At 43.6% G+C, this 72089-nt stretch overlaps 1 protein-coding gene across 14 annotated transcripts; it reads right to left on the reverse strand.

The window, feature by feature from the left end:
* Nucleotides 1–1414: 1414 nt before the first annotated feature.
* Nucleotides 1415–42984, reverse strand: LOC118775938 (CUGBP Elav-like family member 4). 14 transcript variants are annotated; one of them, XM_036525919.1, is made up of 13 exons: nucleotides 42360–42984; nucleotides 25408–25490; nucleotides 12675–12723; nucleotides 10558–10683; nucleotides 10161–10240; nucleotides 9638–9781; nucleotides 9016–9151; nucleotides 7395–7547; nucleotides 5583–5645; nucleotides 5275–5355; nucleotides 4398–4481; nucleotides 2793–2982; nucleotides 1415–2435 (listed from the first exon to the last, which is right to left on the reverse strand). In XM_036525919.1, exons 1-12 carry the CDS (start codon nucleotides 42616–42618, stop codon nucleotides 2855–2857), a joined length of 1386 nt encoding a protein of 461 aa, XP_036381812.1. In that variant the 5' UTR covers nucleotides 42619–42984; the 3' UTR covers nucleotides 1415–2435; nucleotides 2793–2854. The 14 variants fall into 14 exon arrangements, with proteins under 14 accessions (XP_036381812.1, XP_036381806.1, XP_036381811.1 ...); XM_036525913.1 differs by having other exon boundaries at nucleotides 4338–4481; XM_036525918.1 differs by having other exon boundaries at nucleotides 9016–9154.
* Nucleotides 42985–72089: the final 29105 nt, after the last annotated feature.

The raw sequence follows: 72089 nt of genomic DNA on the forward strand, positions 1-72089 counted from the left end.
TTTTATCGCGAACAGAAAACGTAGGCTGTAGTGTAATTTACCACTGAAAGTAATGCTACCTGTAATTAGTTATTGATTCCTTGGTTTAAGGTTTGGCTATCAGTATCGCTAATGGCTCACAGTGACTCGAAGCGGGACCTCACACATCCTACAGCTGGCTGTGTTTAATGGCCTCGGACGAAAGGAGTAGGCTGTTATGTGCCAACTTCGCTTCAAGACATTGCACCACCATGTAGCACCACACCCATACACAGACACACATACACACACAGATGTGTGTTTATGAAGCCTTAGTATTTCTTCTTTTTTTTCCAGTGACATTGCCAGGTTTAGATATAGAAATAGATACACTTAATGGTTTAGATATAGATTTAGGCCTTTTTGCAGGTTTAAGAATGTTTCTTTGCCTTCATTGTGTATGTGTCCATCAGACTGAAACAATTCAATTGTGAAAACCTCATGGTAAAAAGCCTTTGGCTGCCTGCAGTACTGATCCACAGTACATAAGGGCATAATCTACAACGGACACTGGCCACTGGCCACCTCTAGGTGGCGACAAAACCTCTGTGTGCACGCACATATAATGCCTGCTACGTACATCAAAGGATTCAAATATTTCTAAGATATGATGGCTTTATATACATTTTGAAGGGCTCCTATTAAAGATCTCCCCTGATACTTTACTTTACTGTTAAAATGAATCTAAAAATCTAACTGAACCTTGATTTGATGGGCCCTAACAACAGCCAACAGGTATTTCAAAATTAAACCCTGGGAAAGTCTATTGTTTAATACATAGCGCACAAAATGTGTGTGTGTGTGTGTGTGTGTGTGTGTGTGTGTCCGTGTACACTCAAATCTTTTGATGAAAGAGAAGCACGACATATATAGCACTCACAAGACAAGAAGCAAGGAGCCCCCCCTCAACCCACCCCCTGTGTCATGACAGAGATATCAGACAGCCTATTGTCCTTTAAAATGTGTCTCTGCAAAGGTCCTTCCTGTTGTCACAAATAACATGTGAGAGTATGTACAACTAGCAACAGGGCTCAGTACTCCACACACACATATGTGTGTGCCAGTACCAGCACATGCTTTTCAGTAAGGAGTGGAATGCCTGCAGTTTGAGAGCTGCCAGTATTGCCATTCTTCTCAGATTTGTCCCAGCAGCTCTGCAGAACAGTGTTCAAAACTCCAGCTAAAATCTACAAAATATTACAGATCTACATATTAGCTTCAGTAGCCATTCTATATACACACACGTAAAATATATGCATATATGTACATTTAAGTGCATGGATATTATATATGTATTCATATACAGATGTGTATATATTAATACTTTTTGCAGGTATGTGTCTGCTATACATATGTATGTAAATATATAGAAATATTTTCTTGTGTTTTTATACACACTTACATGATTGGATATTTATATTGTTTTGAGACGTTTTCTTTTTTTAAGTTATCAAATGTGAGGTTGCTGTAGTGAATATTGCAACCTTCCCCTGCATTACCTCATCAAAAAGAAAGAAAGAACAAAAGGAGAAAGATGAATCTCAATGTGATATTGAGCAGTAATTGTAAACCAGCATTGTGAATGTCTGCCATGGCGTGTCTCGCTTCCCTGCACGGTGGCGGCAAAGTATCAAACAAGGAACAGTTTGTCATTAAAAAGCCTATCAGCAATATTATAACTTTACATTTGTCTTTTTTTCCAAACTGTTACACAAACAGCAGAAGATATTAAATGGTCCAACTCAGTCACAGCTGCGAGTCTTTAAGTGATAAAAACGCTTGTCCTTTGGTCCCTATAATAGCAAAGGAATGACAGGTAAGAGACTCCTTGGAGACTGTTGCTACGGGTCAACATAGCAACGACGTCCCCTGGAAACGGAGAGGCACTCCAAGTAAAGATGGCTGATCAGGATCGTTGTGACCTGAAATGTTGTATGCTCCATAAAAAAAGAGATTCTTTCTCACTCTGAAAAAAAAATCCCATAGCTATTTTCTCTTTGTTGGCGGCTTCAAAAATGCTAATTTTTTTTGTTTACGTTATTTCATTTTGATGTTCCAAGTGTTCAGTCAGAATTTGCCATGTCGTCCACTCAGCTCCAAACATGTCTGTGGGCCTCCAGCAACGATTCACCCGGGAGAGGGTTTAGGAGGAATGTTATTGGTTGGTGAGTTTGGGTGTGGCACATTATTGGCCCCCATACACCCATGCTAACACATTTCCATGTCTCCCCTCTCCTCTGATATGTACAGTTTTGATCCAGCAGTAACTCGCGTTGTTGTCTGATTTCAATCCTTTTCAGCATCAGTGTCAGGCCTGCCCAGGCCCCTCTGTGACCCCATAGTTCTTTATTTGATATTCTTGAAGGTTTTTTTTTTTTTTTTTACATTTTCCATGTCAGAAACATGCATTTCGAAACCTAGAAGACAAGAAAAGATGGCAATCAGCACCACGCCCCATTCCATAAAACATCTTGAACCCTCAGCCCTAGCTCTGAAATTGTCACACTATCATACTGATTGATACTTGAATTAAATTGAATTAGATAAATTCATATTGGTATCTTTGCCATATCTCTCCTATCTTCTAACCTGCCACCCACCCAGCCACCCTGTAAATCAACCCACAAACCAGTTGTGAAATTAATCAACCAATCAGTTGAGAAGTTAATTCATCAACTGACCATCCCAACCAGCTACTAACTCAAGCAAAAAAAAAGAAAAAAAAACAGAAAAAACCTCTGATTATGTGTCAGTAAGGGTGGGGCCTGTCTCACCTGTTATTCCCTTTGTGCTCCAGCAGTGGTTGTCCCCCAGCCAGTGGGGTATGTGGGCAGGGCTAGTAAGGGCGGTTGGCATCCTTGGGCCTCTTCAGCTGGACCTTGAGTCTCTTCATACCGATCTGAAAGCCATTCATAGACTGTATGGCCGCTTGGGCGCTGGCGGGGTTATCGAAACTCACAAAGCCTACAGATCCAGGTAGGGGGCGGGGCAAGGCAGTGGGGGCCGGGGCAGGAGTTTAGGGTGTAGTCATAACAAAGCAAGATGAAGGGAGAGGAAGATGGGAAGGTGAAGTAAGGACAGAATGGACAGGGAGGAGAGAGCGAGAGAGAGAGAGAGAGAGAGAGAGAGAGAGAGAGAGAGACAGGGTTGATAAAACCTTAAAGTAACTCAGTAAACATTTTCTACAATATATGTCAAGAGGACAGAAGGAAATAATAGTATACTCTATCAAATCAACCAATTATCATTCATCAGAACAGTCACATCATGTTACTGATGTCACACCTTTAAACTGTGTGCTGCTGATTATGACATCATAAAAATGGCCTTACCCTAAGACCGCCCCCATCCTACAGAGTTCAGGTGTATCAAATGAACACAGTAAATTCTGCAGCACCCTCCAAGAGAGCGTTTTGTCCTGGTCTGTGGTATGTCAGCTTTGCTCTCTGAAGGCAGCCATTAAACTGAACCTGACACCAAACACATGTAGAAACTGACTGCTGCTGACAGCAGTTGTACTTCCACTGCCTGCTTTAAACGAAGGTGGTAATTTATGCAAATCCATTCACAGACACAGGAGACAATTTGCCCCAAATTCCACAGTCACTCTAACGCTGAGGTAATTACATAGTAATTATTGCGTAACCACTGCATCGGCATACACAGTTACACAGTGTTCAAGTGGCTGGGATGATTACACTTGTGTGACAAGTATAGGATGTAGGTTAAAACAAAATTCAACAGTAGGCAAACATCAGGGAGCGACTGCAGCTACAACAACTGCATACAATTAAACAACAGTATTCCATAGTAATTGGGCTGACGTAATAGAATGTGAAACAATGGAAACTGCAACATGGATGATGTAATTACATGTAATGCAATAGTGCTAATAATGCTAATTACCTAGTTATTACATGTGCTTAACAGAACATGCAACAACTTCATGACCAGCCAATCTACATGTTATTAAGTTGTCCTTAGGCTGACTCAATGGAGATAGTTAAGCCTTAAGATTGAGGGGCTCATTAATGTTTTCCCCCTGCCCCAACACACATCACAGAACCCCTCCTTTCATGGCCCTGAATTTGGGTCATACAGGATAAAACATGTCTGGGCTTCATGTGACATTCTCTCACATATTGCATGTCCTTTCTATGCTGAAAACAAATTGAATTTTTTTCACTTGGTTTATGTTGCTTGAATGCCTCGTTAACTGGTCATTTTCCTTACAACTCTGCTGAAATGAAGCCAAGATATTAGAAATAATGAAATAATAATAATAATAATCTTGACAGGTTTTTATGGTTTTTACCCACCAAAGCATTTACTTTGGTTTGTCGCCCGATCCACAAACACTTTGGAGGAGATGACATTACCGAAAGGCAGGAAGGTCTGCATGAGCTCGCCATCCCCAAACTCCTGAGGGAGGTGGTAGATAAACAGGTTACACCCCTCCGGGCCTGGAGCGAGACGAAGAGAGAGAGAGAGAGAGAGAGAGAGAGAGAGGAGGAGGAGGAGAGAAAGACACAGAGAGAGAGACGGGGAGAGAGAGAGAGAGTGGATGGAAGAGGAAAGAGAGAGAGGAAGGAAGAGGGGAGAGAGACAAAGAGAGAAAGAAGGGGACGGATGGAGAGAGAGAGAGAGAGAGAGAGAGAGAGAGAGAGAGAGAGAGAGGAAGGGGGAGATGAAAAGGAAGCAACGAAGGAAAAAGAAGAAATGAGGGAAAGAAGGGGGGAAGAAAAAGAGAAGCACAGCAAAGTAGAGAAGGAAAGAAAAAATAGGAGACATGAGAGAGAGGGAGACAGAAAAGCATGGAGGAAGAGATTAGTACAGAAGTGTGAAAGATAGTGAGATAGTTGTAGAAAAGTGGAACAGAGATAGACCGATAGTGTAAAAATGCATTCAAGGGCATTGGATGTGAAGAAAGCAGATCATTGTGTAGAGAAATGAGGTGATAAGGTAAGAGAGAGGGGCAGGAGGGCAGAGAATGCATTGATGTGGAGAGAAAGTAAGAAAAACAGAGGTGCAGGGAAGAGAAAAACAGAGACAGACAAAAACAAAGAGAATAGTGAGACCAGAAAGGAAAAAAAAGAACCAGAGTGGTGGCTCTGATGAAATATTGAGAAATAAAAAGACATTAAAGGGCCCATTAATGTACACAAACAAGAAAAGTGTGTGAGGATGAGGGTGTGTGTGTGTGTGTGTGTGTGTGTGTGTGTGTGTGTGAGTGTGTATGTGTGTGACTAGTTTTACCTTCTCTCTGTTGCTGGGCGATGAGTGCAGGAGGCTGGGGGAAGGTCTGGCTGATCTGTCCGTATGCAGCAGGATAGGCTGCTGATACACATACACACACACACGCACACACACACAGGCTACTAATCAGATTCATCACAGTGATACAAATTTAAATTTATATATATTTTTTTATTAAAATACAATCCTCTCTGCTCCCCACCACACACACCCCAATACACACATACACATGCACACAGACTCAAACAAACACACACACACACACACACAGAAACACATATTGACCATTGTTGTTTTATATGACAGACCTGCGTACTGCTGGACTCCTGCATAGGCTTGCTGTAAGGGGTCAGCCGTGGTGGGGCTCTGTGCTGCTGGGAAAGAAAGAGAGGGAGATGGGAGGGGGATAGAACGAGAAAGAGGGGACACAGTAGAAGGAAAGAACAAATAGGAGAAGAATTTGAGGGAGAGGGAGAGTGAGAGAAGGAGGGAGGGGAGAGGGAGAGAGGGGGAGAGAGATTTTTCAGTATATATTGTTGTTATTATTATCTATCATTATCATTACTATCATTTTTACATAACATGTTTTCAGTGTCATCCATTATAGAAATGCTTTAGCAACACAGAAATGATCTGGCATGAGAGAGAGAGAGAGAGAGAGAGAGAGAGAGAGAGAGAGAGAGAGAGAGAGAGAGAGAGAGAGAGGGAAAAGAAGGTGCACCGTTTCACATAACCTCTTACCTCATCAATTACATTAACAAAAAACTGGAGAAATCTCAGAAATAATGTAGGTCCCCATCCCACCACCATGCAGCACCTGAACAACTCTGACTTCACCAATAAAGGAGTCACACCAAACTCAGTGCTATTTATTTGCTTAATGGAGGCCTATTTCTATGGCAGCTTGCATAGTTTAAATATTACATCCTGTCAGTTTATACAGCTGGATATTTTACTGACATAATTCAGGTGAATTACCTTGCTCAAGGGTACAATAGCAGTATTCCACCTGAAACTGCCTTAAGCTTTTTTATGTGATGCATTATCATTAAGGCTTATTGAACCCTATGTTCTATAAAATTAATGATATAAGAATGAGACCACACACCACACCAACAGTACCATACCTCATAAGAATGGGACCACACACCACACCAACAGTGCCATACATCATAAGAATGGGACCACACACCATAGCAACAGCGCCATACATCATAAGAATGGGACCAAACACCTTCACAACCATGCCATATGTTTTAAGAGCAAAGCAGAGCCACATCACAATAAAACATTTGCATAACTGCACCCTTCCTGTCCACCCTCACTCCCACCCCATTACTGTAAGCTGCCTTCAAGCCTATACTGATGCTGGTGGAGTGGGGGACCCAACAGCACCGCAACTACAAGACCAAATCACAACAATCACAATCACTGTCTTTCTCGCCATCCAGCCCTTTCTTTCCCCTCCTTCCCTTACTTTCTTTCCCCTCTCTCCTCCTCTCGCTCCCTCTTTCCTCTCTCTCCTCCTCTCCCTCCCTCTCTTTCCCTCTCCTCTCCTCTCCCTCCCTCTCTTTCCCTCTCTCCTCCTCTCGCTCCCTCTCTTTCCTCTCTCCTCCTCTCGCTCCCTCTCTTTCCTCTCTCTCCTCCTCTCCCTCCCTCTTTCCCTCTCTTCTCCTCTCCCTCCCTCTCTTTCCCTCTCTCCTGCTCTCGCTCCCTCTCTTTACCTCTCTCCTCCTTCCCTCCCTCTCTTTCCCTCTCTCCTCCTCTCTTCCCTCTCTTTCCCCTTGCTCCTCCTCTCCCTCCCTTGCTTTCCTTGTCTCCTCCTCTCCCTCCTTCTTTCCCTCTCTCCTCTTCTCCCTCCCTCACTCTATAATACGAATAGAGTGAAGGCAGAAGATGTGAGATCTTTGTCATTTGTCATTTGTCACTCTGTGGTGTAATCTCACCAGGGTGTCACAAAACAGAACAACTTCGCTCCATGCTTCATTAGGTGACATACAGGTGACATCGCAGGCATCGTGCGAAGGAGGCCAGGTTTCCGTGGAGACAGGGTGCCTCTCTCGCACGTGAGCGATGACGGCGCCCTGTTTGTGGGGAGACAGTGTGTCACTGGGGCCCACCTGGGTAGGGGTGTATCCCATTGGTGAAGACGGCTTCGGCGGGGGGCGGGCCGTTGGCCTGGGGCGGGGGCAGCCCAGTGAAGCCATTCACGCTAATGGGGGAGGGGATGCTGGTCACTGCTGGGGCGGGGATACCTGGAGGCGTGCTACCACCTTAGAGATTGAGCGAGTGAGGAGAGAGAGAGAGAGAGAGAGAGAGAGAGAGAGAGAGAGAGAGAGAGAAAGAGAGAGAGAAAGATAGAGAGAGGAAGGGAGAGAGGGAGAGAGAGACAGGTTACTCCTTTTTATGGATATTGATGTTATTGACATACCTCTTCAAACCCTATGTTCCCTCAAGATCGATGCGCTCTGCATCTACAATTGACTGTCTCGACCCGACGGGGTCGCTCTTCTCAGACACAATCCCTGTCTGTACTGGTCCCTCAGTGGTGGTATGAACTCCCCATGGGGCTCAGGACAGCGGTATCACCGGCCATTTTCCGACGCAGACTGAAGACTGACCTCTTCAGACTACATCTCGATTCCACTTCTATCCCCACCCTCAAACACCTGCTACTTCTTGCATTTGATGTTAATTTTATATATAGTATTATCATGTATTATGAATTTGTGTTCTAGGGACTGTTGTATCATAGTATACTTGGCTTTTGTCAAAGTGCATGAGTTAACTTGTGGTAGGGCTTGAATAGTGTTATGCTCACACTCACTGGTCTGGGAGTGTTGTTAGCCCGGTCTGCTGCTCATTTAAATTGAATGGATACACTTCTGTTCTATTGTGATGGAAGTTGCTTTGGGTAAAAGCATCTGCCAAATGCATATAATGTAATGTAACAATGTTTCTCTGAGAGGTCAATAAACCACCTTTAAATCTGAATTGAACGAGAGGCTGCCATTGGCTGTCATCACCTTAAATATAAATGAATTACTGCTGTTGCCATTATCATTATTGTTGTTTTCATCAATATTATTATTACTGTTTTCTCCTCTCCTGCTACGAGCTGTTTTGTTATCGCTATTTATGCATTGGAAATGCATGCATGTTTGCTATGTGAAAAAAAGCGCTTGATCTGAGTTTGACTTTGAGAGAAAGTGAGAGAAACGGAGAAGAGTGGTGAGGTGAGATAAGGACAGGTAGACGGCTAGAGTGAGGGAGAAATGAACGGATGGCAGGATTCAGATGGCAGTGATGGGAGAAGGGTGCGTACAGGGAGATATAACCATCACAAATGGAGTCCTGTTGAGGAAGTTTCTACATCTGCTAAGGTGAGGGTGCGGAAACGCCTGTCTTTATCTGAGATAGGTGACAGGGCGCAACAGGCTGTGAGAGGGCACCGGCTGCAAGGTGTGACAGACTGCTGTGATTTCTTAGGGCCGCATTAAAGGTGTGAGTGTATGTCAGAGGGCTCGGGTCTTACCTGAGGTGGGTGATTAGGGTGTGAGTGTATGTCAGAGGGCTCGGGTCTTACCTGAGGTGGGTGATTAGGGTGTGAGTGTATGTCAGAGGGCTCGGGTCTTACCTGAGGTGGGTGATTAGGGTGTGAGTGTATGTAAGAGGGCTCTGGGTCTTACCTGAGGTGGCTGATTAGGGTGTGAGTGTATGTAAGAGGGCTCTGGGTGGTACCTGAGGTGGGCGTTAAGGGGGCCCCAGGGAGCCCGTTGATTGTGGCCATGTGCTGCATCTGGGCGGCGAAGGCAGCCATGGGGCTGAGGTACCCGCCCTGACCCACGGACGCCATCAGCGCTGCCTGCTGCTGGACCTGCTGAGAGAGAGGAGATGGAGAGGGAGAGAGAGAGAGAGAGGAGGGAAAGAGAGAAAGGGGAAAGGGTAAAGGAGGGATGGAGGGGAGAGGCAAAGGGAAACAGAGGGTGAGAGTAAAAGATGGAGAGGTTGGTAAATACAGCGGAGAGAGAAAGAAAGAGAAGAGAAAAAGCAAGGAAAGATGAAAGAATAAAATAAAGGATACGTAAAACCCAAGAAAGACACCCAAGTGTGCCAAAAAAACAGAAAAATGACTACTAAATGGTAGTACAGCCAGTGATATAATGGTGAGTCAGCAGATAGAGACAAAATAAGAGGGAGTGGCAAGCATACAGACAGACATACTGGTAGGCAGAGACAGACAGACGGAGAAACAAATAGACAGAGAGACTTGCAGAAAGATACAGACAGAGAGACAGAAAGACAGACAGACAGACAAGCAGACAGACAGGCAGACAGTGAGATCTGAGGCTCCTCCACTCACTGCCTGTGCGTAGGCGCCATAGGCCCCAAACTGCAGGGCCATGGGGTTGAACAGGCCCATCTGACCAGCCATCTGCTGCATGCGGCGAATGGTGCGCTCCTTGTCTGTGTCGGCGAACTTCACCACCAGGCTGGAGGAGGCACCCTGAGACACACACACACACACACACACACACGATCAGAGCCACAGGGATTAACTGGTCATCAACAACCACTCAAGTCAATCCCTAGACTAAGTAAGCGACATGAGGGGCCGTGATCACAGCACTGGGTCATAGACCTGTGGGTGACAGCTTTTAACACTATTTGCGAACAATGCTGTTGCTTTCTTGATCAAGGCATTTAACTATCATTAGTCCAGCAAAAGTCTAAAAATATAGCTACAGCTGTCAAAAAGAGACTCAGTGGCATCTTAAAGCCAGCACTGCATTACTTTCTAGTTCGTTCCATAGCCCTTCTAAGAGTAAGTACAGAAAAGCGAGAGATGCCCGGTGCTATGCTCGTGAGTGTGCATCAGTACTCACAGGCATGGTCTGGCTGCCGTGGAGGGCTCCGATGGCTGCCTGGGCTTCAGTGTGGGAAGAGTATTTCACAAAGGCACAGCCTGGGAGACAGACAGAGACAGTGCCATGCACACAATGTAAATATGTTGTGCATACTTGTTGGGAACAATACCTGTATGGCCTTCAACTTCATGCCCAAATACTGTGTTACTGGCTTACCTATTATTGTTCTCGATGCTGCTGTCATTTCTTGTCTGTTTAATGATTTCATTTCATACTAGCCCTGCAGGTCACTTTGGATAGCAAATCTGCCAAATAATTAACAACTAAGGAATTTATACTGATAATCACACGCAGGCGTGTACATGCACACGGGCCCACGTGGAAGACAGACGGTACCAGAACCAAAGGCACTCACCTTTGCTGTTTCCGTCAGGACCCCTAAGGATAGTGCACTCCTCGATGCTGCCGAAGGACTCAAAGAGGCGCCGCACATCGTCCTCCGACTGCTGCTTGTTGAGCATGCCCACAAACAGTTTTCTGTCTTCTGGAACAAACAGCGGGGGGTCATTACCTGGCGCTGGTGCCGAGCACAGTGGGAACTGAGGGAGGGCAATGCTTCCAGCCGGTGTCTAACTGAGGCTGGACCCCATTTGGCTGAAGCACAAAACCCTCATTAAGGCTGCAATTCTACTTGTTCTCATAAAATGACAACAGAGTGCTCTGTCCTTGGTGTGAAAAGTTTTGTGCTTCCCCTCTCATCTCCTTAGCCAACGCCGGGTGTGATATAATTGGGTGTCTCAGCCCATTATAAAAGGTTTGAGCATGTTTGTGTGTGCTCATACATGTGTATGCATGTATGTGTGAGTGTAAATGTGTGTGTATGCACACACAAGTGTGTGTGTTTTGTAGGCTTGGATTGCTGCTGTGGCTGCCTTCTGACACAACGTCCTTGCCAAGTCAACAAGATAAGAGCATTCTCCGGCCCCGTCAGGAGGGCCCTGCTTATAAGCCTCTGACAGAGAGGTGAGAGAGAGGGAAGCGGACAGAGAAAATGAGTTAGCTGAGGAAGAGGGAGGATGGAGAGAAATATGTAAAGAATTGGGAAGCAAGGACATGTCTCATACACACACACACACACACACACAGTCATATACAGCACCCCTTCCTCTTAATACCACTGCACAGATGAAAGTAATATAATTCACAAATAATGTATTATGTTTTAGGGTTATTACCAAATATCACAGCAGTTGTTCTGTCCCATATCAGTGAAATACAGCCCTCTTGCCTTCTCTAAAAGATTGTGAATTTCCTGCGTGAACCAGCTGTGAAAGCCGTGTGTGAGTGTGAAGACCGTAGTGGGCATGATGCAAACTCAGAGTAAGAATGCCCCCGAACAGTGCAGGCCCAGTGTGAGATGCCTTTAATGTGTGCTGCGGGATTACACACATTCGGCCTTACCCTATTACCCCCGTTACCCTGCTGGTAATGGGTGATTGGAGCTCACGGTGGGTCTCAGTGTTCATTTTCTGGGGGCAATGAATTGCCAGCGAGCGGGAGAACAAAGGAGGGATGAGACAGGACACATTTCTCTCTTTCCTCCGGCAGCCAGACTCTCTCAGCCTCCCTCGTGGAGTCTCCTCATCCGCCATCTTATAAGGGTGGGTTCAAATCCCACATTGCCCATCCTGCTCTACTGCTATACTGCCATCATAGCCTACTCCCTTCGCACTCTACTCCACTGCCATCCTAGTTTACTATATATTCCATCCAACTCTTAGGTACTTAACCTGAACCCTTTCAGTGATACCCTGCCATGTAAATGGGTAATGTTTAGAATGCTAGATTTGTGAGTCTCCTCGGTTGAGGGCTGCTTGCCAAGCCACCGCATCATGTGAGCTGCTCTTGGCATTCTTCTCCGTGCCCCTTTACCTCTGCTGCTAACTTTCGCTCTCTCTGTCTCTCGCTCTCTATCTATCTCTGTTTCCTGGGCTGTTAATCTGTCCCGGTTAATTCGGGTGGATCTAGAGGTCTGGCACAGTGACCCCCCCTATCTGAGAGATTTGCTCTCGCCCTGCTGGCTCTCTGCCCGGGCGTCCGCTGACCAGCAGGGGGAGATGATAGAGACCCCACCCGCAGGGGGAGTCTCAAGGTGACGGATCACAGAGCCTGAGTGGCAGCTAAGCTTTTACCCACAGGGTTGCCAGGCTGGTGTCAATAGGAAATGCTGCTGGATATGACAGGAAACAGGCCCCCCCATCTCCAGGGTGGGGCACTGCTGTTTGGTAAGATACTTTACCACAATTTAGTGAAATGGCAACTGTAACTCTAGTGAATATCCTTTGGAGAGTATTGCGTGATGTACTGTCTTGTTTGCCCTGTCTGTTATGTAAATAAATAATAATAAGAAGGCAGGAGATTTCACTGGAGCAGCTGTGATTGTGTGCATGTCTGTGGTTTTCCCAGTTGCTATTAAATGTGTGACACTGTGTAGCAGGGGACAAATCAGAGCAGCAAAGAATCGAGCACTACCTCCTCGGCTCTCACTGTCTGCTGGCTTCACTTGGATTGGTCTGTTCATCTGTCCAAAGGAAGAGAAGGAGAGAGAGAGAAAGAGAGGGAGAGAGGGAGAGACAAACAAGGTTTGGATTAGCCTTTCACTGCAGCCAATATCAAAAATAGACATGCAAATGTCATATGTACATGGCATGTATGGCATTAATATTTACACCAGAGATCAAGAATGCTGGCACGCACATGCACACACACACACACAAACATATGCACTCTCCCCAGAGGTCCATGGTCTACTGCAGACCAATGCCACCAACAACCACACAGCTGCAGCAAACGCGGGCCCAAAGAGACTTTTGCAGGCTTCCTCCCCCTTTCCTCTAACGCCTCACAAATTTCCTTCCAGTCCTGACTATTACAGACCATGGAGAAAGAGGAGAAGGGGACATAATAGGGGTCCTACATTTTGCCATGCATAGGATGATATCAGACCCTCCTTAACCAGAGTAAAGCCCTCAGTCTGACCAACGCTCAGTATATAACCAAAAAACTAAACTTAAAGCCAACAAAACAACCATAAAAATTCACACAAAGGAAAGCAAGCGCAAACAGCAATATGCCATTGTTTGCTTCTCGGTTCCAGGTAGCTCTTCCCCTCTGTACAATCCACAGGCACGCACAGATATATAAAGATTTTTTGCCACAGCAAAATTATAGATAATTCAAAAGAATATTTCATCTCCTGCCCTTAATAAATAGAGTAAATAATGCTTCTCCCCCAGATAGCGAAGCAGGCCTTCCTTTTCTCCTCCTTAATTTGCTCTCATTAATCTGCGCACCGCCTTGAGACAGAACCAGGAAGATCAGACGGGCTCCGAGACAGGGCCTTGCTGCTGTGCCTTCTGCTATGAGGTGAGTTTCATTTTCACTATCAATCACAAAGATTAATCATAAAAGCTCTGTCTGAATAAAAAAAAAAAATCCTCTCTTAAGCACTGAGAGCTTCATAGAAAGAGCTGCCCCAATATAGCTACCAAAGTACGGTACAACTTAAAATGTGAAAAGTCACTTTGGAAAAGAGCACATTAAGAAAAAAAAACTTCCATTGCAGCTTTCCTTTCCCTGGATGCTTTGACCATGAAGTGCAACTGCAGTTTGTCTGTCTGCCGAGAGGGAAATTAGACACTGGAACAGCAGGATGTACCACAATGCAATGCAGCATGGCAACTGGCCAATCAAAAACTTCACAGGAGGATTAGCACCCCTACCTCTTTTACATGCAGAAAGTGGACACACGAGAACACACGCACACATCATAAGACTGTAATTGGCACTCACCCATTTGTGGATCTGATTTACAAGGGGCCATTTACATTTTACTATGGCTTGTGCCCACCCAACTATGTGGGAGAATGACTTAAAATTTACCCTGAACTGAAGTCAAATGCCTTAAACATCTACACGGCTCCCACATGTGTCCCATGAGATGCAGGTAGGAATTTACATTGTGGTGACACTACTGACAAGCAGACAAAAAGACACAAATGGCCACCGCAGAATCTGTCAGCTGAGCGACCAGAACCACAGGCCTCAGATGCTCAAACATGGTTGCCATGGTGACGCGAGGGAAGGCGTGATCCCAGAAAGGCGGCTGGGGAAATCAGCGGGTTTTACAGGGGGGGCAAGGCTGTTCTTGGACAGCCAAGGCGACGAGCAAATGCAATTACTGGGGCTGGGAGAGAGAGTGGCCTAATCTAATGGAGTAGGGTAATTGGACCAGGAAAAGCTCATCTGAAAGCAGGCTGACAGCACGCGACATTGGCTCGCGATCCCCAGAGGGAGCAGGGGTTCCTGGATCCAATCCCACCTCTGGAAGCTTAGTCACAAAGATGGACAAGCAATCCGTACCCCTCTTCATTTCCTCATGGAGACCGGGGAAGGGGCAAACACCTGCTCAGCCAATCAGGTTCTGGGACAGGTGCGTTTACTGTGTCCTGGCCCAGACTGCTGCAACTAACAGCCAAATATTTTTAATCTTCACCCAGACAAATAAGATTCCTGAGCCGCCCGTTCTTATATCCAAACCGAGCTTTGAGTTTGCGGAACTGTTTCTGTTTCTGTTTTTTTTTTTTTACTTTAACTTCGATTTCCTCACCTTGCAGCAGGCAGGCAGATTTTTCAGGCTTTCTCACACGGTGTGGAACGCTCAAAGCCCTAATTAGACAAATTGCCGCAAAGATCATTTAAATACGTGATCGATGGAGAAGCGGCGAGCTCAGAGAGGGAGAAGCGAAGGAATGCCTCTGCTCTTGGCGAAGTTGGCTCGATCGGCTGGAGCTGCTCCAGGTCCTCTCACAGCTTAATCACCGCTCCGCAAACATGTTGACAAACAGACGCGGCGGAACAAACCTTACAACGTGTACCGAGCGGGTGTGTGAGTCAGCACAACTTCGAAAACCTGCCGTCTCCGAGCGCCGGTCCTTATCACCGAGCTGTTTCACGCTCTGATGAAAAGGCACCTGGTTCTGTAACAGAATAAAACCTGGGATAATTGTTTAGTCGGATGTACTGGTTCTCTTAATGAACTGATTATGTGGTGGTGATAAGGACTCTCCACGCACATTACAGCATGCTTAGCACAGATTTCTAAACGGATGCCGAATCATCATCTCAAACTCGATCCCTCGCAGCCCTCACCTGTCCAGTACCTTTCCACAACTCTCCCTGGTTCTGTACCATTTCCCTGTTGTTCCTCCTTTGTCCATTTTAATGCGTGAATTAAAGTATTTTAGCGCATTAGAGTAGTCTGTGGGGTCTATTTCTTCTCTTTACACTGTTCCCCTCCTTGATTTCAAAGAACCTCACTGTTATTCTGGATTGCAAGCTCTTCTTCACAGAGAAAAAGACTTGTGTGACAGCTGTAGTTACTACTGGTTCTTCTGTGTGAATGCTAAAACAATTTTTGATGTCACTCCCTTGGGCCACAAAAAGAGCGTGATCAGTTCCCTAGGATGGGGATCTTGGTCTTTATGTCATCAAGGTAATCAGCCCTCTTGTAATGCTACATGGATGACGAGGGCTGCAGTTCAGACCTTAAAATTTAGCGCAAAGCTCAGAGCTTAGCATTGCTTTCGGCCGGATGTCTGCTCATTGTCTTACTGGACGTTCTGCACCTACATTCTTCAGATTCTTGTTGCCTCTATGACACACATTTAACGTATCTTCCTATGATGGCCCTGCACATCCCTGTACAAAAACGTCTGCCAAATTACTCCTAATAGTAAGACTTTATGTGCCTGAGAGTCACAATGGGAGGCCATTATGTTTTACATTGTTCTACAGTCGTAGGGTAGCAGGCCATGATTCGGGCCTGCGTCTGTCAAAGCCCTGTCTTCTCCGACGTTGGGCGCAGTCTGTCTGCCCTGCCTGGGAAAATCTGAGCGCGTGGCTCAGCGTGGTGCGATGCGAGTTCTAGCCAACTCCGCACTGATTGCAGAGGGAGCTCTAATTATCCCGACGCGGGCCAAGTTTCATTCTAATTAAAATCACAGCATTCCAGAACAGGACGGCGCTGGTGCTGTCAGATGGTGTCCTGTTTTCAGACTCCTGTCCAAACGGAGCCAGATTGCTAATGGATGCTCGGCGAAAATGACAAAACATTCAGGAGTCCAAGTAAACAAGCGAGGAAAGGCACACCCTCGCTTTTGACCTCCTGAACACGGCTTAATGATCCGCGCTTGGCATCGCGCTTCCAAAATCACACCGAATATCGGATTGTGCCAAACACGTCCACTCTATCCTCTTCTGATGAAATGCAACAAATCTGATCCAGCCCAGCTTGGCGTTTCTTTTAGGCATACAGCTGTCTAAATTTTAATGTATGATGATATGTTTTAAAATCTAATGCTGCACTAAAGTCTTTAAAGCAAGTGAGCTTTTTTGGTGGCCTGTTGTATCACTCCACTGACACTACTTCAGGGTCTAGCCAGGAAATTAAAGAAATATAAAAATAGTAAAGGTAAAAAATGAAGTAACTGGGTTTCTGTGGGGCTGGGTAGGGACGTGGGGGGATAAAAGATTCATAGAAGGAACTGAGATTTCCTCCGTTTGGCTCTTTGTGTGCCTTCATAGCCGAAAGCGCTAAGCTTGCTGTAGAGTTGGAATCTCTCGAAGGGGAGGCTTTGTGCTTTTGGCGTATGTCCATTGCAGAAATTCAATTATCACACAAAGGGAAGAAGTCAGTAAAGTCAGTAAATTCCACTGGACTTTTATGATGGGTTTATATAGCTGTAAATCATTTGTGTGGTATTTGCTTTGCTTACAGCTGGCTTAGCTGTTGATGTTGTTGGGCAAAATCACTGCTGCCTGCCTGCTATTGCGTTCTGCTACTGCCCACAGCTCCATTCTAATGCACTCCAGTCCACCCTGCTACCAAACTACAACACACTACTACATACTACAGCTTACTACTTTATACCACTCCAAACCACAACCAACTACACAGTAGTGCAAACTACCAAACTACTCCACAATACTGTCTGCTACTTACTAAAACTGCATTATTGCTCACTGTTCCATACTACTACCAAGAGAATGCTCTGTGGCTGAGCAAAATCCATCTCAATATGTGTGCTGAGCATAGCTTTGATCAGCATGTGCAAGTGTCTGTCCATGTGAATGTGTGTGCGTGTGTGTGGATCTGTCTGCGTGTGAGTTTGTGTGTTTTTGTAGGGACAGCATACCTGAATCTGGTTTACACAGTTAACATTCCCAGAACCACCTTGAGAACATATCAGGGTTGTTCAATTATTTATCGCAGGAAGTGAGAAATTGCCCAAAGCCGTGCATTCTTAGAATTTCCTCATCCCGTACCTTTTCACCTCACAATGAATCACCTTCGAGTGGAGCGCTGCTGGCAGTAATATGATATTATATACAGCTGGCATATAAATAATTTTTTATTAGATGGATTTTTCCTCTGACAGAGCCAACTCCACTGTCTTGACAAAAGAAAATTCTCACTTTCTTTAGTGGTTTAAAAATGTTCAAAAGTTACCCGTTTGATCTCAGCTGAATAGATAACAGAGCATTCACTGAACTCCTTCAAAGGATGACTAGACATAAACAAATCTGGACCTGACAACATGCCTTTCAGAAACAGTTTAAATTGTATAAACTGACATAGAACTGTGTCAAGAAATGTAAATGACTACAAGAAGATGTAAACTGGTACCAGTTAAGACAATAAGGCCTTACAGAACGTGCATTGCCATTAATATAATACAGTCATAGACAACAACAATTTGTAAAGTGTCAAAATATTGCAGCAAACCACCGACTGTTAATTAGTTATATGCCATAAACAGATACCATGAGACCAAAAAGACAAGGTCTTCAAACATGTTATCAGTTAGGATGCAAACCTGGACCACGCTGAATTTAAATACTGCAGTCCTCAATTCAGCAGTGCATCTGGCTTCTAGAACCATATGACTACAGTTAGTCCACAAGTCTGCGTCATTGTTCCCGAAACAGAAACAAATAAATTAAAACAAACTGCTGCCCTCCCTTTCTCTACTGCCCAACCCAAAACTGCCATCTCCATGTTATCATTCTCTGGTAACATGTCTACTGCTAGCATGACTTCATTACTCTCATCATCATCCTCATCTTCATCATCGTCATCCTAATAATCATCATCATCTGTTTTGCAACTTGCCCCCTCATGGATGAACAGTGAGGACGGTGGCACAGAAGAGAAAGGGTGAGTTTGGTACTTCTGCTTGACCAGCAGGGGGCGACGGCCTTGACTCTGCATCCCTTGGATCGAATTCTGCTGGAATCGTTTGTACACATACACACATCATCAGCATATTGCATCCCATCAGGCTGTTGTCTTTAATCTGCACGCCAGGTCCCCTTCTGCTGTCTCTACGCCTGGATTTGGTATCGCTCACTCTCCTGCCCAAACACCGGCATTCAGATTACAGTAACAGGATGGATCAGGGTGTGTGAGCGATCCTTACATGACAGCAAGGGAAGAGACAGAAACAAGAACAATCTGCAATATTAATTCTTCACGTAAGGAAACCGGAACAAAAATAAACATGATAAAAATGTAGCCTCACTGTCCCTTTCTCTGGGGAGAAGGGGGGGGGGGAGAGGAGGTGTACACTACACTGCTGCTTGTTCAGCCTCTTTATCCATCTTTTTGGCTTTATCCGTTTCTTTATTTCATGCACTTCCACGGCTCTGTGTTAAGATTCATAACCTCCTTTCCTGGGTGAGATTTTTAAATGCCCTTTATAAGAATTTAACAGGATCAGATAGAATCTGGTTTCTTGGCAATCTTTTCTTTTTAAAACTGAAAAGTGGTTCTGAGCCACTTTTTAAATGTGAAATCTTAGAATGAGTAGGAGTTGCTAATACATTTTTAAACAACCATTATCTTTCACATGTTTTTTTCCAAAATATGTCACAACTAACAACTAATCTCTCTCTCTCTCTCTCCTTTTCTCTCTGTCTCTCTTTGGTCTCGGTTCCTTGCTTGGACCGACTCCGTTGTGATTTCAAGCAGAACTATTTGTACTGCCAGACGACCCGTCTCCGCGGGCGACGGAGGCTTCCCACAGTCCTGTGCAGCGTGATCCTCCAGGAAGTGGGCCGTGAAGAGCCCGACATATGCAACACCGTGGGGGAAACATTAATGTGTAACACCCACAAACATCTGCTGTAGATGCCCTGACAAAAATGTCCTAGAGAAGAGGGCATTTTGTCTCAGACTCCCACAGCAAGTTAGTCTATCTAAATCCTATGGAACATCTTATCTTAGACTCCCACAAGTGAGACTATCTAAATCCTAAAGGATTTTAGTGAATGCTTTATGACATTTGTGTCAGTAATACAACACAGTGCCATGTCAATCAATCAATAATGTTTTCTCTGGCACAGTGTTCTTTCCAATAAAGCTTCCACGAGGCACCAGGCGCAACATAGAGCAAATGCTAGTGAAATTACTTCATTAACACAGGGGCGAAGACACAGATGATCTGATAAAAAGGAAGAGGAAAATGGTAGAACAGAAATGAATGAGAGTCAGCCCTCAAAACATAAAAGAAAATAACAACATTATGGCAACAGAACATATTCAAACAATTGTGTGGTGACAATTTTCATTCTAATTCTTTCATTCTATATGACACACTTTAGGTACACAGGACCCACAGAGAGATGCTTCAAGGTTTTAATATTCGGGCTTGTGCATGTTACACCTCTGTATCACAAGTTGGTCTGCATACTTAGAACAATTATAATTAATTTACTAATATATACAATAGCAAAAAGAGCATACCAGATCCTGGTCAATTACAAAAATGGTTTGATGGTCAGAGCGTGTACTTGCTTTGTGTAAAAAACAAACAGTAATTAGAAACACACAAGGCCCATGTGAAGCAACATTATTTAGCCATCGGTGTGTAGATTGCTGATAAAACCCTGCTGTTCTGATGACATGAGAAGGCATGAAAGTCAGACTGAGAACCCGTGCCTTCTCTTACGCCTCTGGTGGACTGTCGTGGACATGTGACATAACGACTCCTACGTATTTAACAATGTATATTTTTGCACTTATTTTGTTTCAGTTTGGTTTTTGCAAGGGGTCAGGGAAAAATTTGTTTCTCATGCTTTTTCTCCTTTATGAAACTCTGATTTGAAATTGCCGAATGTATATTAGATTTGTATCAATGTGACAATATCCGTACTTGAGGTGAGATGAATGTAGTCCTCTTATAAAAGCAACCAATGGCTATTTATCACACATCACATGTCACAGCAGAATAAAGAGGGTGTTCATTGCTCCACGGACATAATCATTGCAGGATGTGTGAGAGTGGTGGCACCTTGGTTGACCTTTTACTCTGTGGAATGAAGACAGCTTGTTCTGCTACTGGGGGGCTCTCAGCTCAGCCTACACTACACTACACTGACTGAGCCACTTTGGAGCCTAGAATTATTAGTTTTTTTGACTAATTTGTTTTTTTTAATCCCAGAGAGGGACTGCACAGTTCAGAACCATCCCTGCCATTTCATCACCATGCTACTAGAGTAAAAGGTTGAATCCAAAGATGGATTACAATGTATGCAGGCTCTTTCAAGGTATATTCTGTTGGTTAAATTTCACTAGAAAGCACTAGAAAGCATTTCCTCACAGAGAATTACTAATACATAGAATAGCTTGTCAAGACTGGCAGAGCGGACGGACACCCTTGGAATGTTCTGAACATCGTGACAGTTTCACTTTAGAGGTGCTGTCCTCTTAATCCACTTTTTATTGTTCTTATGGCCGTCTCAAATATTTGCCTTTTTTAAAAGTGGGGAAATGGAAATAGTAAATCTCTCATGTTCTCTCTCTGATCTGTGCAGAATCAACACAGGGGACACCACTGAACATCAAATAATCCTCTGTACAAAAGACTCTCAGCTTGTATCCAAAGAAATGACAGCATGTCAGATATCTCTATTTAGACATATATAATTTTCAAGAAATTGGGTCAGACTTTGCTAAAAAAAAAGAGGCTCACCTCCTTTTAAAGCGCTGGCAAATGTTCTCTATGATCAACGCGAGCTGGGAAAGGAGGACATCTCATGAAAAGAACAAATGCTTTCTTTCCTGACCCTTAAAAGAGAATATGTATGAACAGAGAGGGAGAAAGAGACAGAGAGGGAGAGAGAAAGAGAGAAAGAGAGAGAAGGAGAGTGAAAGAAAGGCAAAACAGATTCTCAGAAAGGAGGAGATGAAGACACAGAGAGACATAGTGACAGATGGATGGGGAGGGAAGTTAAGGAAGTACAGAAGGAGAGATGATAAGAGGCTGAGGAAATGGAGAGAATAAGAGAGCTTGTTTAAGTAATCGGAAGACCTCACAGAGTTTTACTGTTGGACTTAAATGACCTCACCATTAAACGCACTCAATCTTCATGTGCCATTGAACTCATTAAGAAATACATACCCTCTAGTAAAACAGATATATGGCATACATATCTTACCCCTAGAAAGGTGAACAAATTAGCTCCAAAATTTACAATGGACCAGTTTGCTTTCTACCCCCAGAAGACCTGAAATTGTCCAGAGGCATAATTTACCAGGAGGAAACCAACCAAACATGACTAAGTGCATCCATCCCCTACCCTCCAATGTATTTTAATCTAATTCTATCCAGTGTTGCGTTTAGGGAAGCACTACTGTTGAACCTTTAGCCAGTGCACGGACCAGAGAGTGGTCATGAATTCAGCGCAGTGGACGGCGCTCTATCGATCACCACAGCACGCGGCAGCCGAGGCTTTCAAAGGCTGTGCTACAGGAGTGACCTGTAACGTAATTACTGCCCAGTGCGGGGTCGGCTTGGCCGCCCGTTATTAAAAGCCGCTCCGGCAGCTGGGCTGGATGCTGCGCTTTTCATTATTGATGCGTCCGCTGGCTACCCAGCTGCTGCTCCGAAGGTTTGCAGAGGAGAAAAAAAAATGGAATGACATTAAGAATAAAACAGCTCTTTTTGATATAAAAAGGTCTTTATCCATTCAGTGGACAGAGCGCTGCGAGATACAAGGACAGCGCACGGCGCAAAGAACCGAAACAAAAACCCCAATTAAACGCTGAAAGAATGGTTGACAATCAGCAGAACGATTTCACCGTTAGGCGTAATACTAGAATTTTAATGTAATATGGACCAATCATGTTCCAGTTTACAGAAAGTTGGGGATGCAGAGAAGACTCAGTGATCACAGAAAGAACTTCAGGAGGTTTCAATGTTAAGTCAGCGCAGGTGCACCCTAAACAGGTGAACCTTGCCTGGGGCCAACAAAAGCTGGGGAGTGACTCGATGAGTGACGTGAGCCAATTGATCAAGGCAGCAGTTGATTAATCCACATAATTAATCAACCGATTACTACAGTTCGACTGTAAATAATCCTATAAATTCTTCAGTTCACTCCAGAATAATATACTGGTGTTTTAAATCCATGGAGTAGCTTGCCAGGGTTTGTAGTGGAAGCAGCGACACTTGGAGTGCTTGAGACCAGACATGAGACTTTGGCCTATAGGCAAAATGACAAGCATATCTGAACTGAGGGGCCTGTTTAACTTCTTATGTTCTCTTGCTGCTGATCCTGTAGATCTGCCCCTGGGCTTTCTGGTGAGCGTGTATGGCTGACCCGTGACCCCCGACCCCACAAGTGTTCCACAAATAGTGGCCATAGCAGTGAGTTCATGAAGACTCTGCCATGAGTCTGGGTCACTGAGTCAGTCAATGATATGGATTCCCTGTGGCTGTGCTTCAGACAGTTTTGTGACAACCGGCCACCGCAAAAAAACAGCTAAAGACGTTTCGGAGTGACTAGAACCTGAGTCACTGGCTGCAGGGAGCACAGCATGCCTCTGCCTCCATGAGTAATATTTCTCCTCTGAAACTTTTCAGTTTTTATTTCTTTATTCTCCTGTTTCTTTTACTTTGCCACAATTATGCAGCTCTTGTCTGATGCCAGGTGTGTCAGCATATTTTTTTGTCAGGAGCTAGTGTGTGTGTGTGTGTGTGTGTGTGTGTGTATGTGTGCTTGCATGCATGTAATTATTAGAAGAGAGTGAGAATCTTGACAGTCTGATGGCTTATTTGAGTGTTTTCCCCCTCCATTCCTGGAGAATTTAGATTCTACAGATTATTCATGGTCTCCTGGTATCAACAGTGTAATGACTACCTACACCACACTGTCAGCACGATTCCTGAACCTTAACCATCGATCACCTGACCTCACACTGTGTTATGACCTCACATACCGCTGACTCTGATAGGATGTTGTCACCCTTCCTCCGGTCACTGCTCCAACAGGCTCCTCCCAGCACTGAGCATCTTTCATGCCTTTTTTCACACAACTGAAGGCTCTCATTACAGCTATCTGAACTGAGGCAGAAATCACAGCTGCTCTATTCTGATAGCATAACTGATAGCACTAGCCTTAATCATTGTAATCCAGTCCAAAAATCTATGATGTACTGCTGCAGTGCTGTAATTATGTAATGCTATAATTGCATAAGGTTGTAATGCTGGATTGAGGCAATGTTATAACACTCCATTCCTGTAACAATACAATGTCACATGGCAGTGCAATGCCCCTCTGAGGAATTCTGCAGAACATGCTGTTGGGTTTAGTTTAGCGGACAGTGTTATGTAGGGCTGATACACACAGCGTATATTTTAACATGTCATTCATCTCAACAGCTGGGACTTTTTCTGAAGCAATTGTGGTTAAACACCTTACTCAAACGCTAAGCAGCCATCCACAAAGCTGCAGCAACCAGTGGTGCTCTTCACTCTGTCCACTATTCTGAATCCCCTATACAGGGGATTTGGCTGGGCTCTCCTTTGTGGATAAGCTGCTTGTCTATCCCTCTCTTCATCCCTTTCTCTCCCCTCCCACTTATCTGGCATCCAACCAGAATCAATAAACCTGTCAAATGTATCACACCGTCGTGTCAGATCCCGATAAAGGTAAACTTAATATCACGTTCCGGGCCAGCACCCATGCGCTAAAGCACAGTGTCCCGTACAGAAGCCAGTGCGTCTGGGGTCATTGAACGGATGACCAGAAACCTTCTAAGAGTTCTAGACCAAAGCACAGAGGAGCATCGCCCTCCTGTCAGGCTTGAAAAGAACACAGCGGTTAAGATCAAATAAGAGATGAGAGACAGGACCGGGACATCGAGAGAGTGGACTCAGGGGGAAACATGTGGACCCTGAGCCATTGAACAGGGTACAAAGCCACGATGATGAGACTACGCACCAGGAAGAGAACAAGTACATGGCAAAACAGCACCCAGTAATGGCTGCATCTTTGATCTTCCCAAAGCAAAGACAGAACAGAGCCAGATGGGTCAGCATCAGTCCTCCACGGACCAGGGAAGCTGTCAGAATTCTGGAGCTTTTGAAGAAACATTTGTGGTGCCTGTCATCTCCATGATGACGATCAATGTCTCCCACGAGGCATCATTAAAAAAAGGAACCCAACCCAAAACAGAAGAAAACAAAACTTAAGAATCTTGACCGAGTGAGAGAGTTAAAGGCCAGGAGTAAAGTTGAGCAGTGAACACGCTCAGACTACTGTTTGCTCTTTGATTAGAGCAGCTAAAGGACAGGAGCTCTGGAATGGGAAAAACTTTGAAAATGCACATACAAACATACATGCACAAACACAAAGTCACAGTGAAATAGATATGCAAATAAGAACAGAGACACAAACACTAAAAACCTGTCCTAGCCTCAAATACAGAAGAGCACACACATCATCACATCTCTCTCACACACACAGAATAGAAGCCCTACTGTACTATTCTGTTGTTTTCACCTCTCGGGTGTGTGTGGTCTGTAGTCAGCAAAGAGGGTGTGTGTGTGTGTGTGTGTGTGTGTGTATGTGTGTGTGTGTGTGTATGATACTCACACACACACACACACACACACACACTGGGGGGCAGTCTGTATGTGTGTGTGTGTGTGTGTATCATACCCCTGGCAGAGTCTTCCGTCTCTGGTGGGCAGTCTGTCTGTGTATGTTGTTTGTGTGTGTGTGTGTGTGTGTGTGTGTGTGTATGTGTGTGTATCATAGCCCTGGCAGAGTCTTCCGTTTCTGGCGGGCAGTCTGTATGTGTGTGTGTGTGTGTGTGTGTGCGTGTGTGTGTATGTGTGCGAGTGTGCGTGTATCATACCCCTGGCAGGGTCTTCTGTTCATGGAGGGCAGTCTGAGCTTTCAGGGCAGAATCTCTGGCACAGTAGGTGAGGAAGGCACAGCCTGTGGAGAGACAGAGAGAGAGTTACACAGTATTATAATATAGCATACACACACGTGTGTTTGTGTGTGTAAGTATAAATATATACAGACAGGGAGGGTTTCTCAGCTGAAAATAAGAATCAGCGGCACAGGATAGAAGCTCAGTAGTAAAAGTGGGAAAAAAGGCACAGCTGCCTCTGGCCGCACATACAGTACAGACCCCTACATGTGCATGCAACATTCTATACCTGTGTCTGCACATACAGGAACACAACGGAGAGCTGTGTGTCCCACTGCGTCTGCTCTGCCCCCTCTTCATCACAACCACGCCCCTCAAGACAGACATCCTATCATCAGCCTCCCATGGACACTCCTCCCGCTTCAGTCGCAGACTGTGACAGGCAGATCGGCTCTGGACGCCACAGGGGAAGCTGTCTGCAATTTGATGCAGGCTGACTGGCTGGGAGCAGCATGAGGCAGAGCCTGAGGGGGGCTGAGTGACAGGTCCACTCCCAGCACATCAATCTGCAGGGGTGGCCACATCCAGACGAACCCCACGGCGTGGTGCGGCCCTATTCATTCTCTGCTCCCCCCTCCTTCCACATCATCTATCTGATCCAGGGCCACTTACATGGAGCACATTTATACAGCTAGATATTTACTACAGCAGTTCAGGTTAAGCACCTTGCTCAAGGGCGTAATAGCAGTAACCAAACTTTCGAGCTAATGGCCAGCGGCCTGACTGAGGTGCCACACTACTGTCCCCTTTACCAAAGCTGGAGTTCTTTAACACTGTCTTCTCCAGTGTTATCTATCAACATAACCAGGGGTGAGGCTGTGATTTATTGGATATTACATTATTCAGTTCCTCACCGCAGTTCAGTACAGCAGAAAATCCATTCATCAGTGAATAAATCAATCACTAAAAAAATGATGTAGTTCACTGCCCTCTGAAATGAAATAGGATACTTTGTTGTGTTAAAATGAAAAGTTTTGTGAAAACCAAAATTCATTCAAAAATAATAGAAGTTTCAAGTTATCAAGTGACAACAGCAACAACATAACATTTAAATAAGAAGATAAAAAATATTAAAATATGGACACAAATGATATTGAAAGAACCATTAAAAACTGCAGAAGGGCAAGATGTTTTAAAAGGAGCATGGAAAAAAAACACAAAATAATGACAGCAACTACAAAATATTTTAAGTCCAATTTATAAAATTGCAAATACTGGTTTTAACACATTATATCCTTGGTAAACATGTGAGGTCACAGTGTTAATTCAACACTTGTGCTGTGGAGTTTAAGCATAAGGAAGAATATTCTCATCATTATTATCATATGTGTAATTATTTAATAAATTCTTTTCTACACAATCTGAAACTATTGGATTTCAGACAGTAACAACTGATTAGACAATAAAGTACTTTCTGGATTACAATATGTGTTCTGATTGTAATATGCACAAGGAGGAAATCTTCCTTTACTTTACTGAGACCTAGGACCAAGACATTTTTAAAAACGCAATAAAATATGCCTTGAATGTTAAACATTAAAGAAGTGTTTCTAGAGCTGATGAAAATGGGAAAAAAGATATCATAAACTACAGTTGTAGGTATAATTCATAATAATGATTAATATTCTCCCACCCCAAAAGAAGCATAAAATACAGGCAATGCCTCATGTCATAGCTACCCTCCCCACATCGCCCAAACTTATTATGGGCTGCACGGCTGACAGCACCTGATTGGAGGCTCACCATGGGGAGGAAACAACAACAGGCACCTTTTTAACTTTCCTTACAGTGGGCGGGGCTTCACTGGTCATGTGACTACCTGCCACACCAAGATCTTCTCCCAAAGTAGCAACATGTTCTGAAAGTGCTGAAAATTCTATTAATGCTACACATTGAAAGATGCAGATCTTGTAACCAAAAGGTTGCTGGGTCGGTTCCCTGGTGAGGCATTGCTGTTATCCCCTTGAGAAAGGTAATTTACTTGGATTTCTTTGTTGAATATCCAGCTGTTTAAATGTATATAATAAAATCAATGCAATTGCATATATTCTACATTAATTTAGTAGATGCTCTTATCCAGACCAACTTCCAGCACAAGAGAACAGAAGTGTATCCATTCAAGCTGAATGAGCAATGTAAGTCACTCTGGATTAGGGTGTCTGCTATGTAAATGATTATCTATAAGATCAAGTAATCAAGATTCAAAACACAGTACAGCAAACATGGTTCCAGACTATGGCAGGTTTGCTGGCTGTGGAAACTAAGTCCTGATTTGGAAGAATTCAAAAGAGAAGAACCATTTTGTGTCATTCTGATATAACAATAATGTGCATTTACACAGTAACTTTCGTGGAGCACAAAGCACTTTACAGTGAAGGGGAGTGATTCACCAAAGCCAACAACAATGTGTTGCACCAGCCTGAGCAGTGCACAGCTGGCATTTCGTACCAGAGAGCTCACCACACGTCAGCCGAGGTGGAGAGGGACAATTAAACTCAGAGATGATTGGCTGGCCAAACTGGGAATTTCGCCAGGACACTGGGGAACCCACACATCTTTCTGATGAGTGCCATGAGTCTCTAACAACCACAGCGAGAGCAGAACCCAGTTTAACATTTCATCCCAGCGAAAAAGTGACTTCTGTAAAAAGAGGGGAGGAGGAAGGCGGAACTGCAAAGGGTGTATGGTTTTGGGAGCCAATGAGAGCGAGTGTTCGCATGAGGATTGAAAGAGAGAGGGGAGATAAGCATTTGCACCTTGTCGCATGCCTACAAAAGTCAATGATTTGCAGATCCCAGTATCTGTAAATCAGCGCTGCATGAATATGCATTAATGACACCAGACTGATAACACAACCAGCCTTCACTATTCCACCCAGTCCAGAGCTGCGCTCCACGCCAGTGAGCACAAACAGCTTCTACTGCCCTCCCCTTCCTATCCCCCTCCCCGTCCTTCAACCTCAACCGTCCTTCAACCATTAAGAATGTTCACACATACGAACATGACTCATTGCGGTCGCGTTTGTCTCGGGGAAGGACGCCCTCTCCTGATTGATCTGCAGGGCCTAATAGGCTTTACTGTGGGGCTGACGGAGCAGCACAGCTGGAGAGGGTGGGCAAAGCTCTCAGGGCCACCCACGCAAGTCCCTCAATTCGCAATTCACATTGATTCAGGAGGGACCCCGTATAACTGCCTCTTCCTCCATCCTCCGCGGTGTCATTGGATGAGTCTTAGGAGATGGGACTATTAGCGGCCCTAGGTGCTCAATAATTAATTGCGAGCTATTTATACAGCTATGGGGAGTTCCTTTAACGTGCCTCTGTGTGGAAGCCAGTCTCTTGTGCAGCATGTGAAGGAGTGCGTGTGTGTTTGTGTGAAAGAGAGACAGGGGAGGGAGAGATAGAGAGAGAGAGAGAGAGAGAAGGAGGGAGAGGGAATTTACGGAAAACTCCCTCTCTTGGTGTAGACTGCTTCCCCGTGCTCCCGTCTCAGTTTCAAGGTTGCGCTTCTCTTCTTACCTCCAGCTCCAAGCAAAGGGAAAAACAGTGTCTTGGGAATACACACTCCAATGCAAAATTAATGGCTGCTAATAATGAGCCTTCTCAATTTCCAGCACAATTAACACAAACAAGCCCTCGCTCACAATCCAAGCCAGGTTTGCATTTTACTTTTGCAGCCTGTTTAATTCCATAATTTCGTTTGCGCAACACGGGTGACGCTAACAGGGTCCATCTGTGTATCTCCGAAATGATTGGCCTGGTAGAGAGCACAGGAGTCCGAAACACCTGTGAGATCAGCTCTCTCTGTCTTACTTGACCACCTGAGATCTCTCTCTCTCTCTCTCTCTCTCTCTCTCTCTCTCTCTCTCCATCTCTCTCTCTCTCACACGCACTCACACACACACACACACACACACACACACACACACACACACACACACACACACACACATACAGGCCAGGCCACCAGGTCTTAATTGGGGGTGATTAGCTTTTACACATTTAGTCCTAACAAACTGGTGTTACTGTAGAGACCCTGGCTCTTATGTACATAGCCTTGACCAACAGGCATTACTCTAGGGAGTTCAGCTCTTACTTTAGTGAAATTATCTTTGGGCTTTGATTGAGCTGAGTTAAATGGGTAGGGCAGCAGTACTGAATAATGGTTCATGCGAATTATTAATTTCAGACAGGGAAAAGTCAACAATAAAAAATAACCATAAATGTACTATGTCATATATAATACCACGTTGTCCAAAGTTTAATTACTTTTATGCATATAAATATAATTACTGTATTATTTTTAGTTTATTTTGCAAAGCCAGTCCCAGTCCTAGCCTCTGGGGCAGAGGCAGTTTTCTGCTCAGGGTCACGATGCCTACATCGAAGATCTTCTCAGGGAACCAAACCTATAAATGACGGCAGAGGACAGAAGGTCAAAGCCTGGAGTGGAAGACGGCCAGAAAGCAATCAATCTGCAGGGAGTGTGACACCTGTACTCTGGACTTTTGGAACATCTCTCTCTCCCCCTCTCTGTCTGTCTGTCCCCCACTGTCTGCCCTAGCGTGCTCCCTGTGAAGCACACGGAGTATGAAAATCAATAAATAGCCGAAGCCAAGACAGAGTGTGCGACTCAGTTTAGAAATGTACCCTGAGAATGACAGAAAGGGCAGCTGAAATTGGGACCCTCTGTTTTCTATCTAGAGCCGGGCAGACTAATTCAGCCAAGCTGAGCAAGGTGGCAATAATATTAAAAGCAATTTACGCCACTACCCAGGGACTGAAGTCATGTTGTTTGGAAGGAATGGAATGTGCTGGAATGGAAGGAGTTCCACTTCAAACTCTTCAAAAGCATCTGAATTGCACACATCCAGGGTTCATCACTGGAAATATAGCAAACATGAAAGTACTTGAAGCTCAGCTGGTGTAAGAACCAAATAAGAATTACTTTCAAAAAATACAAAAAAGCAGTCTGTTGTGTAAATTGCTGCCATTGAATTAGTTGTTTTTATTTGAGTCATTTTAGGTTATTTTGGTATTCAATACAACCAGACAGATCACCAGAAATATGATTAATGAACGTTATTCAGCTTTATTCACCAGAGTGCCTCAATCAGCTCACACTTGGATAATGTATATCATTTAGGGCTGTGTGTTCCATCCCAAACAATATAGAGCAATATAGAACGTATGCTAAGAGCATATGCTAAATGTATTTCTATAGAAATGTTTGTATACAACTTTTAGATGTGCATATACATACTTATATACATAGACACACACACGCACACACACACACACAGAGATGGGCGACAAACCAAAGGAAAAACCAACATAAAGTGTCTTAGTAAGGTGTTGGGCCACCACAAGCCGCCAGAACAGCTTCACTGCGTCTTGGTATAGATCTCTGGAGCTCTACTGGAGGGATGGAACACCGTTCTTCCAAATTAAATCCCCTCATTTGGTGTTTTGATGATAGTGGTGGAGAGCGCTGTCTAACACGTCGGTCCAAAATCTCCCATAGGTGTTCAACTCGTTTGAGATCTGGTGATTGCGAAGGCCATAGCATATGATTTACATCATTTTCATACTCATCAAACCATTCAGTGACCCCTCGTGCCCTATGGATGGGAGCATTGACATCCTGGAAGAGACCACTCCCATCAGGACAGAAATGTTTCATCATAGGATAAAGGTGATCACTCAGAACAACTTTGTATTGATTTGCAGTGACCCTTCCCTCTAAGGGGACAAGTATACCCAAACCATGCTAGAAAAATGCCCCCGACAGCATAACAGAGCCACCGGACCCCCCTCACTGTGGGGGTCAAGCATTCAGGCCTGTACTGTTCTCTTGGTGTACGCCACACATGCACTCGCCCACTTGTCGAGAATATGGTGAAGGATGACTCATCTGACCATATCACTTTTTTCCACATCTCTATAGACCAGTGCCTATGGTTTTTGCACCACTGAACTCTCAAATGTGCATTCATCTTTGTAATATGGGGTTTATGCACTGCAACGCTACTACAATATCCCTCTCTATGTAATTGTCAATGGACTGTTCTTGTTGACAGTGTGATCATGTCCTTTAGTCACTTTAGTCACTGTTCCTATTGAGACACTAGCCAGTTGAGCAGTCTTTGTGACTGAAGCTCCTGCCATCCGTGCCCCAACAATGAACCCTCTTTCAAAGTCACTTAGATCTTTTCCTCTTGCCATCTTGATCCAAAATCGAGATCAACTGGGCCTGCTCAGCATTTTTGTACATGCCACAGAGCATGATTGGATGTTAACTGCTTAATTGTACCATGCAGTACATCTATGTTGAAGCTGCATTTGTTACATTTCTCCACTCATTTATTCAGGGTTTTCCTTTAATTTGTCACCCGTCTGTATATATATGTCAGACCAACATAGCAGACCTGGGCTAGCTCTGTCTTGCTCTGTCATTGATTGATGCTGTCATTGGCTAATGTCTTGGTTGTTTCTCTTGCATAAGAGAAACAACCAGATAGCCCAGATTAAATTCTTTTGTGTGACCAAATAGCACAATGATATGATCGATAGCAAATATGAATGTGGTCTGGGTGGCTGTATTCATTACCGTTAATAAAAAAGGCCAAAAACTGAAGAGGTGAGGTGTTACCATGAGGTGAAAACAGGACAATGTGAACCTGACACCACTAGGATGACATTCAGACAGCTAGAGTGATGCTCACCTTAACATTAAGTTGTGATCGACCAGTCACATTAGCTATTGAAATCGGCCTCTAATTACTTGCCTGCATACACTGCAAATCACCCAATTATGACGGACTCCAGGTCTAATCATGCCAATCTCTAAATTGATTTAAAAATTCTATCTGGGTAATTTTCTTTTTAGCATGCCAGAGTTTTATCTTCATTTTTATCTTCCTGAAAACACCCCGTCATATGGCTCTAACTGACTGGCTGGCAGGAGATCAGAGTGATCTGTGTGTCCTTCTCATGGGCGGTCGTCCTCTGGGGGACTCCGCAGATGGCACTTGGCTGCTGTCCCTTTCCATCCCGTCCTTCCTAGCCCCCCCCCCCCCCCCAACTCTATCACCACACCCCTGAGAGTAGGGGGGGTCCACGTCTGCCGTGCTTGAAAAACACAAACAGCTGAGCAGGGGAAGTGACAGGGAGCCGGGCCAAATCCAGGTTTTGATACCTGCAATTCTCAGGGCGCAAGGACAGTTAACAGAGTGGGTTTTTGAACAAGCCTTTATTCTTTTTCATTCTAGAATTTCCTCTGTAGTTCAAGAGCACAGTATTCAGATTTAATGTTAAATAAGAATTTGGACATCAACAGCCAGTAAAACATTACGGTGAAAACATAATGGCAGCAATTCATCCCAGGTTTTGAATACCTGAGCAATAAGCAATGCCTTCTAATTTATATTATAGTGCAATATGTAACATAAACATGCATAAATGTTTCTACTAAAGGTACAAAATGTATTATCCTGCATAACTGTAATTGGTATGAAAGGGAAGTTATAAGATTTAAGTGACTATCTTACATAATAATCAACCACAGTAGGTAAGAAACCTGTGGACAGGGCTACTCCTTGACAGTAAACATGAATACACATTAACAGGAAATGTTCTGATCAAAAAAAAACTATAAAACACTAAACAACCTCAGGGACATGACCATTTAAAAAGGTATGCTTCATATTTTGCAGCATCCAGCAATTACTAAGATGAGCATGTCAATTTCTATAATTTACATGGGCTAAGAATCCATTTTCATGATCATATTATACATGATACATGAAGGATCACATCTTGAACACTATGCATACATTTATTATTTATTAACTACACACACGTGCATGCACACACACACACACACACACACACACATATATATATATATATATATATATATATATATATATTTTTTTTTTTTTTTTTTACACCCACATGAATAATGCAATACTTCCTGCTTTATACACCATTTAGTGCACATATTTATTTATTACATATTTATGATCACACTTCCATTAATCCTGACTCACATTATGAAGAGCACTCAAGCCATGCAAATATTTTCATGTCTCTGACAGCAGAGGTGTGGAGAGCGTGGTTAGGCCACAGAGATCAGGGCTTCCTCTGTCTCAGTGAAAATTCAGCTGTACCAACGTGGCACGCATACACCACCCTGACTAACGACGCCTGCATTGGAATTATCCTGGGCGTCACTCTACATCGCTGTGTCAGTGTTTGTGGTCTTGTACCTGTGGTGTAAAATTCATGTATGTATACCAGGCCTGGCGGAGCTGAACAGTGCAAGGTCTGTTGGCTCGCCGCCTCGGTCAGCTGATTACGCCTCCTGCTGCGCTGGGTGTGTGGCAAAGGCCGTGGTTTGCAACACGCAGCGCTCCTACTCCCCCCCGTTATGCTGGTGCCGTGACTCAGCTAATGAACCTGATGTCTCTCAGCTGCCGGAGGCTGACTTCAGAGCAGGGGACTGTAGCAGACCTCCTGAACATCCGCTATGGAAGGTGACATCACCCTCCAGCGCAAAGGACAAGAGCGCAATTAGTTCTCACAAGTGGAGACGTCTTCCGCTAAATGCGCCTCACGGTGTTCTGTGTGGACAGGGATGGCAACGGTACACATGTCACACATGTAAATATTATGTAATTATGTATGTAAGTGTATCGTCTTGAGGGTTCCTTGCAGTAATTACTGTATAACTGAGGTAACCTATGTAACCCTCCTAGAACATATTGTTAACACTTGTAATTACACAGGTACGAGGGCATTGGAATGTGCTGTTATGACTGTACTGTTGTGATGTCCACAAAGAGAAAGAGCTTACACAGGTCTGTGTACATTTACAAGCCTGTTCATCAGTCATTGCTTCACAGAGGAAAAACCACTTACTGAACTGCACTGTACCTGCGTGACTTTAATGTAATATCCACCCCTGTCTGTTCCACATGGCAGTGAGGGAGTGTCCTCTCTTTTACTCAGAGACTTGCTCCATTTTTTCCCAATAGTTTTAGCACCCCACTTCCCGTGCCCTCCACCCCACAGTACACGCACGCTCAGTCCCACCTTCTCCACCCCCCACCCTCCATCCCCAAGCTCTGACTTATTCATCCTTTCCCATTACAAAAATCAATCTTCAACTTGAATAATTGACACGCCCTTTGAAAAGCTGGATCCCTCCTTTAAAAGTCAGCCCTGTGCATTTTTAATTCATCGCCTCACTCGGAAACGAGGACAGATGGGAAAAAGAGCGTTTCACTTTAAAGAAATTGACAGGACATGTTAAAGGAGGGAACTTACAGAGGGAACAGAAATAAAGCTTTGACTCATCGCTCTGATCACCACGCTCATACCTGACTGGGGCTTCAGCCCCCTTTTACTGTCTGTTTTACTCATCTTGGGTTTTGAACTCTCCCAAAGTCCATGTACTTGGCTGGATTTGTTAACTGGTAAAAAATACAATGTAATTGCTGTGTACCCCATCACTAGTTGCAACAGCAGTGACTGAGTGCAGAGTATCTTTGGAGAATGTCCCTGTCCCTTCCATTATTGTTATTATCATGATTCTCGTTGCAGTCATCATCATTATCATCATCATCATCACCATCATCATCCTGCATTGTATTTCACTCATTTAGCAGAGCAAAGAAGATCTTATCTATGTTCTCTGTTCTCTGACAGCTGTGGGAATGAGTGGTTCAGCCACAGGAGCAAGCCTGCTGGATGGCATATGCACTTATACATGACCTGTACAATCACATGTGGCATATACACTCACTGGTATGCACTATGGGGGGGTTAAAGAAAGCCAGGAACACAGAGGCAGTCATTTGGCTAAAACTGGATCAAAGTGTATGCTACAGGGGTTACAGAAGCCAGCCACAGATTATAGCCAGATGTGGGACCCTTGAGCAAGGTGCTGAACCTACATTGCTTAACTAATATTACGGCTACATAACTGGATAATATGTCAAGAAAAGGAACATAAGCTATATAAATTTCAAGGCACATGTAGTCACAATCCCCCTGCTTATTGCACCAGCTGTTCAGACTGGTCTTTAATGGCCCCAGGTCCCTGTGCCTTGAGTGGAAGGCTGGCTGGCCCTTCCTGGGCTGAACTGGTACTGTGAATCAGCACCGAAGCAGCCACCCCTCCAAGCACAGTCACAAACACCTCCACCCGACTCGCTCCTGACCGAGACCCCACATTTCCCGTTCGGCTCTCGCTGCTCATTACACAGCGATAGCCTCTCCCCTGACACCCCGCCCGACACCCGAATATTTCTGTTTGCATGTAAATAAACAAAACTTCAGAGACGCTGATGAATAATGCATGGGTACATTATCTGGCCATTAGGAGCCCGGCTGAGGCCCAGACAGTCAGCGAGGAGTGCGCCTCGCAGCAGGACCTGGCTTGCAGTGACCGCAGGTTCATGCAAATGTGTGAAATAACAAGTTTCGCAAAACTTACATAGTGTCACCTCCCCCAATGAATACACTCATTCAAATAATATTCCACATTGATCTACAGCAATCTATTGACAATAAATTAAAAATACTTTTGAAGAACTATATTCCCAAAAGAGCCACAACTTCTAATACTATATATATATATAATACTTATAATACTTATATACTTATGATATGTACACAATCACCTATTTAAAAGGCACTAAGTGCAACATTGTCACACCATTAGTATTATTATACTACTCAAAACTCTCCATGTTCACTCAGTTGAGGGTGGTAAAAAATAAGTCATGAAGGAAAATGGATGTGATATCACTTGATCTTGCTCTCTTGTCCCTCATTGAATCTGGAACACGTATCTGCCATTCTGGAATTCCTGGTGATAACTGACAGAGAATCTCCCTTAGCTGCAGTGCCACAGGAGGCTACGTATGGATGCTGTGCTGATCAAGCCCCTTCCAGAATGCTCACAACAAGCCAGCAAATCGGAAGACTAGAAATTCAACAGTGGCAGAGACAGAATTTTCACTGTTGAATGCAGCAAGCTGACAATCTGGTCCATAGGTGAAGATTCTCTGGTAGTGCTGCTTCCTGTGTTTCCTTATGAGGGATGGTGAATCAGACATTAAAGCTAAAGCAGTCGGACACATTTTAAGTTCCACCACGATTGGCTGACACTGTGGCTCGGACAGAAAATTGCGTGGACGACAGAGAGAGTGCGGCGCAGGAAATATCCGCCGCTGGAGCCGGGCCGTGCTGCCGGTGAGGCCCTCCAGCAGCCTGTGACTCATCGCTGCTCATCGAACCTGAACAGGGGTCACAGGGAGCGGCAGCGCGCAGGAAACATTCATCACAGGGCAGGATTGCTTTTAACCTGCACAGAGTGTCTGCAAACAAAAACAATTCATATATCTCCAGATCCTCTGTCACAACAGAGCTCAGCTTTCAGCTGCCTTGATTAAAACCTTTCCCAAGCCTTGGCAGGACTACGAGAAGGAAATGCTGCTCGGGGTTTTGCACGAAGCAAGTACCGCAGGTGTGGAAAGGCGGGCTGCAGTGCTGCTTATACTAACTACACAAGGTGAAGCTGATGAAAAATTTACAGTACAGCTAAGCTTACCCCAAACTTTACTTTTCAATTTCTCATTTTTAACGTGAAAGCTCAAAAGGTGCCACAGTAAGTGAGGCATGAATCTTTCAGGAAGCTGGGATTTTAAGGAATCTTTAAATGTTTCCATGTTTCTTCCGCTTTAGTTTTAATAGAAACATCCAGTTGAAGTCTCTCCTGAAATTTACCTTATTTTTAAATAAAGTGGTCAGTGTCAGTTTATTCTGCAGGTGCACCACCAATGAATAGATTTTTCCCACTGTGTTATACTGTAAGCTGAGGCATATTTTCTATTCTCTTGAGCTGGACTGCGCAATGCAGATCTTCTCTGAACAACAGGAGTTTGTGGTTCATTTTCCCATATCTGTGAACAATTCCACAAATGTAACTCTCATATTTTAGTGAAACATTCTAACATCTTGGAATCATGTGAGAATGTTTTGTGTTGACTGGCTTTGGGCCTTACATAGTTCGAGTCTGGATAGGATGGTAAATGAATCTGACAAATCTGTGCAGTCGACACCCAAATCCATTTTTACTGCCATTTATACAACTAGGTGTGTACTGAAGCTACTCAGTAAAAGTACCTTGCAGCTGTAGGGCCCCAGCAAAGAATTGCATCTTAACCACTACCCCTCAGCTATTGCCCCAATCACATGGGTTGTCTAAAATAAAAATGAGGAGTGACCTGGTCCTCAGGTACCACAAGTTGCTTTGCTTTTTGCTTTATGACCACTCCAAGGTCCACACCACATAGCTGGACCAGTTGTTCCGTTTAACAACTGATGAACAAGACCATGCACTAAAGGTACTCAGTATTTCACCCAGATGTGCACAATCACCTGCATTAATCTAGCCTTTGCCCACCTCTGGCCTAGGTAATACTCCTGTACACCTTTCTATCAGTCTAGATCTACTTAGCTACAGTTGGCAATTCCTATGACACCTCCTCCAGACAGACGGCCACTTCTCACAATGGATTGTCACCTTTCATTTGCCTTGACAGAGGAAGACACAAAGCAGCAAACAAATGTTACCTTCACACACAAAAGCACTCAGCAACCACCCTCCTTATCACACCTGTCTGTGACATGGAGTTAAGTACCGGCAAATGGGACGGCTCAGATTGAAACCGCGGAAGCGGGTAATAAAATGGGAGAAAAGTGTTTTCGCGTGATTTCTTGCTGAGGAAGGAAGGAAGGAAGGAGCGATGCACCAAATTCTGGTCGTGAGAAAAAGTGTGAGGGTGATGCAACTGCTGTGAAATCTCGGGGGCCGCACCCAGCGGAAAAACACGGAGGATTCACTCTTCATCCTTATAAGGAGGATTCAGCTTCATGGAATACACCAATCCAAAGCCAGTCTCAGAACTCTCCCCGTGAAAAACCTTACACTCCCTCCTCTCTGTGAAAATTCAGAGAGATGAAGAGAGTTTTGCTTTTTTACTAGTCAGCTACACCAAACACCTATGATTCTTCCATTCTGCCTATTTCAAAGACAAAACACCACCTCAAAAATCGTGTAGCTGAATAACAAAACAAGAAACCAAAAAATCCCACAATATTAACTCTCTTAATTCTCAAAAGACATAACAAAGAAAGTTATGAATCTCAAACTCAACGCTGGCAAAAATGGATGCAATGGTGAAGAGAATAAAACTTCAAATACCACTTCTGCTAAGGTGCCCCTCCCTCCAACAGGCAGCGAGGGGTGGGGGGTGAGTGAGGGGAGTGGTCAACAGCCAATGGGCCGATGGAATAAAGTCAATGTCGATTTTGTTTTTAAACGAGAATTCAAACATCAGGTGGGAGCAGTTAATATTATTTGCTGAGATGGGTTACATAAGATGAATTTATTAAATCTGTATCTAAAATAATAAAATGTGTGAAATGAAGGTGAAGCAGGTCCTCTTGGATACGATAAAAACGTAATCTGTTCTGTATGGTGACAGTGATGGAGGCATTCAACTCAAGTCTCAAGGTAAGTGCCTCTGCCGGCCACTAGGGGAGCCAGTTGGGTTGCTGAGAGTTAGAGAGGTGAGATCGGAATAAGCTCATTAGCAGTGGTGCTGTCTGCATCAAGTCCTGGTAGTCATGTTCATCAGTCCCACTGCTAGTTGAGTAATAAGCACTATCTTTTTTTTTAAAGAAGCAAACCAAATGGCTGTCATTTACTCACTGCACTCTTGTGCAAGCAAGCCACGTTCGCCATGTGCCAGCTGTCTTTGATTGGGCGTGATGTGATCCGCATTCTGCGCGGCCACTGGATCTTCAGCCATTCAAGATCACACCTCCGTGGCATTTCCAGGAGGATCAGTGCTCTCTGGTTTTCTTCGGCCTGCTCAAGGGGAGCTTTGACTTCAAATCCATGTAATGTTTGGACAAATTTACTCTTGTACTTTTTACTGGTGCTCTTCCCCTGCCAGGCTGAAAAAATGTGAGATGACTTTCCATATGAATTATTAAGATTAGAGGTAGAATAAAAAAAAAAAAAAAAAAAACTGACAAATTTGTGGGTCCTTGAAAAATAGTTGATACACCTCCCCCTTCGCTTTCTCTCCATCTTACTCTCTGTCTCTTTGTCTGTGCTACTAAGAGAAAAAGAGAACATTTCCATGCTTCATTCCCTCCCTTTATCAAAACAAACTCATTGCTTATTTGCATATGGAAACTAGAACAACATTTGTCAGACTCTTGCCTTGTGCTGGAATGATGTTTTGGTGTACACAACGGAGAGGAGGAAGAGTTCCTTCATGTCAGAAGAGGGACATAGTGCCATCTCATTTCAAAAGAGAAATACTGCTAAATCTTGTTGGTTACTCTTGAATGTCACGCGGCATGTAGGCTGAGACTGTTTTATTCCTGTGTAGTTTATAGGTTTTTGTGATGCTGTCCCAGCTCAGTCAGAAATCGAATGAATCGGCGAGCGAGTTATTGAAATAGAAAGGACTGTCCGCAGGTGAATAAGCGCACAGCCGAGAGAAAGAGAGCGAGTGAAAAATAAAGAGGGGAAAAAGGATGAGGGGGAGGAGAATGAGGTGGAGGGGAGGCTGAAATTGAATGAATGGCTGCCTCATTTCGGGTGATGGAGAGAAATGAATGAGTGTTTGTACGAGTCAGAATGCCGTGCGAGCGTAGCTGCAGATGGCTAATGAAAACAGCAGCAGCGGTGGAATGGGGAGGGTGGGCATATATTTGAGGAGGCAGACAGTTCCTAGAATCAGTCAGTGCGGTACTTTGTAGCTTGTGGGCAACATGATGAACCACTGAACAGGGGAATCAGTGCCATGGTTCAGTTATTAATGAATGATTACCCCTGCTCTCTCTTTCATTCTCTCTCTCTGTCTCTCTCTCCCTCTTTTGCTCTCTCTATATGTAATAATTTTCCAACAAATGGACAACACTGGCATATTGCTTATGGAGTAGCCATGCTCTCTTTGTCCTAAAAGGAAAGAGTGGCCCAGCTGATTGCATGTGGACTTTGCAAGCAACGAGCAAGGTGGGGTAGCTCGCCAAACAACACCTGAAGGCCAGGTCATTCAATGAGATGCTTCTGTGAAAGTATGATGTAAAATAAATCAAAACAAATAATTAAGTATAAAACCTCTCCCCAATACATTTTGCTTATAATTAGTGCCATTGTTTCACATTAATACATACCGTATAACACATACATGCAAACACACACACACACACACACCACAGACATATACAGGTGAAAACACACACACACACACACACACACACACACACACACACATTCGGCATCACGCTACCTCCTTCCACAGATTTCGCACTCACAGCAGCTACTGGCAGTGGGTATAAACTGTTTTAATGTGCACCCCTTCAAATTTACACCATTGCTGATAATCTATAATATAAAGTATCAGAGCTAATGCTCTTTCAGTTTCTGTTTGGCAGTGTTCTGTAGGGGTTAAGGAATTTGCAAACAACAGACTTGTTTCATCCCCAGATAAAGCACCACTGTTGAGCTCACTGAACAACAGACTAACCTTAGGTTTCTCAGTAAACTATCCAAGTGTACAAAATAAACAATATGTAAAAATCTGAACTATGAGTGTCTCCCTAGATGAGGTTTCTGAGGACGAAGTCAATAATAATGATAATTATTATCATCCATTCTCAGAACTGTATTTCACCAAAGTTATATTAGAAATGTACATTTAGGAACAACAAAATAAACAAATGCATAAAAAAACAAAAAACTTGACTACTTTTCTACTACAGTTCATACCTTTCCAAAATTCCAAGCGAAACTGCATCCAGATAGAGCTGTATTTTCTTTCTCTAACTATGAACCAGCAGTGTGATTAGCAATGCAAAGCAACAGCAGGTGCTCAGCATCTCCTGCTGACACAAGGATCCCGCCAGCGCAGATGCACAGATACTTTTTAGAGTTTGGTGCTCCCCACAGTCGTACTACTGGAACCCCCGAATTAAACACGCCGGCTCTCTGAGCGCTGCATCTGCACGCGCTGCCTCCCTTGTAATCACCCTTGTGATGACTGTCTCCAAGTAATGATTCACTGAAACACTACAATAAGCGCCTCAAACAGGCAGGCGCGGGCGCACAGTCACAGACACCGCAAGAGGACTGGACTTCGTGGCATTTTCCAAGCTCTGGTAAAAGAGGTACTTTCAGCTACAGTTCCTTGATCACCCTGCGTAGCAGTGTTGTGTCCATCTAGAACATGAACTTCTGTCAAGTGAATCTGACCTCTAATTCATGTCACTCGGCACACCGGTGTTTGGTATTACAGGAACGCAACACATACTGAGTCACAAACGTAGAATTATAACAAAAGACATCTTTTATTTCTGTCCGATCCAATGGAACACGTTGTTATAGAGCCTTGGAAAATGTACATGTACAATGTACAAAACGACTGAATGACCTAAAAAAAAACCCACTCCAAATGCATTCAACCGATGCCTTTTCAGAGCAGTGTAGTCGGTAACAGCATGATAGCGAATCAACAAAACAAAACCAAAAAAGTACAAAATTACGCCAAATTACGACGACAACAACAATACTACTACTACTACTACTACTACTACTACTACTACTAATAATAATAATAATAATAATAATAATAATGATAATAATAATAATAATGATTGAAAGACTAATCTGGTCTGCCCCTTCAGTTCTGTCTCTGTTCCGTTTGATGAGGAGTGGGAAAAATACAATGGACAGGAGAAGCCGGGATACAGGTGCGGCTTCCGCGACTCACTGAAACCCACCTTTGTGCATCCCCGTGAAGCGGTCCTTGAGCACGGTGAGCTCGTAGATCTTGCCAAATTCCTCGAAGAGCGGTCGGAGGTCCTTCTCGTCCAGATTGCGCGGGATTTGCCCGATGAACAGTTTGATGGCATCGTGGTCCTTCATGGGAATGGTGGCGCAGTTCGCGGGACTGTGGCTTAATCCGTTCACGAGCCCATTGGAGCTGGCAGCCCCACCATGTCCCATGCCGTCCACCTGTCCGTTAGTTAAAGTTGTCATCTTCCAACGGGGAGGGAGTAGCAGTAGTAATAGCAATTGTAGTAGTGGTAACAGCAGTAGCAGTAGTAGTGTTGGCGGCCGTAGCAGTAGTAGTTAGTAGTTTTTGCAGTCGTAGTCGAAGCTTCAGAAGTAGTTTAATTCTTATAAGTTTAGGACGCGCAAGTCCAGCTGTAGTTTTCTGTATCTAGTCAAATATTTACATTTATAAATAAATACATTTGAATATAAAGTATATCAAATGTTGTTGAAGTTTGTTCCCGTGGAGGTGTACTTCTGTTACTTTTATATCGAAATTCATTCAGTTATGGGAGAGAGAGAGATAGAGAAAGCTCTCTCCGTTTACACCTCCGTTCCTCTCAACCCCGCTTAGACCCTTATATATTTTGCATTGAGTGTCGGTATGGGTGTCCCCTCGGTTTAAACTGACAGGGTCTGCCCCAAATGGTCTGTTTACAGCGGGGTGATTTTGAGGGAGAAGAAATACCACAAAGTAGAAAACACAGAGTTTATCTCCCCCTTTCTCGCTTTAGTCTCAGAATGGTACCTTCCACCAAGGAGAGGGGTGTATATATTAACATACAACAAAGCATATAGCAACATCGCTTGTACGCCTAGAGTATTTTGAATACTTATACCAACACAGTTACGATTGCAAGTGTTAAACATTGCGTAATAGAAAGCTATCAATTATAATTTAACGAATTACTCATTTTTGAATTAACATGCGTTCCTTAGTCCAAAACAAAGATACGTGTAATGGTTTGCATTGCCAACTACATTAGTATGACAGACCACTATTTATCACGCAAATGTATGCATAAATAATGTCTCGGTTGTGGCTTCTGATGAGATTTTATTTGAGGTATTTTGTGGAAGGGGTGGAGGGGAGTCATTTGGCTGTTTTGTGGAGCGATACTTTCCTTGTTTTGTAAATAAACTATTGGTTGTGCGAGTCACAACTAAGGAGAGGAAAGCTTCCAATTTAATGGGCAGCTCTAGTGCTGAAGTGACGGCAAGTAAGGCACTCTTGCCTCAGTTTGAGGTACGTGCAGGCAGACATTCAGTTCGGTTGTATGCGGTGCGTGTAGTATTTGTTTTATTTATTTATTTATTTATTTATTTATTTTTTGAAAATATGTCCAGCGCGGCTCTTGCAACCGTTTTATAGCAGGGGAGGAGGGAAGCGAGGAAGCGAGGTTTTGGAATGAAATCGGAATCTTTTTCCTGTCGGGTTTTTTCAAGTACCTTGGCGGAAAAAACACACAGAAGTGTGTACTAGTAACACACCCTTTCAGCATACTACGTGATTCTCAACGAAACACGTTTTTCTAATAGGGAACTGTGCATGAATGGTTTCCCACCCTTACGTAAGACGCGCTCTTTCCTCCACTGTTAGTCATGCCTTTATTACACATCGAACCATCTTGTCGCACGTGTGCCGCTACCGCACTCTGTGGCCAAGTCCAGTTCTGCTTCTTGTAATGGCATACATTACAAATATTTGGAAAGCTTATGGCACCGTCAATTTTGTGGCAATTACGAATTACAATCAAATACGCGCTGGACGTGGGCATCACCAAATAACTGACAATAACTATCATTTTAACTGTCAAATTAAATGCCCCAGTTAGTGATACTGCTCCCACTAGAAACTGGTTGATCTGAAAACTGACCTTCATCCCCCCACCCCCAGCGATGAACACGTTACATCACTTCGATTTCGTCACTGGAGTCATGAAGTCAGGGTTTAGGACATAGGCAAAATGATAATCATAATCAATAAACTCAGTGTTTATTTAAATTATCACGTTTTAACACTGTAATTGAAGACATTCATAAATTAAGGAGGGAACGCCGAAAAGTAGAGTAGAACAAGATTTCAACACTTCCTGTTGGTATTAACGTGACATATAACGATTCAAGGAATACATACACGAACATTTCTAAATTAAAGTAAATTATGATTCGTACTGTACCTGTGCATGCAGACACATGTAGCGTTGTACGCTTGGATCAACGAAAGGCAAAACATTGGGCTTGATGCGAAGAGTTCATTCACAGGAGCGGGTCGCTGTCCCTGGTGCTGAAATATCTGACGACTCAGCCTCGCTACCGTCTGCATGGTATCGAACGATTATTGTCACTTACTATAATCACACCATTGCGTGCTTCTTGGCGTACGCGTTGAGATATAGACTGACCATGTAAATTTCCCATAAAGTGGATCCACCTAAACAAATTCATTTGTTAAATCCCCCCCCCCTCCCCACACACACAAAATACCTCAAATAAAACCTCAACAGAGGACCCAACCGAGATATCATTTATGCATGCATTCGCGCGATAAATAGTGGCCTGCCACTGGTGTAGGTGGCAATGCAAACCAGTTTAAGAAATTCATTTGTTAAAAAGGCGTTTATAGATGTGTAAAATTAATCTTGTGAAGTTCTTACTGTTCTCGAACAACACGTCTATTTGATTCAAGCGAAGAATGGTTGTGATATTACACTACAATCTGAAACAAAATGAATTCGATGTAAAATAGATATTATTCAATTACTCTTATTATTAAATGTGAATATTAAAATTTAAAATGAAAATATTTCAACAAATCATATGATGGAAAATCAGGTTCTTTGCAAAAAAAAAAAAAAAAAAAAAAATCACTGTTTGCCGTTTCATTTTAATAGACAGGGATATCTTATTTCGGACTTAGACTGCACCCATTACTATGATTCCTCACCACATTAATAAGTGGATAATGCTCCCCTGTTGTGTCCTGACAGTGCTGCTCCTCCTCTTAATGAGAATACCACCACCCTGCCAAAGACCAGCTCCAGTAATTTCACTTCCATTTTGGTACCATAAAGGTTGAAACAATCAAATAAATGAAAAGTAAATTCAATCTATGTTGGAAAAGAGAGTGCCAGAGAAGAGAGAAAGTCTCATTTTGAATATGACCTTTTTCTAAATGTTAATGGTTTCTCTCAGTTTTACTCTATCAGAGAGAGAGTAGAACGGAGAAGGAAGTCCTGTTTCTCTCCTGAGCTTCAAGGACACCTCTGGTGTTCTGAAAAAGGAATTAAACCTGAAGAAAAGTCTTTCTTTGGACTGAAAATTTATCAATCAGAATAACAAAATCAAATCTATATATATATATATATATATATATATATATATATATATATATATATATATATATATATATATATATGTATATATATATATACGCACACATACAGGCATGCAAGTAAACAGGCATTTATGTATGAAGCATTTGCACACACATACATGGACCGTACACGCACATGTATACAAACACACACGAGCACCTACAGGCATGTGCACCTACACACACACACACACACACACACACAGGGGTGTGATGCTTTGTTTTATCCATATTTTTCTGCCTTCCCATGTCCAACTGAGCAATCCCACGGGTCCATCAATGCACAAGGGGGATTCCTGCCTCCTCTTTTCCTCTCCCTTTCCATGGCCGAATTTGGATGATGCTGGTCCTAAGGAGTGTTCTGATGGACCAACAGAAAAGTGATGTGTTTTGGAGGTGGGGGTTATCTGTTTTTGTTCATAACTTAATTTAGAATTACCCCCCCTCCCAAAAGAATTAAGAGGCACCTCCTGAAATCATTCGTTCTCACCAGCTGAGCATCAATTTTTGTATTACATAGGATACATAAAACTGCTGTTAAACAGAGGGACCACTGAGGCTTTTTACAGTTTAGTGTACAGAAGATATTTTGCAGCCTCCATAAAACCATGTGAAAACTTAAAAAAAATAATGCAATCCCCAGGTGTACTGCTGATCCAGATATCCACACTAAACCCTCAACATACCAGATAAACATTTCCAAGGCAATGTTCCAAGACACTATCTACTTATATTGGGGTTGGGGTGGGGGGTGGGGGTGGGGAGAATTGAATGTGATGGAGGTCAAGTGGTTCTCATTACCAGCCTTTAAGGTGAAGCCCTGACTGAGTGTCCACCGCAGACACGATCCACTGCCCTGTCCTGTAAATCTTCCCAAGGATGGGGTTGTTTTTTCCACCGGTGCACAGCTGTAAACCAGCAATAAAGCTTAACATTATTAATCACAAGCAGGTGTTGCTGCATAAACTCCCCATTTTTTTTAAGTTCCTGCATGCTCGTTCATGCTAATAAAAACAAACACGATCTGAGCCAGGGTGTTGAGCTTAGAGTTTACTGTCTGTAAGTAGCCCTTAACCATACTTCGGCTTGGTCTCTGTGCTGTTCAATTTGCTGATTGGCTTTTCAGCTCTGTACAGAAATATCGAACAGAGCAGAGTGTCTGTTGGAGAGAGAAAGAGAGAGAGAGAAAGAGAGATGAAAGGAGGATGTGCGGGAACAAGACAAGGTGTGATGTAAGTAAAGAGTGGAGAGAGAGAGGAGAGAGAAGAAAAGGAAGAGGGACACATAGAGGTAGCTTAATAACTGCTCAAATTCAATTTCAAAATGCCTAATTGGCATGAATTATCAAAGCAAGCTGACGTACAGTCTCAATCTATTGAGCACAAAGGTCAACTGCTCTACACTCCCTGTGTTCAGGAACAATCCCAGTGGAAATTCACTCTCTTGATTGTGCTGGTCAGTAAGACTCACCGCCCCAACATGGAAACTAGGTGAATTTCTGTGGCATTAGAATCTAGGTGGAAAAAGAAAATAATGATTCAGAGTGTGGCTGTAATCTAACAGTCAATGAATCCCTTGATATTTGGGCCGGTACGCAGTATACAGATGAAGTCCTTCGCAATTGCCGAAAACATCAATGGGGTTTTAACAAGCTAATAAATGATATGTTTTCTTATTCGTGGGAGCCTTTTAGTGGCTGCCGAATGCAATTTTTCATTTTGGCAGGTTCGTCGAACATAATTCTTTTGCCGCTGTTTGGTTAATAAAGCACACCTGCACAAGCCCTGGTTGGGGGGGACTGCGCCGAGAGTTTGTCAAAGTCAAGTCAAAGTTGCAGTAGCATTTTGCATTTGGTGCCCCCAGTAAGACTAGATGATTTGCTGGATACATAGAGAGAGAGAGAGAGAGAGAGAGAGAGAGAGAGAGAGAGAGAGAGACAGACAAATGAGCGTACCTCTGCTGCTCCTGCCAAGACCAGAAAAGTCTGCCAAATCTGGACGATTAATGGAATGTTCATGTATATCTCATTTAAAGTTGTACTGTTTTGTCACTCTTCATTCATATTTGTAAAATGGAATATCATTTATGAATCCTTCTCTGATATTTCTGCAGTGTTGGTTTAAGACAAAGAACAGCGTTCCAAAAAGGTAACTTCTCTGAACATACTATTAATATCATTACCTAAATTATCATTATAGCCATGTCAGCATAAACTTGAGATTATTGAATGTGTGATTATTCAATTAAAGTTGAAGGCATGTGTCTTTCTGTATTTGTGTTGTTTGCCAGTGTGCGAGTAGGATGTGTATAAGTGTGTGTGGGTGTGTGTGTGCGTACGTGTGAGTGTGTGTGTGTGTGTGTGTGTGTGTGTGTGTGTGTGTGTGTGTGTGTGCATGAGTGTGTGTGAGTTAGAGTGCATGTGTGTGTAAAATGTGAGGAGGACGCGCGTGGGAGTGAGGCATGTCACGCCCTTCACACCCGCAGCCCGGTTGATCTTTAAGGCCATTTGCATGAGAATGGCGTCTGATGAACTGTCTCATGCCTAAATGCCAGCCGCCTGTAAAAGGCTGCTGTCAGCGGACGCTGGCCACCCTGTGATTCAGATGGAACAGATTGAGAGTAATAGCAGTGAACAGGGGAGAGAACAGACACTTCTGCAAACATCTTTTTCGCCTTTCACAAGAAAATAGAAGTTGAACTTTTTTTTGTTCAAATTCTATAAATTCAGTTAATGTTCTCTTATGTTCTTTCCTAAAGAAAGCCTTGGCTTTTATCATTCTAAGCTGTTAACTGGCATAATAGTACATCTATTCTGGAATGTCAACTGCACATTAAAATTCTTTAAGGGTACCTTCTTCTGGTTGTTCTTTTTTGTGACCGGATTTTTTGTTTCAGTATTACATGAGGTAGGATTAGGTACACAAAATAAAATTACAGAATAAATACATTGAGGAGCATTTAGCAGCAGAACTTCAGACTTCGGTGAAACGGTTACATTACATTACTCTCATTTAGCAGAGGATGGAGTATCCCTTCTCCAGATGTTCTCAATGACCAAAGGCTCATATTGAAAGCCTGAGTGATAGCAGATGACTCAAAGTGTCCAACCCCCTGGTCCTGACTCCAGGCAACAACACCTTGTTGTTCTTGATGGCAAAGGATCATAACGGATCTTTAATATGAACTCCTACAGCTTCAGGCATTGCAAGGTTGATTCTATAATTCCTGATCAGTCCGAAAATGAGTTGGGGGTCCGTGTTGGTGGGACACAATTGGCTTGATCCTGCCAGGGTGGTGCGTGCTGGGCTTCCCATTTCAACCTACATCAGAGCCTCCTAGTGACTCACCAGGCATGTGCACATTGCTACTGTCACCGAGAAATGCTCTAAACCTCCAATCAGATCTGGCTCCCCTGTGGTGCACTGTGGGAATTTTGTAGAGTGCAAAATATCCACTAGCTGTGGGCGAGTGCATCAGAGATTTGCATGTGCCTTGCTTGGGAGCAGTGGAGCATGTGCAATCCGTGCTCCTTCCTCACCCTGCAGATGAGGTTTGCGCACGCTCTGCATGGCCGTTTCTCTGAGTCCTGCTGGATGCTGTTTGGCAGGCACAGTGCACCGTATCTCAACAGGTCTCACCCTGCTGCCTGTGAGTGAGTTTATTTTTTTTTTTTCTTTTTCCATTTTTCCATTTTCTCCCCAATTTGAAATGGCCAATTCCCTGAATTCTGGAATGTCCAATTTGTCATCATCGATGTTCAGCCCCATTGCACAACCCCCACTGTCAATCTGGGGGCACATGGACAAGCATGCGCCCTCCTCCGAGACACTTGATGTCAGCCGCTGCTTCTTTTCGCACTGTGGTCCACAAGCCAAGCTAGCACAGAGATGAGTCGGAAGAAGACATTTCGTATGCAGCTTTGGCACATGGACCACAGGCGCCCGATCGACCAGCAGGGGTCGCTGTTGCTAATGGGTCTGAAGCCTCTGCCGACATACCTACCCCTATCCCTGGCGGTAAGAAATCCAATGTGTTCCGCCTATGAGCTCCTGGTCACTGTTGGCTAGTGACACGGTCGGGTTTGAATCCAGGCCGTAGCATTCAGTCTACACTCAGAACGGGTGCTTTTACCGACTGAGTCACTCGGGAGCCCCCGTGAGTGAGTCTGTTGAAATATGGAACTGCAGCCCCCTGTAAGGTCACTCCTGGTGTCCCAGGACAAGGGGCACTCCTTCAGCCAGGGCACAACCGCCAATGCTAAATGACCTGAGCAATGAGTGGTCAGTGAGCATACTGCAAGTGAACATTGCCTGCATATATAAGTGGTGTCACACAGCATATATGCAGGTAATGTTCAAGTATAAGAGAGGACGCTGGTGAACTGGACACAAGGTAATGATAGTTACACCAGATAGTCATGGGGCACAGATCTGCTAATGGCCAGTCTCCCTTTGTGCCTGTTCAGCTGTGACCCTGCTCATACGGGGTTACTGTTTGCCGGTGAGAATAAAATTCAGAGGCCTACAGGCAACCCGATCACAACCTTCCCCTCACAGTGCTAATGGCGGGTTCCCTCTGGGGCAGGAGCAGTGACTGTGAAAAAGCCATCCATAGGGAATGAGTCCTTATGCCACTGTGTAATTTTTCTCATAATTAAGTCCTTGGAACCTTCCACATGTTGCTTAGTTACATTTCATTAAGGCACCAGAGCAGGACGAGCAAATGGTGTTCCCTGGTTTTGATCCTAACTCCCTCTCCTTCCTGCCCAGCCCTCTGGGACACCTCTGAGCCCGGGATCCTAGCTCATTAGTCGGCTATGGTGCCTGGGTGGGCTGCCTGGACGCAGCGCCCTTCCTGCTGTCTTCCTGGATCCACCTGAACTCATCTGTAATGAGGCAATTTTCCTCTGACTTGCTTTCATTGGCCTCTGATTAACCCCCGAGTTTTAAAAAAGAAAACAATCAAATGAAAAGGAATCGATCGAAAGAATTGATTAAAGTCTAATGATCGAGCCCTTACGGTTCCTGCGCTCCGGTGGTTCCCGATTGAAATTCCAATGGAATGTAGGCAACTGAGAAGATATGGAGGATTATATTCCGCTTGAGTGAGAGAGCATGAAACATTCATTAGAAAACGAAAAGAATGAGAGACAGCTAAGCAGGTGAGAGGGGACCAAACCCAGGCAGTGATGTCTGCTGCTCTCCATCAGGAAAAGAGTCTCCTATACCTTAACTCTGTTTGGTCCTTGATTGCAGACGCTAAACAGGGGGACCTTTGTAGCCAGGCTGTCAGTGTTCACAATGTGGGCTGCGGGCACAGTCCTCATAAACCAGGTCTGAATTTGGAGAGGATAAAAACAGCAGGGCCAGACCTGACAAGGCAGCTTTAACTCCCACCCTGAACTGATGCGTAAACAAGCGGCCTGTAATAAGCTGCAAATGCGCCCCCGTTGCCAGGATTAGATGGAGTTCTAGACTCTGAGATGATTCACACCAGGATATGGATCAGCATGAGGCTTCTAATGAAATATTAAAGTCAGATAAAAAAGATGTACATGAGGCTATTTCACAGCCTTGGAGGAACACCGATGATTGGCAGATGGTTTTCCCCAGCGATGTCACAAGGTAGAGAGTTGCCATAAAATTCCAGCTGTTGATGAGAACAAAATTGACTGTGATGGTCTGAATGTTACTGCTCCATGTGTCGTTGCATCCAATTTATGTTTATGAGGAGTGGGGAGGCCTACTTCCAGATGTACAGGGGGATCAAAGGAAGGGGTGACAGGTGCGCACATGTGTGCTTGTGTGTGCATGTGTGCATGCGTGCAAGTGTACGCCTGTGCACGTGCGTGTGCATGTGTCTGTGTGTGTCTATATGTGTGCGTATGTATCTGTTTCAAAGACAAGGTTGTGGTCACTGAGTCTGTAGCCTGCATTACTAATGTGTGCCTATGCTTGCGGTCTTCACACAAAAGCACTGTCTGAAAATCTGTTTGCTTTCTGTTGAGCCTTACACAGGGGCCCAAGTAGCCCCCCATCTCCTCCCTGCCTCACAAAAGAGCTTTCCCTGTACTCTGCAAATATCATCAACAGAGTATGTGTGTGTGTGAGAGAGAGAGAGGGAAGAGAGAGAGAATCACTCAATCACGTCTGCCATGAGTTTGCAGAAGAACAGCAATGCATTGCTACACAGGTCAAACCCCCCCTTTGGTCCTGCATTAATGGGAGGCACAGATGCTCCTTACAGAGTGAATTAGCCTGTCTGTAAATGTTTTCTTTTTTTCTAATCTGCAATCAGCTTGAAGAGGTGGAGATGCTTGAAGGTTAATTGGAACAGGGTTCCTGGGAAATGGCAATGGCAACATGAGGCTCTACACACTGATTGACTTTAAATACAGACCCCATTGCAACGATAAAGTCCCCTGAACCGTGTCACTGCTGGTAATATCTCTCCTCTCTGGGAGAAAAGACAGAGTGAAAAATGAGAGGCAGAGGAAAAAAGAACAAGAAAGAGAGGGGAAAGAGGAAGAAACAAGGTGAGAGAGACAGAGAGCATGTGAAAGACAACGAAATGGTAACCATGACATTGAACTCCACCGAGTAAAAAATGACATGGACTTTTCAGCATTCAGGACAACTGTGCATTGGGTCAATGACATTTATGAAGGTCAGTAGATCAAATTTTCTATTTTTTTCGGATGTTTGGGAACACACTGTGGGCTCCATGTTTGTACCTTAGACACCCACACACGTACATACACACACATACACACACACACACACACACACAATGCTCCTGCAAACAGCTGTCACGCTTGATCTAAACCTTGTTGGAAAGTAAACAGTCATATGCTAATGTCACATGCTAAGCTGGCATGCTGACCAAAAAACATTACTAAAAAGCAAATAAAAGAAAGAGAAATGGAGTCAGTGGTGCTGAATTAATTCTGTATTGCAGTAATCAGAGACTTTAATCAAGCACTCAGATACCTGTCCTGCTGAAAGCCAGATGGAGCTCATGAGACTCACACCAGGTTACTCAGGTGAGATTGAAGATCTCCTGTAATAAATGAAAAGTGTCATAAGTGACTGTGAGGATTCTACTGTCAAAGTCTGCAACACAAACATTTGCCTAATTTTTGCCCTTTTTAGGAATGGTCTCAAGACAAATTACAAAATTGGTTGATTAGTCCACCACAGTGCTTTTGTCTGTAGTGGAAATTAATTAAATGTGAAAAGACAATAATTGTGGGCAAATGGCTTGCTGTTATTAGTCAGAACAAAGATATAATTGTTTTTTGATGTGTGTCCAGGTGCGTTGGTCCCATTTTACATGAAAATGAATAACAATTATATGTAGTTATAGTACAATTGCATAGTAAGAACCCAATGTCAAAAAGTTGCACAAGGAAGAAGGAGGAATACAAATGTTTGGTTCGTGAAATCACACATTGTCTTTTTAAACCCAATCATATCCTAAACCAAAAGCAGAACTCAAACAGAATATCTTAACTCCACCATTAGTTTCTAAAAAATCTATAAAAACCCAACTTTACAATGCTTGCTTGTTGCTTCTTTATTTTCCTTTGCATTGAAATTGCAAAGTAATTGCGCATTCATAACTAACATGATTAAAGCCCCTCGATAGTTAAGCTTTGTGAGCCCAAATATTTGTGGAACTATCATGTGCTGTCAATCATGGACTCATTTGAACCAATCAAAAGACTTTACCCTCCATGACACAACACTGTGATTGTTTCAAATCACTGAACAATGACCAATAGTGAACGATAGCTCCACCCATTTTGGGGGTTCACAAAGCCTCACTCCTCTATCACTGCTTACAGGCGCCCTCTCTGCCCCAGATCTGTCACCGTGGAAACAGATATGTGGAGTAGTTTGGAGGTGAGAGGAGACATGCTAGATTCCGCTGGCCGCCGACACTCCGTAATGGTTTCTGTCAGAGACGGAAGGTTCGGTGAGGCCCCGGGTTCGAGGGAGAAATGAGAAACTGCTTCTCTTTATTAGACGAGTGTTTGCACTTCTCATTTCTGTCAAGGCAGCTGTCAAACGCGTTTTTTTTTCCTTCTTTTTTCATGCTTCAGGAAGGAGAGTGAGGAAGGTTTTTTTTTTCCGACTGAAGCACCGCTATTACCTCTGGGTCTGGATGGGAGATGAAGGGACAAGAGAAAATGAAGATTATTAAAAAAAAAGTTTTCAAAAAAAGTATGTTCAACGGCACCAAGTACATTTGCCCTGGAAGAATATACGCTGTCACTTCAAGGCTGAGGTACTTTTTCAGGGAGTTAGCGGTTTCCTGGCAACCTGATCCTGGATCAGTGCCGTACAAGTGGTCACGGGGGTTTAGTGCGATAATACTAAAGAGATAAAAAAAGATTTTTTTAGAATGATTCTCTGCCTGTGTCTCAGGTTTTACTCAGGTTTTTCTGTTTCAGAACTGAATAGCCATCCCCCAACGGTTACCACCACCAACTGATTTGAACCAAATAATTGGACAAACATTACTAAAAAATGTTTGTCCAAGTACACGTGTAATTTTGACAGCAATTAAAGGACTCATGGTGAACTGAAGCAATTGGTCGCTTCCTCACAAGCTCCCCATAGCCAAGCCCTGTTCACATTGTGCTGTCAAGATGGCTGCATTATTGTTTGCATTGGTTCATTCTCAGCCGTGTATGCATTCATATCTCTTTATAGGGAGAGCTAAAACACATGCACAGAATATAAGCAACAGAAAAATATTAAACATCACAATAATAATGAAATATTCTTTGTTAAACTAATATATACATTTAAGCATAGACATGTAATTAAGCGCATCAGGTACTGAAATTTATCAAAATTTTAGTTTTTGCAATATTTAAATTTTATAGTTTTGTAGGCAGCATAAACAGCTGTAATGACGTATTCTCATAATTGTTGTTTGAAGACATTGAATTTGCTTGTGGAAAATTTACCACAACTTATGATACATGATTGTATGTTCACAAAATATTTTTCAAATGATTTGCATAACTCAAGCACTTAGAGCTGGATGAGAAAAGCATTGATATAATGACCTCTGACAGACAATGTTACAGACAGAGCAATGAATAAGTAAACATGCGTTTCATTCCAAAGACCAAAACGTCTTCAATCACGAAAATCGCCTCCGTCAGTTAACATTTTAGGAAATGGCTTTCCCATGAATAATACACCCATATTAACATAAGCCAATTCATCCACCACGCAGAATTCACGTTAGCAGTTATTAAAGTCCAATTTAGCCTTATTAATAATGGAAACACCCCTGACTTTCTAATATCCGGATTATGTGAAATTGCTAGATGCATACATAATTTATCAACGACATTTAATTTGAAACCTTGATGAGCTTTAATTGTGTCATTTCAGCCACCATCCCCCACACCCTGCCCACCTCTGTTCTTATGTCCATCCCCCCACAACCCCCCTCACAAAAAAAAAAAACCTGATAGTTCACTCTGACCATCTGCCACCTCAGCAGACTTTGAAATGATTGTCACCTGTAGGAATGTCCATCTCTGCTGTCTCTTTGACAGACTCTGTAGGTCAGAATAGCTGCCACTCAATGCTGAACGTCATACCGAACAAGAGATGTAATGTCATGTGTGTGCAGGTTTGATAATTCAGAGCCCATCAGTGAAAATAATTTTGCCATGGCCTTGTCCTGACCGCTGCATATATAAACAAGCTCACGCTCGTAGGCTTAACACAGTCAGTAACCTAACACTTATTGATGTGTCGCGAGTACGCGGAGAACGTGAAAAGCGTTTTCTGTTTGAAGAGCGATGCATTAACATCAAATGCGGACAACTGAGAAACGGGCTACTGACCTCGTCTTTATCTGGATGTCAGATAAAATGCAGAGAATTGTCCTTGCTTGTTTGTCTAATCATGCTGTCTGGGTAAACATAAGCTTTGATATTGTTTTTTAAAAGAGAGGAATAAAACATGTCATCTCCGTGGTATCTTGTTGAGATAAGATGTGCTGAAGTCTCATAATTCAGACGACACAGTGATAAAAATGGGGATATGGTGACCAAACAGCTCCCTTCACCATTAATACCAAACAACTTGTAAACAACATCGCTGAAATATTGGCAAAATTAAGTAAACATGAATTCTGCTCTGTTTATAACACAGAGAAATTAAAATTAAATCATGAATTACAGCGGTGTGTAATGATTTAGCCCAAACTACTGCACAGTTAGGAGTTATGAGTTCAGTTATGTTTTTTGTAATAACAATGAGAAAATGTGATCATCAGCATGTTGATGACTTAGGACAAACATCATGATCTGGACACTTGGCAACAGTGTCAGGTCGGACAGGCAAAGAGGAAGTGGGCTTTAAAGTTAGTTGAGCATCTAACTGTCTGTAAGTCTTTACTTTCGGTGTCATTCGGTGAACAGCCCTGCCAATTCAGCATTATGGGAACACCTGCCTTTCAGCGGCGGGTGACAGATGGCATTGTTCTCACCGGTGGGTCAAATAAATAAAATGAAAACAATGATAATAACTTTACAACTACTGCTACTGCTATTAATATCACTATCCACATCACCGTCTTCTTGGCAGCGATAGGGAGGTGTACCATAGTCTAGTGCTGCATGAAGTACTGATGTTACAAAGCCTTGCAGTGAAGGACCGAAGCAGGCAGAGGTAATCTCCTCTGAGACCCCAGAGGCTCTGCCCTTTAGAGATGGGGGTGTGAAGCAGTGGCACCCAATCCTGACTCTGGAGATCAGGGGACTTAAGTTCCCAACCAATCAGTGGCTCCAATTACCTGATCAAGACTTTAGCTAGAACAAACATCTGGAACCTGAATCTGGACAGGACCATGCCCTCTGCTTCACCCAGGCCTGTAATACAAAGCAGCTGGATGGTTCGTCTCTCATAGCTCTGTTTCCTCCCCACTGCTGGACTGGTCACGTCACAATTCACACAATTCCCCGTGATTCACACACCCCATGATTCACCCAAAAGTATTTCACCTAATCCCCCTCCCCCCAAAGCAAGTCTGAAGTTATTTCTCCCAGTAGAGTACTTTATGAGAAGAACTGATATCACCCACATTTTTTGGCACAACCTAATCTCTGCCTGAACAAAACACAGACATGCTTGTGGATGAGAAGACGCATCTTTTCCCCTAAAATGAGAAATATACCCACCAGCACTGAATAAAGTGATCAAGGAATGAAAATGCTGATGTAATGACATCAGAATATTTTCTGTGTGTCAGTGTTTTTCCAGGCCTCAAATTACATGTCAAAGGCATGTATCAAGCTAACTTGGCAATGAAATGCTTACAGAATTTTTAAGCTCCAGCTCGCAAAACTTAATAATGCTGAAATAAATCACTGTGTTGCAATGTTCATTTTTTAGATGTAACCGTAATATTTTACAGTAATCATGACAACAGCAGTTGATTGTGATCATCAAGCCCGCTGAAAGACTGCGAAATAAAATCGCATCTGCCGTACTGAATGTCATCTAGCCGCTGTTGGAACGGCGTCCACCGTGATTTGAAATTCATTTCCAGTTCCGACAATGCCGCAGAGTAATTTCGCTGTGTTCAAACGGCACGGGGGGGGGGGGGGGGGGGGGGGGGTTCACTCGCAGCGCGGCCTGTCATCTTTTCACTTCATTAGAGAAATATCTCGCCTGTTATTCTTGTGTGTACACTATGGCTCAGGTAATTGTTTTTTTCCCTCTCCAATCTCAGCCAATTTGCAAGCTCCGTTTTCCCAGGTGTAATGGAGAGAATAAAAAAAAAAACAAACTCCACTTTTTTTTATAACTTTTACTCACTGTCTATTAACAGCATGAAATGGTGTGTAGCCTGCCCCATTTTACATCAAGTACATGGTGACACCTGACAGGTATGCGTTTATATATAAAACATCTCTGCAAGACAGGCTGAAAGAAGGAAAACAAGAATAAAGTAGAGAGGTGAAAAAAGAGAACACTTCAAATAATGGAGGCAAAACTAATAAGCAAGTTTAATATTGAAATGGTAGGAAATGAGCACTGGGGTAGTCTTCAATGAAACAGCCTGCTGATGTGTCTCATACAGTTGGCCTCTCTGTAATGATGTGCGGCTCACAAATGATTTGATGATTTTGAATGAATCCTTGGTGAGTTGAACGAATCAAATGTCATCACGAGTGAATCAAACCTCAGTTAAGATAATCATGCATGATGAACACCCCAGTCAGAACTAAAAAAATGTCAACAACTAATACACATACTAGTGTCAGATTACAGTTTTAGCCCAAGGCTGTTGTGTGTCCGGTGGACCTGAGTGAAGTGCGGCCAACAAAATTGGTCAGAGTCTATAGTCTACAGCACTGATTCTCAATCCTGCTCCTGGGGCCCCCCTGCTCCGCACGTTTTCCATCTCTCCCTGCTTTACCTACCTGACCAATCTCATCAGTGGCACTTTTGATTAGCCGAACACACCTGATTTAATAAAGAGCATGTTAATTATTTCAATCAGGTGTGTTTGGAGCAAGGATAGGCTGAAGATATGCAGGACAGGGGGGCTGCAGGAGTAGCATTGATAAACACTGGTCTACAGAAATACTGCATAATTTCAGTTTAACCTGATTAATGGAACAATTGACTACAACTCAAGTGTGCCAAACTACTCCAAGAAACATGCAACTCAGATATGGTGAGTTACCTTTATGATACTCAAACTAATGATACATGGAGCCTACAGAATGGTATCATCATGCACTTTCACATTAGAGTTAGCCATCTTCTTAGTTTGAGGGTGTGCAAGGTTTAATAAAGGAACATTTTGTCACTTTTGGATTTAAAGGTGTTTTGGGCAACTGGGTGTTGCCCAAAAGGCTTATTTGCAAGCAAAGAAAAAGCTTCAGGTATATTAAATTTTGAAATTAATGTTTTGACATTGATTGACATTTGACTGGGGTTGCTAATTCAAATGTGTTTCAGTTTTGCTTTGTTGCTACAGTATGGTGCTATAGCCCATATGGAAAAGATCTGTGAAAAGCAAGGAAGAATTGCATGTGCAAAACATGTAGCATGACCATGTGGTATTGATCCAGCACAAGACAATTCATAGTAAAATTAAGTAGCTCTCTAAGAAATGTAGCATCCCATATAAAAAAGACTAGACCTACTCAGAACTTTAGATATAAAATAGAGTGGTCTTGCTAGGGCTGCGTAAGTACTGCTGTTTTTGTCTGTGACAAAAGCCTACCCCAATGCTCCAGGGGTGTGGGTGGTATCATCAGGAAGTGGACAGCTGCGTCCATCTGGACACTAAAGTCAGCTGACTGAAGAACCTACATCAGCAGCCCGGAATTTTCCTTCCTGGAATGTGGGCGGCAGTAAACCCGCGGCAGGCCGCCGATTGATTGGAATCACTCCAGAACCATGGGGAGAAATCAAGAACCAGGGAGATGGATATGACACTTTGATGGAACCTTGCTGTTAATTGTCACTCTACAGGGGGTCTTCCTCTTCACAGAGTAAAGTTGTCCCCTTTTTTTCATTCTGTCATTTTATCTTGGGGCATGTATATTGGGGGTAGGGGGTTATAGTTGGGGGGGGGGGGGGGATTGTGAGAAGTGTCACAGTGAAAGAATTTCTGACTGTACTGTGCATCAGGCTTCTCCCACTGAGTTCGTCAATGAAGAGAATAATATTTCAAATTTCATCACGCCCACACTCCTGTCTGCCTCACATATCCTGGAGAAACAACTCAGCTTCTTTGCTTTCTCTTGTGTACTTAGGTTTTGCATGCTGACTGGCACTCAAGGACAGTTTAATTTTCTATATTACACGTAGCTGCTGCTGAAACCTTTTCAGTTGTCTTTGTTGCCTGCACGTTTTTGCTGTTGTTTCATGTTCCGTTTGAACATTCATCTCCACGCGTAGAACGCAAACGATGCCTTCTCGTGTTAAAACTTTCATCTCAAAGCAATTTGTTGATTCAATTTTTGCAGGCATCTGGAGGAAAACACTGATCTGTTGAAGTTGTCGCATGGGCCTGCTGAAACACATGGTTAAGCATTTCCAACATTTTTTTTCTGGCAGTGCTCTGGTGTTTTTTTTTATTTTATTTTTCTCTATCCCTTGATGGAGGGCACAATCCCCCATTTGCTTGTTTGGAGAAAATGGTTTTAACACATAGCTCCTCATATGCTGTGCCCATCTGCTGAGGAATCTTCCTTCATCTTCATCCAGTCTCCCACGGCTTGCCCCCACCGCCTCCCAACACCCCCTCCCACCCGGTCCATCTCGAGCTGCTCTTGGCTAATCTCCTCATCCCAGGCGTCGGCTCTCTGATGTTGCCGTGCTGAGGCCCTGGCTCCTGGAAGGCTTCTTGAAGAGGGACCGGCTCCAAAGCAGAGCTCCAGCTCCAGACGCATAGCGCAGAGCAGCACGGTGTACGTGATGTTCATTAACTGCTGTGGTGGGGAAAACCATGAATGGAGGAAAAGTCATGAGTTAGTCTTTTAGTTCATCTGAAAACGCATGTAAGGTTATTGCTATTATATTGCATCTGTTAAGGTGTAATTTAATAGAGGTGCAATTTTGGCCAAATTGAAAGGGAGGGGCGTCTTGGAAGACATGATTTGACTTCCAACGATTACTATTTTGGATAAAAAAGCATAGGTAATTATGGACATGTCATCAAAGGTCATCAAGTTACAGTTTTACGTAAGTAATACAGGGAGTAGCATATGTACTTTTAATATTGTTGTGCACCTCAGACTGTGGAATAGGACCTGGTCTAACGCATCCAGGGAAGTACATGGAGGCAGCCTGTAACACGTGCCCGTTCAGTGTCAGTTGGAAGGTTGTGGGGATCTTACGTAATGTGTTGTGTTATTGTGGCGACTCTCAGCATTCACAGTTCGTCTCCTGTTTGTCCTCCGAATATGTATACGTACATGTCATAATGGGGGAGCTCGCAACCATAACTGCATTGGATGTGTGGGCAGTTAAAAGGGGGAGCCCCCAGTTTAGCACGCTAAAACGCAGGAAATTAAATGACACCCTGGAGGGTAAGTGTAAAGCTGTCTCACACATCACAGCTTTTGTGGGATCACCCTGCAAACTGTAACAACGTATGGCAGTGCCAGATGAAGGCAGGCACTGTGGGATTCTACATACAGGTGAGGATGTGTCCGCTTGATGTTTGAGGATGAGAGTGCTCACATCACTGCTTCCTCCCGTGCTCATTCATGTTCATTCTTTGTTGTATTGAGTACCAAAGATGTTCCAACACTCAGTCGGCTATGGCGGCTAAATTTGCCAGCCCTTGAGACATGATGGCAGATTTTAATGAGAACTTAGTCAAGTGGCACACATACATTTAAGCCTAAAACATATATGTATGTATATATGTAAAATATATGTATCTGTCCCTTCTTTAAAAAAATTGCTGTCATGACTTGGGATGGGGGGGACGGCGTTGGATTGGAAAAGAAATTACTCCAGGGAAAAAAAAGCTCCTTTTAATGTATTCTTTTAAATGAATCAGTGCAGTGGCCCAGAAAAAGATGAATTTATCACCCCATCAAACACAGGAAGAATTTCAAAGAGGAGCTGGTGTAAATTGTAACATGCTGACAATACCCGCTCCACAGATGGGATCCTCTGCCTGATTTTTTGATATTGAGAAACTTTCTGAGGCAGGGTAATTTCAGCCCATTAACGAGCTGCACTCTGCCTCAATTTTCCACCCTCCGCTCTCTCTCTGAAAAGACGGGGGCGGTAGGGTGGGGGGGTCTCTTTTTGCATCTTGTCACATTTGAGAATAGCAGCTTACATAACATGTGTTATGTCATCCTTCATAAAGCAAGGATACTTGCTTATGAATGACTTAGAAAGATGTTACATCATATCATCATATCAATGAAGGCATTATACATGCTTCATGAAGGCTTTAGGAATATAGCTTGTGTGAAATGTGACTGAAAGCACATTGTGAAAAGGAGAATGCAGTTCCTGCACCACATTTTTAACTCTTCTCTATGAACTAGGTTAGGTATGATTTCTCCATTGCAATGACCTGAGAAAATACACAAACATATGGATGGAAAAGGAGAAGAAACAGGGGATGAAGCCTGTAAGGTTTTCTGTTGTCTCCAAACTGAAGAGGAGGATGATCTTGGAAGACAACATTTGACTGGCAGCTTATGATACTTAAGATGGAAAAATATGCATGTAATAATGTAAATGTCATAACTGTTTATCAAGTCACTGTTTTATATAAGAAAATACAAATTCTTGATGTGGTGGTAGCATTGTGAATGTGTGGGGCTTGGGGGGGGGGGGGGGGGGGGTGCCAATTCTTTGTACTCTCGCTGTATGAGATCACCACTCCCCTCAGCTCTGAGGGTTAGACGTTCCTTCTCGCTCCCTTTTAATAGAGCGTTTTGAGATTGCACCCTGCTTCTGATATCGCAGCCAATCCTTCATCTGCCAGGCCCGGATGAAACGCCAGCAGGTACTGAGTCACGATTTTCTGCGAGGGAACGCGTGAGAGCCAAGGCGAGGCACGCTTTGCGGCTCGATGGGGATGAACGAGGGTGGCAGCTGAGAAAAAAAGTTTGCGCGTTGCCCTCGTCTCGATTCATTTAATCCCAACAGAATCTCCACATCGCAGCCTTCCTCCAGTCCTGTTAACGCATGACCGTGCACGAGAGAGACAGCTTTCAGCAGCACCTTCTTGGAATATGTGAGCAGATCAAAGCGAGTTCATGTTTGTGAATTTGCGTGTGTGTGTGTGTGTGTATGTGTGTGTGTGTGTGTGTGTGTGTGTGTGTGTGTGTGTGTGTGTGTGTGTGCATATATGAGAGAGAGAGAGGGAGAGAGAAAGAGAGTAAGGGGAAATACAAACACAATCTATGACTCCAGGGAAAGAGGGAGAGAGAGTGAGGTGGATGGAGAGAGAGGTTGTTATCGCGTGGTTGTCAGGGAAACTGTAACCCCCTCATTTGAAATGCAGGCACATTAACGGGCCGGCTGTCTCTGAAAGGTCGCGGGGAGACGCGGGGAGCCGCATAGAGAAGCCGGGAGACGTAACCTTCAGGTTCCTTTCTGGGAGTTTCAATCATTTTCACCGCTGCTTAATTGGCCTCGGGGGAGGATCAGAGGAAGAAAGGGAGAGGGGAGAAAGCCTTAATGGGACATCATGCTACCTTGACATTTTAATTAAGACTTTCCGATTAGTATGCGGAAAGTTAAAGGTGTGTGTGTGTGTGGGGGGAGGGGGGGGCGTAAACCCAAATGACAGTGCTTCTTTTTTTTTCTCTCATTCATATTTACCAAGCCAATTACAGCACACTGAACACCTTATGATGTGCAGCTACTGAAGGACGTCTGGTATAGGGGAATAGGTACATAACTGTTGCTGAGAAGAAACGAGGACTGAAAAGATGGGAATTGAACACAGATGGCTCACAGAATGAGCACACAAATATGTATATTTAGGTAAGGAGTGTTTACCATCTTTGGAGGACAGACAGCACTGTCAGGTGCAGAATGCCTTTGGCTCCACCCCACAGCAGTGGAGGTGGCTATATTGGTCCAGACTGGTCCACTTACTAATGGCTGTTGTCTAATAGCAGTTGTGAGGGTGGCCATACTGATCTGGGCTAGTCCACCTGCTACTCATTAGAAGTTGTTGGGGTGACTGTTATTGAACCAACCCCTATTCTCATTTAGATATCTATCTGATCATTTTTCATTTTTTTGCAGGTGGGTACCATTTGTAAATTGATTGCCATCAGGAATCAATTAGGGTGGCTTGTGAGCTGAAAGTAGGTAGGTTTTAAATTTTAAACTAATAATTTCCCTGAACCTGTGCCTTAGTATTAAGTGTTATATATACTGTACAATATTTATATTTTTTAAAGCTTTTTTTACTTTCAGGCTGATAAGCTCAGAGCACCAGTGCCATCACTCTTGAATGTCCTAGAATTTTCCTGCCACAAATCACACCTTGACAAGTCTGCAATGAAAATGAAATGCCCTGCGCATGCCCAGCGATAATGCCATTACTCGCCCCGTACTCCTCCATTCTGTCCATTCCTCAGCATTACATCTCGACGTTCGGTTCCTCCTCTCTCTCTCTCTCTCTCTCTCTCTCTCTCTCTCTCTCACTCCCTCGCTGACACCCACAGACACTATTCCCCTCTGGCACGATTGCCACTTACTGTCCTGGAGATTACAGCAGGGATCCAGACACTGAGCTTAATGGACTTTGCTCAGGTCCCTAGTCTGTCAGATCCTAACCTGAGCTATGAAGAGAGAAGCGGCTATCGATCCAACAGATACCTACTTTATCACTGTCTCTATCCCTTCCTCCCACCCTAAAGAAAGCTTTGACCAGGGGGTTGTGTGATGCTATACTCTTTTTGTGCCAGTGAAAGGAAGCTGTTGCTCCTCTTTGCAAACTGATAAGTTGATGCATTGTGCTTTGATTGAATTACATGCTACAGTAAAGAATTCACTGTAATTCTAGCCCCTCTGTTCCAGCATGTCACAATGTGCCAACAAAATCAAAGGTCAACATCATGCGCATCAACTATATTTACCACATCAGCCAAAGTACACATAACAGCATCCTTAAATCTTCAGCTTTAATATGACATGCCTTGATCAATAATGTTCTTCTTAGCAATAGGTTGTTCTATCCAAATTAGCCTCTATAGCCTCTATACTGTTTGTCAGTAGCAGTAGGTTTTTTGGTTTTGGGTAAAGGTAAGAATGTATTTTAACAGGTTAGGTTAGGACATATGGATGATTGTGGCTGAATGTGCAAAAGGTACACTGATTGTACAATATACTCCCTCCATTTAAGAGTGGAGGGAGCAGGGAGTCTCAGAACGCTCATTGGTTTATTACCTTTTCATTCAAACTTCAAATGCAACACTTCAGAACAGAACAAACTGATTCACATAATCACAATATACCACATATAAATGCATATTTGCCAATATCTGTGGATATTTCAGGACAAGTGGTTATTTTCTTTGTTTTCTTTCTTTTCTGTTCCATTTCCAAACGTGTATACTCTTTTCCATGTGAACCAGATTTATGGCAATCCTTGTATATGAATTACTGTATGTAAAACAGGGAAAAATTGCTTTGGCATGAAACAGTTAACGGTTCTCCTGACAACACACATTGGCTTTTTAAAGTTTTTGCCCTAACGAACCAGTTGTTTTGACAAAGCACTTATTAGAGGACTCCCGGGGATGGGGACAGCTGATTAATGCTTTCCTGCTTTCCACCGCGTGGCCTGCCAGCTCATTTCAGCGCTCCTTCACCGTTTCTGTGGTGACTCTGGGAGTTAAAGGAGCCGATTGGGAGATTGCTTTGGAGATGAACTCTCATTAAAAGGTTGCTAATTTACATGCAAGAGAAAAAAAATGCGTGATCTGTTTTTTTTTCCATCAGAGAATATTTACAGGCTCAATCATCAGCATAAAAACCTCAGGAATATTCAACCATGTCTCCCTCGAAATGCATTAAACATGTTTAGAAAAAATTATAGGCAGAGGGATCATGAGGGTGAAAAACTACAACATTTAATTATGCCAAGAGTAGAAGATCTATTTTCTTAATGTTGTTGTGCACCTCAGAGAGCGGGAGAGGACCCAATCCGGTCATTTGTATCAGTGTGTAAAGAGCTTGAAACTCATGGCACTGTGACGAGAGGGATGAGAGGGCTTCTCCAACGCTGCCATTACAGCTGCGCGCTCTCCACTGTCACTGAAGAGGGAATCCATTAGAGGAATCTGACGGTGGAAAAAAAAGAGAAACATCTGTAACGATTCCCTCTTTTGACAGATGTATATGTGTGCTTTCCTCTGGTTCCTAGGGATGTATCGTTTTCCAGAGCATCCGGACACCAGGTGGTGCGTGCAGCGGTCATGTGTTGAGGGCGTCCTCCATCCCGGGCCTCAATCTGTCACAAACTCCACCTCAATAACTGTCAGTAGGGCGGCGGCTTATGGAGGCTTTTGCCATGTGTTCCCTCATTAAAGGCTTCCCAACCTGAAGTTCTCCCATGCTGATCCATTTACATTGGCTGTGACTCCTGCATTATTCTTCTACACCAGATTCACACATCTGGGGCCAGTGGGTTAGCGACTGAATGGATTTTTAACCTAGTAGTGTAGGAATTGCCACACGACAAGATAAAAGCCACTCCAATCTAAAAAAACAGCAGGGGAAATGTAAAAGACACCACTAACTGTAATAGAAAGTGACTGGGTTTTTTAGACCCTGGGGAAATCAGCCTGGAGTTTTAGTGATAGATCAAATGTGGTGCACACATGCGTTCACCTTCCATTGGCTGCCCAGTGTACCTTGGGTAAAAGGACAGCAGGACAGCAAGAGAAACCTTTCAACATTTTAAATGTAAAATAAGACAGAAGACACTACTGCATGAATTCAGGGCTTAGTGCATAATGATTTGCGGCTTCATGAACTTGTGTGTCCAAAATTGTGTCCAGAAATTTGCCCACATTGATTAATGGCAGCGCATGGTACTCTGAACTTATAACACAAAACAGAAAGTGCACACGCACAGCAGTGTCTTTTATTTTTCATGAAACAAGTGTGACCTCCCGCATTTCTTCTGTCAGTTCTGAAACGGGAGGAAGATTGCTCAGTAGAGAAAACATCACAGCAGTCAGAGGACACTGTCCGGATTTAAAAGAATGCAACAGAAACTTATCAAGGTTGCCTCAGAAACAGCGTTCCATTCTGTCAGTGCTTTGAAGGAAAGGGGTCGTGTGAGAAGCTGTGTGAGACCCTGCCCTGCGCCCCACTAATTGCCAATCACCATCAAAGGGAAATCATTTTAATCTCTGTGTGAACTGTTTCATTTATTTAGTTGCTGGTGATCTGCAGGCCTGAGCGGGGGCATGTGCCATACACCCCATTGGTGGAAATGCGTGGGTTAAGGGTTTTCCACAGGGATGTCATTAGAGCATTATAAAGCAGATATGGGTCAGAATCGGTTCAGATTCACATCTGGTGCATTATCACCAGACCGTGGCGGCTGCACAACATGATGCATATTGTGTTACATGTTTATAGACCGCTCATATAGTCATAAGTACAGGTGCATATAAATTAGCTGATTCTGTCAAATAAGAACATGAGAACATCAGGAGATTAATGATGAGAACAGGAAATTCAGCTCAACCAACCCTTCTGCCTGTAGTCCAGAGAGTAGCTGGCACTGTGTCAGGCCTGGTCTTGGACACTCCATCATTCTTAGGATGAAATACTGCATTTATTTCAAAATTTTTAGGACACGTACCATGTTCTCTCCTTTAACTAATGGTAAACCCCACCCTCGGCGATTTACAAAAGTCTCAGCACTGCACAAAAAGAGGGTACGGATCCCTCTTTTTTCATGAGTGTGGCATGGATGGGGGATCATTCTCCATCATCTCCTTGCAGGTGTGCGGTGCTCTCTGTGGAGGTGGAGACAGACGAAGACGCTCTCTCTCTCTCTTTCTCTCTCTCTCTCTCTCCATCTTGCTCTTTTCTCCAGCCCATGAGCCCACAGCTGCTTCTCCCATCCAGGCAGCCACCTGGAAACAGCTGGGCTTTCACGTCCGAAAATCTCCCTCCGACTTGACAGACTTCCTTTTTTTCAGCGTGTCAAGATGCTGCTTAAGCAGATTACATCACTGCATGACTTATCTGCCCTTATCTGGGGCGACTTGCACGGCCTATTTTTTTGTATTACCTATTTACAAAGCTGGGCTTGTTCTGCATCCACTCAGGTGGAGCAGCCTAGTAAACTTGAGGGGTAAAACCAGCAATGTCGGGTGCAAGGCCAATGGCCTAACCATAACCCTAACTAAAGTACCTAACCATCATTGCATCCAGCAAATTTTAGAGGGAGAGGACAAGGGAATGTTGAACATAAGGACAGACAAGGATTACACAGTATTAAGGCGTGGTTGTTTGAAGAACATTAAGGTGTAAGTTTTTTGAAGAGGTGAGTAACTATGACAACTAATTGCATCTTATTTGAAAAACAAACAAGAATGTAGTGGTGGCTCATCCTATTCTCAAAGAAGCGATGTAGTGTGATAGACAAAACATTGGATTCTGGAATGGCGGGTAATGGTAGTGGTTAATGTAATGGTTTTTAATGGTTCAGTTTCTGTGATTAATTTTATGTTTGGTCCACCCATATTACACTATCACAAGTTGCTGGTGAATTTGCCCAGGCATCACTGGTCGGACAGCACTGGTCGAGTTCGCTCTCACTGTGTGCACAGCCCCTCAGTCCTGCAGTCGGTTTCTCAGAGGGATTCACTCAGAGTCTCAGACAACATGGCCGCCTGCTCAAAACTCAGCTGAGGCTGGGCTCCTGCATCCTTATGTGTTTCAGTGTCTCATCCCCAGAATGCCAAACACAGGTCATGACTCTGACATCACAGAGTAAGCCTTGTGTGTGTGTGTGTGTGCGGGGGTTGAAACGCCATGACTCGGGGGGATGTAAGTGTCCTTGACAGCATGTTTGTTGAAATTCCACCTTGTCACAGTCACACTTTCGTGACAGAGCTGTGAAGAGATGGAACCAGCGGCCAGGGTTTATCGCTGGGTCACAAGGGGTGATGACATTTTAAGAGCATTGACACAGAATGCAGGTTCGACTTTCAGACTGCGTGATGGGGAACTTGTCTGTGTGGAGGTGTGGGGTGTGGGGTATGGAGTGTGGGAAAGCACGATCAAATACATTTGACTGAAAATGTCAGAGGATATATGCGTTTCTACTTCTTCTTCATTGTTATTTTCCCACTTAAGAGCTCATTATGAGTGCTGATACCTGCAGGTCAGTAAAACACCTTGTGCTCAGAATCTTTGTTTGAGCCAAAGCTCAAGGGACAACAGGCTTGTGAAATTTGAAATAATATGCATTTCCCCACTTCTATCTACTGACATAATTTTTCTTTGAAAAGTGGGACACAGTTCCATCCAATTAGTTCATGTTTCCCTGGCATATACTAAATTCATTTGTAAGAAGTTCCCTGTATTCCTCTTCCACACAACCCAGGTCATTACACAGACTGTGAGTTGACCAATGATGAAACAGAAACCATAGAGCCCTACCTGTGGGGTTACTCATTAACATGAATATTGAGCAAAATGAAACTTCATTCTGACCCTTGGGTCACACTCCCTGACATATGACATATACCTCTGCATTCAGTCACAATCCGCCAAGGTCTTTAAAATGGTATTCAAAAAAATATATAAGAATCTTCCACAACCAATCCAGCACCAAAGGAACCCCTGAATTCACTCACACCCTTTGTGGTTACTTACTTAGAACACAGCACTGGATAAATCTGGACACACACACACACACACACACACACACACACACATAATTTACTGGTTGATCCAATATGGTAGATGAATTTACTTGAGTATTTACTTATAATACAATAATACTGTGCATTGTAGGGACACAGTATAACATTACTATTCTGTAGAATTCACTATGCTATATTGTGAATGGGGATACGTACACTCTCCTGATGAATCATGAAACCAGTGGCTTTGGTCTGAGTAAGGGTTCTGTGAGTTATTACTACCATGAAGCTGTAGAGTTAATGGACAGTCTTAAAATAAAGACTTAAAATAAAGATGGAAGAACGTGCGCAAGCTCTGTGACGCTGTTTTCCTGTGAAGAATGTTCTCTCTGTCTCCTGCAGTTTATCGAGCGACTCCCCCTGTTGTGTGACTTCTTTCTCTCTGCCTCTGCTTGGTCCTTTTCAGATCCCTTTCAAAAGCTGCCTTTTCAGAAGCACCTGCACACACGTGTGCTCACGCAGGGTATCATTAGCTGAACAATAAGGCTTTTGGAATTTGAATTAGCATTTAATTAGCTGCTTTGCAGGTGAATTTTCTTGCAAGGGTGGTGATGATAAATGATAGTCACATGCAAACATGTGTGTGCACGCACACACGCACACATGCACATGCAGATATGAGTGCACACACATTTACGTGTACATTTAAAAGTACACACATGCATAGTTACACAAGCGAGGCAAAACAACTTTTATGGATATAAAACCATAATTTTATGAGTACCATAAGTGCTTTGTGGCTGTAGAAAAATGACAGAAAGGAGCAACCATTTTGTGGATTAATTCATTCATCATTTTTATTTTTCTGAGATAATGCATACTAATCAACACATGCATCTCATGCTTTCATCTGTAGTCCCTGTGCAGATAGAAAACAGCCAACTGTAACACACAACAGACAAACAGATAATAGTTCAAAATAGCTAGATAAAATTACATCACATGTAACAGCAGCAATGTAATTGGACAGCCACCTATGATAAATTGTGCTGTTCTGGAATTACCCAAATGTTTCCCTTCATCTACACAATTTTTGATTTGTGTATGTTCACGTAAGCATAGCCTTCATACATAGCACATGTCCTAATGTGAAGAAAATGATATTACTCTCACACATCATTATGCGTGATTCACAGACATTATGAATGCGGGCCACCCAACCCCTTGAGAGTAGAAACCCAGTGCTTCATTATCCATTAGCCAAGCTGAAGTCCATAGCGACCCAAATCTGTACGACATCAAACAAGCTTAACCAGCAAGTCCTGCAATACAAACGATCTCATATGCCAGGAATATGCATTCACTTGTTTAACTGCACACATGTGTGCTGGTGGTGTACATATGTGCTGGTAGTGGAGTGGCTGTTGGGGGATTATGCTTGTGACCATGAGGTTGCAAGTTCTAATCCAGATAGGAATATTACTGTTGCACTTCTTAGCAATTACCCAATTAACCTAAAAAGCATAGTTGTCATACTTGTCAACACGCACACTGACTCCTTTTACGCTACTCTAATAATCTGCTCTATTGATTTCCTTTTCTGATACATGCAGCATCATCTGGATGGTGTATTTTGAACACAGCCTGCAGCAATTTTACATGGCTTAGTCTCCCCTCCTTTCCCTCCTTGCACGGTACGATCGGGCAGGTTTGTTCGCCTCAGTGGGGGGCTAGTGTAATAGAGCAGATTGCCTGAGCTGCTCTGTGGGGGTCCGGGTTCGAGAGCAGAGTTTGGCTCCCCGGGGCACGTTGGCGTTCTGACCTGAAACAATACGGACCGACAGCTACCGAGGGAAGCGGGGAGCCAGCAGGGTGCACTCATTTGGTGGTAACGAACTGCAGTGATTCATGACATGAATTGAACACGGCACATCCCGATTCAAAGCTGTTTTTAGATATCATTATTAATATCATTATCATCATGATTATTATTTATTTGCTGGGCAGTTGCCCTTATCCATTTGAAATATTTTCCACAGCTAAATACATTTACTGAACCAGTCCAGGTGAAGTCATCTGCTCAACAGTGCAATAGTATTGTTCTACCCATGATTCAAACCTGCAATGTCCAGGTTCCAAGGCCATGCTGCTAGGCCCTACCTGTTTATGCTCCCACCTTATGCAGGGGGGGGGGGGGGGGGGGGCAAAGGGTAAATCAAAATCCAGCTGCCTATAGAGTAAGGAAGTGCCCTGTAGTACCCCTCACATGAATTGTCATAACCATTGCTATAATAATCACAAGGCAGTTATCAGGGCGCAGGATCTCATTTTGAATAGACTGGCTGAAAGTAATTTTCATATGTAAAATACTTCCCCATCTCAAATAGAGAGAAAAGCATTAAAAAAGACAGAGAGAGAACATAATGAAACGGGATTGTGGGTCCCCGGCACACAAACATGCTGCTGGTAATAAGTAACGCTTGACCCTATCCCTTAAAGGAAGCTTGGTTCCAATTCTATTTATGGGGAGCTTTCATTAGTAAATGCTCAAGGCCGATAAAGTAACAGGCGATTGACCTCTGATTCGGAGCCTGGTAAGCAAACAGACTGGAGGACAGGAGCCGCAGACCTGTTGCAGATGTCCTGGGTAATGCAGGGACCTGTTTCACTCACATCTCAAGCTTTTCCCTTTAATGAAAATAATGATGTGGCGAAAAAGGAAAACATTCTCGAAATTATACACCTGAGGCAGCCATTAAAACAAACAAAAAAGGGTCATTTTGCGGTTCAGTGATCGTACATCGCATGGGGCATGGGGTTCAGCAAATTTCTTGCTTGCTGTCTGTACCGCCCCATTTAGAAGTTTGATAATCGCCACTTTGTCAAACCTGTAAGAGGAAGACTAATTACCAGTGT

The sequence above is a fragment of the Megalops cyprinoides genome, chromosome 4 (genome assembly GCF_013368585.1).
Source record: "Megalops cyprinoides isolate fMegCyp1 chromosome 4, fMegCyp1.pri, whole genome shotgun sequence".
Lineage (NCBI taxonomy): Eukaryota > Metazoa > Chordata > Actinopteri > Elopiformes > Megalopidae > Megalops > Megalops cyprinoides.

What these genes read in the sequence shown, in the direction of transcription:
- LOC118775938 (XM_036525905.1), bottom strand. Translation starts at nt 42,618, where the DNA reads ATGACAACTTTAACTAACGGACAGGTGGACGGCATGGGACATGGTGGG. An exon ending in CTTCACGGGGATGCACAAAG is followed by an intron (nt 25,491 to 42,359) that starts GTGGGTTTCAGT and finishes GTCTCTCCACAG; the next exon opens with GCTGTGCCTTCCTCACCTAC. An exon ending in CCCCTTAACGCCCACCTCAG is followed by an intron (nt 7,548 to 9,015) that starts GTACCACCCAGA and finishes TCAATCTCTAAG; the next exon opens with GTGGTAGCACGCCTCCAGGT.